This window comes from Peromyscus leucopus, chromosome 5 (genome assembly GCF_004664715.2).
Source record: "Peromyscus leucopus breed LL Stock chromosome 5, UCI_PerLeu_2.1, whole genome shotgun sequence".
Taxonomy (NCBI): domain Eukaryota; kingdom Metazoa; phylum Chordata; class Mammalia; order Rodentia; family Cricetidae; genus Peromyscus; species Peromyscus leucopus.
Window position 1 is genome coordinate 108984719 of NC_051067.1, and position 72089 is coordinate 109056807.

Sequence of the window (72089 nt, forward strand, 5' to 3'; positions counted from 1 at the left end):
GGTCATGACCCACAGGTTGAGAACCACTGCTGTAGAGTTTTGTTTGTTTGTTGTTGTTGTTCTTAATTAGTGATTGATGAGGGAGGGCTCAACCTGCTGCAGGTGGTGTCTCCCCTGGGCTGGTGGTCCTAGGTTCTATAAGAAAGGTTTTATGAGCAAGCCACGAGGAGCAAACCAGTAAGCAGCACACCTCCATGCCTCTGCATCAGTTCCTGCCTCCAGGTTCCTGCCCTGCTTGAGTTCCTGTCCTGACTCCCTTCAGTGATAGACCATAATATGGAAGTGTGAGCCAGATAAACCCTTCCTCCCCAGCTTGCCTTTGGCCATGGTGTTTCATCACAGTCATAGAAACCCTAGTAACTAGGACAACCTGTCTCCCAGAGCCATTTCACAGTGCCAGTAACTTGTTATATTACCTTGCAGGATGAGACTGCAGCTCAGTGATGGGTGGGGCCACACCTTGACCTGGACTGACCCGGACACATCCCTCTGGACCTCTGCTTAAGTCTCAGCCTCATGTCAGGACCCAGTAGATGGAATGGGAGTAGGGTTCACTAAATCTCTCTGTCCCTCTTCCCAGTGTGGCCACATTGAATACAACTTCTTCTTCTTCTTCTTCTTCTTCTTCTTCTTCTTCTTCTTCTTCTTCTTCTTCTTCTTCTTCTTCTTCTTCTTCTTCTTCTTCTTCTTCTTCTTCTTCTTCTTCTTCTTCTTCTTCTTCTCCTTCTTCTTCTTCTTCTTTTGCTTTTTATTTGGTTCTTTTAATTGTCGTATAGAGATGAGCAGCTGACCTGGCCTGTTGGGCAGCCAGAGGCCAGTAACGTACACTTACATTTACCTCTCCTTTTTTCTTTTGCTGGAGCTTGAACACAGGCCTTTGTGTGTGCTAGGCAAACGCTCTGTCACAGAGCCACACCTCTAGCTCCTGTTTACCTTTTGAAACTCGAACATACTTATTACCTGTTAAACACACTGGCAAACGCTGGAAGGTGGAAGAGTGAATCTTCTGAGACCAGGCGGCTGAGCCCGAGGAGGAAAACATCCTTCCTGTCAAGGCCTGCTGATCCAGAGCTTCCTCCAGAGGGAAGCAAAGGAAGGGGAAGCAGCTGATCTCAGGGTGGGAATTTTGCCACAGAATGCTGACAACCAGGCTAGAGGATAAAGGTTCCTAGCTTTGCGATAACTTTCTGGAACTTCCCAGTTCCTCAGGGTTAGTCCTGGGAAGGGGAAAAGAGAACGATGGGCTGTGATAGATTTAAAAATCTGTCTATCCTTTAGTGAAAGGAAGAGACTAGGTTTATGAAGATATAATGAAACCTATAATATACTAGTATATTATTTTATTACATTATATAACAGATATATATCATATAGATAGATTATATTAATATATTATTATATAATAGATCTAATCAGGTCAATGTCACTCTGTTTCACTGTTGGAATAGGGAAGTTGGAGGCAGATCCACCTTCCTTCTCTGGGACATTGAGTTAGAAGCTGTCGTGCTGGGTTTTACAGTCCCTAACTTATGGTTCTACCCAATCCCTGGATCCTCAATGCCAGCCCATACTAAATCACATGGTGTAAAACTTCCTCTAACCCCCCAAAAGGATCTGAAAGTCAGTTCTTTTCCTTTTGAAGGCTCTGCTCTGGGCCTCATCCCATCATACTGCCCACGGTGGCTCTCTTTTACTATTATTTTAAGCTATTTCTCTTTTTTTTTGGGGGGGGGGCAAGGTTTTTCTGTGTATCCCTGGCTGTCCTGGAACTTACTCCGTAGACCAGGCTGGCCTCAAACTCAGAACTCAGAGTTCCACATGCCTCTGCCTCTGCTCTCCCAAGTGTTGCAATTAAAGGCATGTGCCACCACCCCGGCTGAGCTATTTGTCTTAATAACATTCCTCTCCAGGTTTTAAAGGAGACCCTCCCCTTCTCTGTAAGGCCTCGTCATGCTGTCATTTTATAGAAAGTACTTTTCTTTTCTATTGCCCTTAACAGGTCAAAGCCAAGCCATGACCCTTGTCGTTGAGAGGCCCTCTCTCCTAAGAAAGCTAATTCCCGAAGGGTAATTTTGTGGCAGCTCTGTCCTGGACTGCCCCCTTGATGCTTTTTTTTTTTCTAACAGGAAGGAGAATGTACCCCATCCCCCCAAACAGGGTAGAATTTTCCCTTTTACTCTTTCCCGAGGAACAGATGCATGTTTGCCATGGTGGCTTCTTGTTTGAATTCCACTTTTAAAATAAAATAAAAGCAGTAAAACAGTCTTGCAAGTAAAGAATGATTCTCCTGGAGAAGCATCTCACACATAATATATTCTTGAAATAAGTTACAGAGCACAAGTGTCAGGACCCAGTAGATGGAATCGGGGGAGGGATCTCCAGATTCTTCGTTAAGAAAGAGATTTTTATATAGTATTGGTTGGCTGGAGAGATGGTTCAGTGGTTAAGAGTACAGACTTCTCTTCCACAGGACCTAGGTTCAATTCCCAGCACACAGAGGGCAGCTCAACACTGTCTGTAACTCCAGGGAATCCGACACCCTCTAAAAAAAAGTATTGGTACTAAAAATTGATGTTGAAAGTGTTTCAAACAATTTTGCCTTTTTTCTTAACATTTCCTTCCTTCTTTTTTTTTTTTTTTTTTTTTTTTTTTTTTTTTTTTTTTTTTTTTTTTTTCTGAGACAGCTTCAAAGGCAGACAGTTTAATAGCCCTGGCTGTCCTGGAACTCACTCTGTATACCAGGCTGTCCATGAACTCACAGAGATCTGCTTGCCTCAGCCTCCCGAATGCTGGGATTAAAGGCATGTGCCACTACTGCTGACTCTTAACATTCCTTAAGAAGCAGATCTCATTTCTTTTTTTCTTTTCTTTTCTTTTTTTTATATTGAAAGATCTCATTTATAATGTCTAGAAAGTATAACCCCCTGCATCATCTCTGCTTCTGGACCTGCCCAGGCGTGAGGAAGCTCCAACTGAGGATTCTGTAGCTGGCACCATATGAAGAACTTTAACTGGCAGACTGTTGCTGCACTTCCTCTAAACATTTGTCAAGAACTTGAAAAAAATTAAAGCATTCACTAAAAGAAAGCTACAGACCAATATTGTTCATGAATACAGACGCAAAGACTCTAGAAACTATTAGCAGGACTCATGAGATGGCTCTTAGAGGCTCTTGCCACCAGGCTTGATGACCTGAATTTGATCCCTAGGATTTACAAGGAGGGATGGCATAACCATGCCCAAAACATTTTAATCTAGTAAGTTTACTTATCATATTGATGACAAATTCACTCCTGTCACTTATGAATATTCATCTCCAGCTGAGTGTTTTCACATTGTAACACATTCTAGAAGGGTCCTCTGTCCTCAGTTCACACTGATCACTGGCTGAGAGATCTGAGCGAGAGAAGACAATTTTCACGCTGGGTTCAAGACTGTCATCTGGCAGAGAGGGTCTAGTCTCCTGGCTTATAGTGTATTCCTCCTCTGAAGTCCTATCATCTACCCACATCCCTTTGATAAAGATGGCGAGGGTCCCTGCTGCTAGAGGAAGTCCTAACCACTCTCCTGTTGACCACCTTTGAAATCCCAACTCCAGTCTCCAGACCCTGAAGGCTTATCTACTTTTTTTGTTTGTTTTTAGAGACAGGGCTTCTCTGTGTAACAGCCCTGGCTGTCCTGGAACTTGCTCTGTAGACCAGGTTGGCCTTGAGCTCAGAGATCCGCCTGCCAGAGTGCTGGGATTAAAGGGTGTGCCAGCACCACCCAGTCTACTTTGTCTTTTGAAGGACTCCAGATGAACCTTTTCAACCTCTCCCTTTGCCAGATGTTCTCCTATTCTATCCTCTCGAGGTCTTTAAAAACATGTGCTTTCCTGTACGGAGGTAGAAAGGAAATGATGAGAATACTTTAACTAAATCATCGTATGAATGACAAAGGTATTTTTATCATCATTTAAAATTCAGTGTTTTTCGGCACTGTTCACAGACAAACAGAATGAGAACCAATGGAAACACTTGCTAAAAATATTGATTTCTGGTTCTATATCTGTACCTGCTGGTCTCACATGTGAGGCAGGGAATCCTCAGAAGATTCACGGGTAGTGAGGTCCATTTTGAGCTATTCATTTATCAAATAGATTCAGAGAGCTTGTTTTCACTGCTTTTGGTAATAATGTCTTCTAGAAATTAAATTACACACACACACACACACACACACACACACACACACAAAGGCATATTATATGTGTCTATGTCTGTGTGTCTATGTGAAGCAGGAACTGGAAGGACCATTTTGCCAAGCAAATTTCAGTGGTCACCTTCCTATGGGTCCTGTATGTCCAGTTGGTCAAGCAATCCAGGCAAGAACAGTTTTTTGCCCAAATGGCTATTTTTGCCAAGAAGAAGATAAACTCCATATCAAGTATCTTTGATGCCCATCCTCCTCTCTGAAGTAAATTGGTGCTGCCAGGAGCAGACATGTCTCACTGTCCAGAAAGTCTAAATTTTTAAAACATTTTAAATGCCATATTCTGTAGGTCTTTGAAGTGTTTGAAGATTACCTACCTAATTGAATTATATCTATATATACCTAGAAAACTTAATATAATTATAAGTTTGATTATCATAGATGACTAATTATTAATCTATATTTCTTAATTATCTGTTAGGATTTAAATGAGTTGCCAGGTAATAGTGGCTCACGCCTTTAATCCCAGCACTTGGAAGGCAGAGGCAGGCAGATCTTTGTGAGTTTGAGGCCAGCCTGATCTACAGAGTGAGATCTGGGACAGGTACCAAAACTACACGGAGAAACTCTGTCTTGAAAAACCAAAACAAACACGAACAAATAAACAAAAAATTTAAATGAGTTACATAAACATAATACCTCGAAAAAAGAGTAGGAATTTACATACAGTGTAACAAAATTAAGTTTAAACTTGTATCAATAAATTAAAATCCATAGAAATGTAAAATATATCTAAACAAGTTGTTGCTCTTTAAAAGGTTCATTAATTTACCCTTTCATCCTATCATTATCTATTACTATCCCCTTTTCTTCTTTAGAAAGAGATTGCATTTATAATCAACCTGCTTTAAATAAAAATATTGGTTTCCTCTGTCCCACACCAGAGGACCCTTCTGATGTGGGACAGAATAATCTCTCTACTATGTTAAAGTTAAAACCTTCTTTTTTGAAAAAAAGAAAAGGGGAAGTGCTGTGGATGTCCTTCTGTATGCTATGAAAATGTGTTGCTCTGATTGATTGATAAATAAAATGCTAATTGGCCAGTAGCCAGGCAGGAAGTATAGTATAGGCGGGATAAGCAGAGAGGAGAATTCTGGGAAGTGGAAGGCTGAGTCAGGAGACGCTGCCAGCTACTGCCGCCACCACCATGAGAAGTAAGATGTAAAGTACCAGTAAACCACAAGCCATTTGGCAACTTATAGATTGATAGAAATAGGTTAATTTAAGGTATAAGAACTGGATAGCAAGAAGCCTGAGCCATTAGGCCAAACAGTTTAAATAATATAAGCAGCTGTGTGTTTATTTGGGTCTGAGTGGCTGCAGGCCCAGGAGGGACTGGAGATAACTCCAGCTACAAACACTGGCTTCTTCCTTGGTGAGTTTTTCCTTTATCAGTCAGTGTAAACAGTTTCCTGGACCTGTGAGAATGACCATCAATCATCCAGTGTCACTCTGGTGTCCTTGGAACTGGGGGTACCCCGTCCATGGTCTTTAGTGGCTATGATCAGGCCCCATTGCTGACTGTCACCCCTGGCCATTCCCTATGACTGCGGTCTGAGGCCTTGTTCTGGTTTATTTCTTGTCTCTCAGACCCTCATCCTCGGGCTACCACCCCGGCCCTTGCTCTTTGCTCGACAGAATACTGAGCGACGTGCCATTATTGATCCTTACTTAGTCTTTGGGATGCCTGAGATATTATAGCCATTAGATCTCGTTTATTTTTTTCTTTTTTCTCTTTGCTGCAGCCATGGGAGATAAGGCCTCCAGTCCCATACATAAGCCCACATCTCCTCTGGGATGCCTTTTGGAAACCCTCAAACCTCTCAGCTTAATACCCTTCTTACAGACTTCCAAGCTTCTCCACCTCTGTACTAAAAAATGGCCTAAATATCCCTTAGATAACAATAAAAAATTGGCACCTAATGGCTCGCTGGACCCTGATATTTTACGGGAGTTATCTAACTTCTGTCAGCGAATGGGCAAATGGAAAGGGTCACCTTATAGCCAAGCTTTTCTCTGTCTCAGCTCCAGACCCTCCCTTCTTGATTCCTGTTCACCTACCCACACGCTCCCATCTGTGCAACCTGAACCTGAGGAACCTCTCACTGCTGCTTTAGACCTGCTAATGAACCCTGCCTTTCCGACCTCCTGCTCCTTCTTCTCTAGCCACTGTTCCTTCGGCTCCTCTGGCCCCTTCCTCCTCTCCAGTACTGAGCCGCTCCAACCGCCCGACTCTGGCTCCCACCTTTCCTCTCCCTGTCATGAGTTCTCGGACTGCTAAGGAACCCCACCCCTGTCAAACCAACCTCGTGGCCATCCTCACCTTGTGAGAGGTAGCCAGGGTGGATTGACTGGTTAAGGTTCATGTCCCTTTCTCACTGGCAGAACTCTCTCAGACAGAAAAGAAACTGGGTTCTTATGTATCCAACTCTACCTCTTTTATTAAACAATTCCAATACATCACCCAATCCTATGGTCTCATCTTTGTAGCATGAATCTTAAAGAGTCTTTATTAATAAAACAAACTCGGAGCCAGGTATTGGGGTGAACTGGAAGATCAGAGAGACAGAACAAACTACAGCTACCTCACCTGGCCAACTTCTTAGCTGGTCTTGTTTCCTCAGACTGGATGCATCTGTGTCCTCATCCCAATGGCTCTCAGCTGAACTGCTGCTGGAAAGCCTGAAGCTTAACCAGCCAAATGCTTCTAATTTCTGGTCCTCACGCCTTATATACTTTTCTGCTTTCTACCTCCACTCCCTGAGATTAAAGTCTCGCTTTCTGAGATTAAAGGCGTGTGTCACCATGCCTGGCTGTTTCCAATGTGGACTTGAACTCACAGAGATCAAGAGGGATTTCTACCTCTGGAATGCTAGGATTAAAGGTGTTTAAAGGTGTGAGTGCCACCATTTTCTAGCCTTTGTGGCTGTTCTGTCTCTGACCCCAGATAAATTTATTAGGGTGCACAATATTTTTGGGAATACAATACCACCACACATCTTTTGTTATATATATATATCATCCTTACTAATAACCTACTTCCTGTGGAGCACAGAGGAGTCTGGGAACAGGCTCGGAGACATGCAGATGAGGTCCACCAGACTAAGGCAGCCCATCCTCCTGGAGCTGAGGCGGTCCCCGATCAGGATCCATGGTGGGATTGTTATACCCCAGGTGGCTCCCTAGCTAGGGATCAGTTTACTACCTGCCTCCTAGCAGGTCTTTGTAAGGCTGCCCTCAAACCAGTAAACTATGAAAAGCTTCAAGATATAGTTCAGGACAGACAAGAGAATCTGTCTCAATTTCTAGAGCGACTTACAAAGACCCTCTTACGGTGTACTAATCTAGATCTGAGAGCCCAGAGGGCAGACAGCTCCTTATGACCTATTTCTTTTTGCAGAGCTTCCCCGACATTAGGGCCAAACTTAAGCATCTGGCGAGAGGGCCCCTGACCCCACAGGCAGAAGTCTCAGTGCTGGCTCTTAAGGTAGAAATGGGAGAAATGAGAAAGCCCATAAACAGCAATAGCAAATTTTGGCCAAGACCATCCGACCAGGTGCCCGAGGGCCCCCAGGTCCTTGTTTTAAATATGGTTGAGAAGGTCATTGGGCTTGTATTTGCCCTGCCCCACATGGGCCACGGGGCCATGTCCAAAGTGCCACCAAGAGGGACATGGATCAGTTGACTGCCCCCATGCGCCTCGTGATGAGGACATTAAACACAGACCACCCTCCAGCCAACCATATAGGCTTGGCTATGGATGACCCAACAACTGTCATCTCCCAAAAGGAGCCTTGGGTAGCCATTACAGTATCGGGGCGATCCATTTCCTTCCTCATGGACACCGGGGCCACTTACTCGATCCTGAGGGAGTTTTGGGGACCCACCTCTCCTTTTCTCCCTACCTTATCAGACGCCACCACTTAATTGTATTTTCAGGGGTATGCCTCTCACCCAGTTATTTTTGGTCATGCCAACTTGCCCTGTGGCCCTAATGGGAAGAGATTTTTTTTAGCCAAGGTTGGAGCTTTCATTTCGTTTGCTCCCCCCATTTGCCTGACCCCAGACTCACCAGCAGCTCCTCTCCTCCTCCTCCTGGCCTTTTATCCCACCCCCAACTCAGGGGAATTTCTCCTCATAAACAGGGCCCTGCTCTCTTAAGGTCCAGAGGACACCAAGATCAACTGCCTTGTCTCCAATTCCAGAAGAATGAGTTTTTATCCCCAAATCGTATTCAATCCTACTGAATTGGGTACCCCATATGTTTTTCCTTCCTGATTCCCCCCTCTCCCTTCTCCTGTCTCTACCAACCACATTCTGCTTCATCAGTTTCCCTCTGTGTCTCTAATAACATATTCAAATTTCGAATTAACTACTCAGCTAACTGTTACAGGACCACCAACAGCCATAGCGTGGGAGGCACAAGGACCATCAAATATACTCAGGAGGGAGTTGGCTTGGACCCACTCGGACAGGTCAGATCCACTTCAGCTTGTGGTGTCCAAGCTGTCAGATCCAAGCAGTGATGGATGACTCCACAGGGCTCAAAACAACAGCGAAGACCATCAGCTACCTCAAGAAAAGTCCATCCTCACCCTCCCCCCCCAAATTAACTGACACCTACCAAGTCAGCTGGAAGCAGTTCCCAGAGACATGGAATTCCCATTCACCCACCACCCCTAACTTTATATATATATGTGTGTGTGTGTGTGTGTGTGTGTGTGTGTGTAATGTTATTATTCCTAGCCACTTCTGGAGTCATGTGACTGTGCATGCGCTGTCAGCAGTCTGGCAAAACGCTTAGTCACTCCAGGGCCTCCCGTCCTACACAGTCCGTGTGCAGTGTTGTCACATAATCTGCACGCAGCATGACCACGTAGCTACGTAAGCCCATATGCGCATGCACAAGGTGACCTATAAAAGCAGGCTCTACCCGCTCCCTGCTCTCCAGGGGAGCGTGTACCCCACCCCACCCCCACCCGCACCTTTCTTTTTCTTTTTTTTTTTTGTGATATATATTTTTTATTTTACAATACCATTCAGTTCTACATATCAGCCATGGGTTTCCCTATTCTCCCCCTCCCACGCCCTCCCCTTACCCCAGCCCACCCTCCATTCCCACCTCCTCCAGGACAAGTCCTCCCCGAGGACTGTGATCAACTTGGTAGACTCAGTCCAGGGAGGTATAGTCCCTTCCTCCCAGACTAAGCCAAGTGTCCCTGCATAAGCTCCAGGTTTCAAACAGCCAACTCATGCAATGAGCACAGGACTTGGTCCCACTGCCTAGATGCCTCCCAAACTGATCAAGCCAATCAACTGTCTCACCTATTCAGAGGGCCTGATCCAGCTGGGAGCCCCTCAGCCTTTGGTTCATAGTTCATGTGTTTCCATTCATTTGGCTATTTTTTTTCAATAATTGAGTAAAACTGAAATTTCTTGCCGGGCGGTGGTGGCGCACGCCTTTAATCCCAGCACTTGGGAGGCAGAGCCAGGCGGATCTCTGTGAGTTCGAGGCCAGCCTGGGCTACCAAGTGAGTCCCAGAAAAGGCGCAAAGCTACACAGAGAAACCCTGTCTCGGAAAACCAAAAAAAAAAAAAAAAACAAAAAAAAAACAAAAAAAAAAACCTGAAATTTCTTTTCAGCAGGCCTACCCACCTCCACTCTTTCTCTTCCCTGACGAAAACTCTTATAGTGGGTTCCATTGTACCTCATGTTTTCTCGATAGGTAAATAATGTCGACAAACGAATAACAGTTTCTTTGATTTTTTTTTTCTTTTGTTCAGAGCTGGAAGTTGAACCCAGGGCCTCAGGCATGCTAATCAAGCATCTTATTTTTACATCCTCAGCTGCCAGAGTTTGTTTCTTGTTGCTGGTGACACACACATTTAACCCTATTATTTGGGAAATGGAGGTAGGTAGATTAGGAATTAGGGTCACCCTTTGCTGCAAGGTGCAAAAATTTACAAAGTAGGATTTCAGCTGATTATGACAAAGATAATACCTAGAAGAAGCCAAGGGCCTTCCAGAGGTCAAGCTCAGGCTCAAGGAGCCTTGGTGATATTTGGCTTTTGATTATCAGCCGTTTTCTGCTATGAGTTTCTTGTGTGCTGTTGTAGCTTTTCCATCATTTACTGGGCACCATTTCCCCTCTACTAAAGGAATATTTAGGTAACCTTGTGCGCTGACAGGTATGTACAGCCAGAACCCCAGTTCAAACCTCCCTGTAATTATCGTCATTGGCAGCATCTGGCCAGGTCCATCCCCCAGAGGAGGAAAGTACCTTATCAGAGTTACACCTCTGTACTCTCTAAGGACAGAATTAAGCGTCCAGACTACCTGTTTGAGAAGGCCTGGCGGATGTGCCAATTAAGCTTAATTTCCTCCTTTCCCAAATCTTACCTCTAGTTCCAGATCTCCCTTCAACTATCACCAGAGGCATCTAGCTGTACTCAGGTTGCCTAGCGACTGAACATACCTTCCCCCACCCTGCAGAAAAAATAACAGATAGCTTGGACAGATAGGAGCCACAGGAAAAAACAAGGCCATTTTATTTTCTCCCATTGACCTAGGAACTTACAGATTCTTAACATTTTCTACCAAACACGTTTAAGTTTATAGTTGAGCACATAAGACCCCTCTTCTTAGATATTACCCGAATTTAGCCTTTAGTTAATTCATTTCCCCATTGGTCACTTCCCTTTGGGGTTGCAAATGATAATGAATGGTTATTGCCCTCTATGTGATTCTTATCACCCCTCCGTTTGACCCTGGAAGCCTGGCTTTGCACTGCCAAGGGAATACTGCTTGCAAGTGTATATATACCAGGACTTCCAGGGCACTGGAGGACAGAGAAGAGAAAAGAGAATGGAAGAAGTAGATGGGTAAGAACTTGAGAGGAACAAACTGAGATGGGAAAGAACTAGACTGAAGGGCTAGAAGAGAGGACTAGAGGAACGAGATGGAAGATGAGGAAGAGCCAGATGGGGAAGAACAAGATGAGGAAGAACAAGATGAGAGAGAAGGAGATGGGAGAGGAGCTGATATGGGAAAGAACTAGATGGATGAGAATCTAGAAGAGGCAGAACTAAGATGAAGGGATTAAGATAGAACCTAGAGGGGACAGCAGATAAATGTAGAGAGAAATTGGGCAAGAAAGGAGCTAAAAATGAGAGCAGAGTATAAGCTTGTAGAGAGAGAACTGGCACAGAATAATGAAGTGTATGAACTAAGGAGTTTCGTGTACATAGATTCATTTCTTTTCATCAAAGATTAATTATCAGCTGGTTGTAGATTCTTCCCGGACCCTGGGAGGGGACTATCGAGGGGCTGGACCCCCACAGTCCCCGATAACCCTTGGCTACATGGTCAGTTTGAGGCCAGTCTGGGCTACATAAGATCTTGAGCCAAAACAACAACAACAACAAAAAAAAACCCAAAACAAATAAACAAACAAAAAACAAAACCCCAAAAACCAAAATAAAAAAAAAAATAGGTGCCAGAGAGCTGCAGACAGATGACTGAGCTTGTAAAAGTGCTTACTTTACCATCAAGCTTGAGGATTTGAGTTTGATCTTTGCATGGCAGGAGAGAACTGACTACTACAAGCTGTCCTCTGACCTCCACAGGCACGCACCCTCAAATAAGTAAATAAAAGTACTTTTTAAAAGCGAAAAGGAAAAAACACAACAGGGCCTCAGAGGGCAAGAGCTCTTGCTGAGCAAATGTGAGGTCTTAAGTTCAAGTCCCCACACCCCCACTAACAGCCAGACAGGCCCCCCGGGGCCCCTGTAATTCCAGTTCTGGGGTGGTGATGGTAGAGACAGGCAGGTCCCGGAGCTTGCTGGCCACCCAGGATAGCTGAAAACAGCCGGCTCCAGGTTCAGTGAGAGACCTTCTCTCAACGGAGTAAGCACGGGAATGGTAGAGGGAGACATCGGACAAGCTCCTCCAGCCTCCTCGTACACATACGTGTGTACACACACATTTGGAAACCACATACCCACACAAAATAAGAAAAATAAAATTAAAACACGACAAAGACCTTGCCTCTTAGTTCTCCTTCAAACCCTATTATAAAACTTGTAATGTAGTAAGTTTTCAGAAAAAAAAAATCCCTGAAATGAATCAAAATGTTTGAATTTAGTGGTTGTGGAAGGTCCTAAGAATCATCAGGGTTTGCTCTCATAGAGACACGTCCAGGAGGGGGAACCTGAAGTGAAGAAATGCCTCCCTTGGGTTGGCCTGTGGGCATGTCTACAGGGCATTTTCTCAATTGTTAGTTGATGTAGGGGGACCCATGCTACTGTGGGCTGCACCATCTCTAGGCATGTGGGCCTGGGATATACAGGAAAGGTAGTCCAACAAGGCGAGCCTGAAAGCAAGCCAGCAAGCAGCAGGTCCTCTGTGGTCTGTGCTTCATCCCGTCCTTGAGTTCCTGCCCTGCCTGGTTACCCTGGATGATGGCTTATAACCTGTAAGCCAAGGAAACCCTTTCCTCCCCAGGCTAGTTTCGGTCAGTATTTTATGACAGCCGACAGGGCAAACTACAACACATAGTTTGTGTCATTAGGGAAGATGGGAAGTGGATGTGGCACATGAGGATGCACACTGTGGATCTCTGTGAGCTCCAGGCCAGCCAGGCTTTCACAGGGACATATGTCTCAAAATGAATCGGCAAGTAAGTAAAATATTAGTGAAAGAGATCGCAAGTTGCTTATGGAAAGTCCCGAGTGGCAGGCTGTGGAAGTAACACGATGAAAACATTTTAGGGCGATCAGCCTATTAGTTTTAATGGCAATTAAAGATAAGAGGCTCACAACTCTGAACATTAACTTGGAATTCTGAACTACCTAGCCTTCTAGCAGGGGTCATGTGAAGTTAAGTCCCATGTTAGGCCGTTTAGAAACTAAAACAGTGCAGACAAGCCCTGATCACGGAAGGATTCTATTAGAGATCATTTTGTCAGCAGTGGAGGAAACCTGGGGTGTCTACCTTTGCCCCCAAGTACTACGTCCTTGTGCGTAGAGCCCTGCTGGCCAACGACAGCTGCACTTGACCCAGCGACTGCTATGTGCTCAGATCTTCCTTTACACACTCCCATTTAGTGAGCCAAGTGTCTCCACAAGGAAGGGAGAGGTCATCACGCCCATTTTTATCGCAGAGCCATTTGGAGCCTAAGGGGAAACCAGAGTCCCAAAGCTGTAACCCCGGGACTGCAGTTCTGGTCGCGAAGATGGAGCTTCCGGTGACTCGGGGGACGCAGGGTGGAGGGAAGGGAAAAGGGACGTTGGAGCCCCGGCTCTTTTCTTTTAGGACCACGCACGCCCTTGGGCCCGGAGAAGAGCAGCCTCTCCCGAGGTGACACCTGTCACCCGGCAACGTTTAGGCGCGCGTCCAAAAATCACGGTATCTGATTGGCAAGGTTGGAGGGGCTGGACGGCGCTGATTGGTTAGCCGGACGTCGGACCAGGCTTCACCCGGTTACGGAAGCCGACGAGGGTCGAGCGCCGGCCGGGCCTGAAGGAAGTTAGCGGCAGAACCTCCCCAGGTCGCGGTGGCGAGGGACTCGGACCCCATGGCGACCCCAGAGGCCAGCGGCAGCGGCGGGAATGGCGAGGGCAGCGACCCCTCCGTCACCTACTTCCGGCTGGAGGAGGTGGCGAAGCGAAACTCCGCGGAGGAGACGTGGATGGTGATCCACGGGCGAGTCTACGATATCACCCGCTTCCTCAGTGAGGTGCGGGCCCGGGAGGCGGGAGGCGGCCGCGTGCTGCTGCTGGGGTGAGGGGTGGAGGCCACGCGCAGCCGCGGGGACCGCGACCCTCAGAGGGACCTCCTGCGAGGTCTCAGCCTCTGGTGACGGCGGCGTGCCCATGCAAGTGCATGGAGCGCTTGCAGTAGGCTAGATCACACGCCGGACCATCACCCCGTTTTCCATAAAGAGAAACTGAGGCTCGCAGAAGCCGAGACCTCTCAAGGTCACACACTCAACGACCTAATCCATTGGAACTCGTTGCAGAACTGCTCCTTTACAGAAAGTATTGCCTTAGGGAGCAATGCCCTTGGGGCTTTTATTTTCTTGAGGAGAAGCCGAGTTTTTGTTTTTGTTTTTTTTTTAAGTTGAAACATTAAATTATGTATCTGTACGAGGGCTTGTGCATCTGCGCTTCGGTGCCTGCAGAGGCCTGAGGTCAGAACCCCAGGAGCTGGAGTAACTGGAGGTTGTGAGCCCCTGAGGTGGACTCTGGGTACTGAACTTGGATCCTCAGAGAGAGCACTTTGTGCTCTTAACCAATGAGCACTCTCTCCAGCGGAGCCCAGATTCCTCCCACCCCTGTTACTGATTAAGCAGTTGATTTTTGTTGTTGTTAAAGACAAGGTCTCATTGTGTATCCTTGTCTGTCCTGAGAGTCTATGTAGATCAAGCTGGCCTCAAGCTCAGGGAGATCTGCCTGCCTCTGCTTCCTGAAAGCTGAGGTTAAAGGATGGCCTGATTTTTAAAAATCTTTTCTTCCCCTATTTTTTTTTTGGGGGGGGGGCGGTTTCGAGACAGGGTTTCTCTGTGTGGCCCTGGCTATCCTGAAACTCACTCTGTAGACCAGGCTGGCCTCGAACTCACAGAGATCCGCCTGCCTCCGGCTCCCTGGGTGCTGGGATTAAAGGCCTGCTCACCACCGCCAGGCCTCCTCTCCAATTTTGAGTTCACCTAGAAGCCATGGTTTTTCTCATTTTGCCATTGACTATAGAGTCCCTCACTCTGTTTTTCATTTTTAAAACTTTTGAAGGTATTGGGGATTGAACCTGGGTCTTGGCCATATTAGGCAAGTGTTCTACCGTTAAGCTAAATCTCTGATCCCCTCAAACCTTTTTCTTAGCTCTCTTCAGATAAAAATCTCATTTCACAAGATCTCTTTGAGACGGTTGTGCAACAGATATTTATATATATATATTTTTCTCCTGAGACAGGGCCTGATGTGTCCCATGCTGGCTTTTGTCTCAACCTCCGTGTCATCTATGTAGACCTTGAACTTGGAATCCTCCTGTGTGTGCCATGCTGGGGATGCAGTCCTTCCTGCTTGTCAGGCACTCTGTCAACCGAGTTACACCTCTGGCCTTAGGTTTGACAGGTGTTCAGCCATACCATCACCTCTGTCTGAGGAAACAGCACTTTCAGTCCCCTGAAGTGTATCCTCTTGTTCCTCTGCTGTCCTTCTTAACATCAGGGAACCAGTGATGAGCAGTCACCAAAGATTAGTCTGAAGCTTTGACTTGTGTGATCATTTTATTTTGTTGTAGGATGATACCCTTATGGTTGATATCTGATAATACAGCTTGGGTCTGAGGACAGTTCATTTCTTTTTGTGTGTGTGTGTGATACTGCATCCAAAGGCCTTGCACATACCAGGCAAACTCTACCTCTGAACTGCTTTCCCAGAGCCACACCTTCCCTTCAGGGTCTCAATATGAAGTTTTGCAAAGAGGACATTATGCTAATGAATTTTTTTTTCTGGTAGACAATGAACAAAATTCAAGAATTTGGTAATTTCTTACATTTGTATAGTAGACAATTACTACCCCCCACCCTCAAGGCTGGGAAAGGAACTCAGGACCCTCACACATGCTAGGCAAGTGAAGTATTATATCCCTGAATGTCATTGCTTGTTTGAGACAGAATTTTGCTCTGCAGCCCAGGCGAGGCACTAAACTCTTTGGAGTCCTTCTGCCTCAGTCTCCTGAGAGCTGGGATGGCCAGTCTGCCACCACATCTGACTCTCAGGTTTCTTCCTTTTTAAACCTTTTAAAATGGTTCTTCAGAGAGAACCCAGGGCCTTAGCTGAATGCAGGGCGAGCACTGTACCCCTGAGCCATACCTCCACACCCAGCCCAGTTTGTTTTGTTTGTTATTTTGAGATAGGACCTTATATAACCTTGAACTCCTCATTCTCCTGCCTCTACCTCCCCAGTACTGGAATTAATGATAGCCATGTAACACCACTTCTGACCAGGCCTCTTTTCTTTTTTTCCGTTTCTTTTTTTGACATGGCATCTCTCTGTGTAGCCCTGGCAATCCTGAAACTCACTATGTAGTCCAGGCTGACCTCAAACTCACAGATATCTGCCTGCCTCTGCCTCCTGAGTGCTGGGATGAAAGGTGCCCCAGTTTAATTTTTTAAAAAACAACTAGTTGAGAGTGATGTGATAGGGATACTAGAAACAGTTTCTGTGAGGTTATGATCATATAATTATCTGATGAGTGACAGAGTCGGGCTTAGAAGATCCCTTGATTTCTTTTGTCCACATAGTATCACTTTAAATCCCAGTCTTAACGATGTCTTCTGGTATTTGCCTTCTAATACATTTTCTGTTAAAGTATAGTCCATAATATGGAGGCAGTCCACTTTTTACTTCAAGTTTTGTGGTTTTAATTTTCCCAGAATTTATTGATTGAGCGTAGACAGTGAATTTGGAAGGGAAGGGCCCAGGTAAGGAAAGGTTAGCAGCCTATTTCACCATGCACTGATGTAGCCAGAGACGGCATCTGGTAGGCAAGGCTTCCCTTGAAGCTTGAGATACAGATCTTTTTCTGCAGTTAGTTGTTTCTTTGTTGTCTTTTTTTTTTTTTTTTTAAGACAGGGTCTTACCTATATTCCAGGGTGGCTTTATGGTACTCAGACTGGCCTTGAATTTGTGACAATCCTCCTGTGTCAGCTTCCTGAGTGCTGAGATGACACGCTTGAACGATCATGCTTATGTTGCAGTTAGCTGTTCCTGGTTAGCCTGTTCATAATCTCTATCCCTGTTTTGTTCATTGCAAGCTTATTCATTCAACTACTTCGGCAAACAACAAACCTGTGCTTGGTGTCAGATACTGTTTTAGGTACTAAGGATACAGGGAGTGAATAAACAAACACCTGTGCCATCTGGAGTCTACAGTGCCTGGGAAGCAGACAGGAAACAGAGTGAATGAATTGTATTCCATGGTTGGATGTAGATAGGTGCTAAGATGAAAGAGGATGGTGTGGTCTGTGTGTATGTGGTGAGAATAAAGGTGAGGGCCGACAGTTCGGTAGAGAGGCCAGAGAAAGTGTCATGCAGCTGACCCGTGAAGACCAGGAGTGAAGTGAGAGAGCTAGTCAGGAGCATGTCCGCAGGGAGAGCATTCCTGGGGGAGGGCACAAGAGTCCCTGAGGTAGGAATGTGTGTGGTGTGTTTGGAGACAGTCAGTGAGGCTACAGCGGCTGGATAGACAATCAGAATGGTGAGAGGGCCAAACATGTTCCAGCTTTGTTGGTCTTAGGATGGAGTTTGATTCTTGTTCTGAGATGGGAAGTCATTGAAGAAGAAGCATGATATAATGCAGTTTAATGTTTAATTGGGTCATTCTGACAGCTCTTAGAGAAAGCAGTGATGGAGGACAAAGGTAGAATTGAGGAGCATAGTTAAGGAAGATGCTGTAATCAAGGCAAGGACTAGTGGCTTGGACCAGAATAGTGGTGACAGGGGTGATAAGAAGTACATGCTGGCCAGGCGGCGGTGGCGCACACCTTTGACCCCAGTACTCGGGAGGCAGAGGTAGGCGGATCTCTATGAGTTCGAGAGTGAGTTCCAGGAAAGACTCCAAAACCACACAGAGGAACCCTGCCTCAAAAAACAAACAAAAAAAAAAAAAAACAAAAAACAAACAAACAAACAAACAAACAAAAAGGATAGTATAGCCAGAGAACTATGCAGAAGCCAGGAAATCTGGCTTGGTAGGTAACTCACACTAGGTGCCTGTGAGACTAGATGGTGGATCCCCTTGAACTAGAGTTACAGCAGTGCAGTTAAGAGCCACCTGGTGTGGGTGCTGGGAACCAAACTTGAATCCTCTGTAAGCACTTACAATCAATCTCTGAGCCATCTCCTCAGTCCCTGCAGTGCTTTTGTTTTTGTTTTTGTTTTTTGAGACAGGTTCTCACTGTCTTGGCTGATCTGAAACTCACTGTGTAGATCAGGCTGGCCTTGAACTCACAGAAATCCTTCTTTCTCTGTCCCCCTCAATGCTAGGATTAAAGGTATGCACCACCAGCCTGGCCCCTGCATTTTTTTTTAAACCTGTGTATCTGTGTTAGTTACTGTTCTGTTGCTGTGAAGAGACACCATGACTAAGGATACTTATAAAAGAAAGTCTTTAATTGGAGGTTTGCTTACAATTTCAGAGGGTTAGTCCATGAACATCATGACAAGGAGGAATGATGTAGGAATAGTAGCTGATCCATAAACTGCAGAGAGAGAGAGAGAGAGAGAGAGAGAGAGAGAGAGAGAGAGAGAGAGAGAGAGAGAGAGAGAGAGAGCGCGCGCCTGTGCCTAGTGTGGGCTTTGAAACCTCAAAGTCCACTCCCAGTCACACACCTCCTACACAAGGACACATCTGCTCCAACAAGGCTATACCTCCTAATCCTTCCCAAACAGTTCCACTAACTGGCAACCAAGCATGAGTTCAAATATATGAGTCGGGGGACATTCTCCTTGGAATCCCACAGACTCTCAAGGACTTTTCCATGTCAGTACTTGGAATATTCTTCATTATAGTTAGAAAGGACTGTAGCTAGAGTTTTCCTGCCTGGACCACAGTCAGGACAAATCTCTGTCACCCGCTAGTCCCACAGCCGCTCAGACCCAAACAAGTAAACACAGAGACTTATATTGCTTACAAACTATATGGCTGTGGCAGACTTCTTGCTAACTGTTCTTACAGCTTAAATTAATCCATTTCTATAAATCTATACCTTGCCACATGGCTTGTGGCTTACCGGCATCTTCACATGCTGCTTGTCATGGCGGTGGCTGGCAATGTCTCCTTCCGCCTTCCTGTTTTTTCTTTTCTCCTCTCTGTTAGTCCCGCCTATACTTCCTGCCTAGCCACTGGCCAATCAGTGTTTTATTTATTGAACAATCAGAGTAATTTGACATACAGACCATCCCACAGCATAGGACTTGTAGATAACCTGATTAATTTAGGCAGTTTCCTATTGATAAACATTTGGGGTGTATCAGTATATAATTTCCCTCTAACCCCAAGTCACTTTTATTGACATCTTATATATAGGCAATGAAGTGTACAGATATTGGACATAAAGTTAAATAAGTTTGGGCAAATGTTACATTTGTGACTACCATTAAAATCAAGAAGAATATTTCTACCACTTCTAGTGTAGCTATTGATCTGATTTCTAACATAGAATAGTGTATATGTCTCTCACTTCTCTTATCTATTCCTTTTCTGTTTTTTTTTTCTTTGTATGGATATGCTATTTATTCACCTGTTGGTTAACTTTTGGGTAGTTCTGGTTTTTGACTGTTATGACTAAAGCTGCTATGAACTTTTGTGTACAAATCTCTTTGTAGACATAAACTTCCATTTTTATAATATCCTAGTAGTAAAATTGGTAAGAGTGAAACGATATATCTGTAAATTTTTAGGCAGTGGTCAATGCTTCTCTCAGAGTTCACATCATTTTGTACTCACACCAGCATATGAGTCCTTTAAAATCTGCTTGTCTTCACTGACACATTGTGTTTGTTAGTCATTTTACTTTCAGCTATTGTGGTGGGTAAGCAGTGACTTAACAATACCTTTGGTATTGTTTCTTGGGCTTTATGACCGTCTTTTTGTAAGATATCTTTTCAGTCTTGCATACTTTTTTTTTTCACTGTTGTTTTGTTTTGTTTAAGTAGCACTATAAAGACCCTTCCTTTTCTGTAAATTGGAGCTAGTAGTACCTTCTTTGTAGGGTGGTTTTGACCAGTAATTTAAATGGGAAACATAAAGACTTAGTATCCAGCATAGAGCTTAGTAACTTATGGATTTTTGCAAATAATGTAGAACTGTGTTGTTCCCAGAAACATTTATTTATTTATTGCTGGGAAGATCAAACCTGGGACTTCCCATATTCCAGCCACATCTTTGCAATGCTACGTGACAGATGCTTTGAATAGTTAAAGGTGACTTAGATGCCTAGGAGTAGCAGGAAGGAGCTGGCAGTAGTTACTGTCATATGTGGGAGACAGTGGCTTTGCCTGAAGGAAGGCAGAGAATACAGTCTCTGTTTGGTATAATCTCTAAACACTCATGAGAATTGCTAAACCTGAATTTGAGACTAGGGTAGTTTGGTGACCTTGTCAGGTTACACCCTTTGGCATCAGACTTGTTTCCTAGGCAACGCCCCTCTTCCCAGGCTCACTCTCATCCCAAGCAAATGCCATCATTTCCTCCAGTCACTCCCTAGCTCTGTTATCTTTCTTTTCCCTGCCACACTTTAATCTTCGTGTTTGGCTTTGGTGATATAATGTATTTGGCTAGAGATTGTGTTTTATCACCTAGCCTAATTTTTGCAGCTTCCTCAAGCTGATCTTTCTCAGTTCCATTTTCCAAGTCAGGTGGTGTCTAGTAGAGTTCCGTTGTCACATTTTCACTGCATCAGTATGGAATTTCCATCCACACACAACTTGAGTCGTTTTTTTCCAGCTAGAATTTTATACTGTAATTGTCATTCCTTACACTCTCTTGTCAGTCGTCAGTCCTGTTCTTTCCATGGACTTAATAATCTGGAATACATTTCCATTAGTAATCTGTTCTTTCTTTTCTCTTCTCAAGCATAGGTTTTTTTGTTTTTTTTTTTTTGTTTTTTTTTGTCCTCTGGCAGTAGTATGTAGTAAACTAATTGAATTTAAGACTACTGCTCCCTACCACATAGTCTTTGGATGGTGGAATTGACTAAGATCCTTCATAAGAGGATCAAATAGGACAAAGTTTCCTCATAGCTGTACAGTGTTTTATTTGGTTATTTTTGCTTGAGTGAGTTAAAAATATATAGGCCACACAGTCAGTTGTTTCTTCTCTTTTGTTAGTTTATATGGTAACTTACATGTGCTTTAAATGCAAGCCGTCTGTGGTCTCACTTATCTGAAATCCCTGTACCTATTACGTTGAATTGGGAAAATCTTGAGTTTGAGGACTGCCTGAGCTACAACAAAACTTCCAAACTAAATACACAAGAGATTTGTATGTAAAGTGGGTGCTAAAGAAAGTGGGCATTGTGTATTGTATAATACTAGGTTTTACTTAATCAAAGTCGGTGGGATCTTACTTGTTTTGGTGTAGAGTTTGAATTGAGGACCTTGGGCTTACCAGGCAAATACTCTGTGATTGAACTCTATCTCTAGCCTCTAGCCCTGTGTATGTGATTTGTTCAGATTTATTTTTAATTTTGTGTGTGTATGTGTATCTGTACACCTGAGTGCAGGAGCCTGTAGATGCTAGAATAGGGTGTTGGGTCTCTTGGAACTGTAGTCATAGTGCCCATTGTCCTCCTTAAGAGCGGTAAGTGCTCTTAACTGGAGACATCTCTCCAGCTCCTTATGACTTTTGCCGTTATTGATATGTTTTGTTGTGTTTTTGCTATGCTAGGAATCAAATCTTCTGCATGTGGGATAAGCATGTTGCCACTTCCCAGGCCAAGGGAGAATCCCACCCCACCCCCAACCCCCAACCCCTGAGACAGGGTTTCTCTGTGTAGTTTTGGTGCCTGTCCTAGAATTTGCTCTATAGACCAGGCTGGCCTCAAACTCACAGAGATCCGCCAGCCTCTGCCTCCCGAGTGCTGGGATTGAAGGCGTGCGCCACCACCGCCTGGCCGAGGAAGAAATTTTTTATTGTCCAGTAGACTTAATTAGTATAGACACCCAGTCTAGATTATTGAGGATAACCCTGCACTCTTGTCTTGTTTGACTGTGGTTTAGACAAAAGCAAATTTGGGGCTTATGTTAACTGTTGGTATGTAAATTAAACTTCTGTTTTATAACAGTAAGTGGTGTATATGTATATTTATACATGTGTCTATATATACATATACATATATATATATATATACACATATATCAAACTATCTTTACCTTTTTTACTTTTGTTGTGTTAAGGATTGTCCCATCTATACACTTAGCTCTCCTCTTTTTTCTTTTTTCTTTTTTTTTTTGGTTTTTCGAGACAGGGTTTCTCTGTGTAGCTTTGCACCTTTCCTGGAGCTCACTTGGTAGCCCAGGCTGGCCTCGAACTCACAGAGATCCGCCTGGCTCTGCCTCCCAAGTGCTGGGATTAAAGGCGTGCGCCACCAACGCCCGGCTCTTTTTTGTTTTTGTTGGTTGGTTGGTTGGTTGGTTTTTGAGACAGGGTTTTTGTTTTATTCATTCATTCATTCATTCATTCATTTATTTTCTGAGACAGAGTTTCTCTGTGTAACAGCTCTGGCTGTCCTGGAACTCACTTTGTAGACCAGGCTGGCCTTGAACTCACAGAGATCTACCTGCCTCCGCCTCCTGAGTACTAGAATTAAAGGTGTGCACCATCACCGCCAGGCTGAGACAGGGTTTCTCTGGGTAGCCCTGGCTGTCCTGGAACTTGTAGACCAGGTTGGCCTCAAACTCAGGGATCTACCTGCCTCTGCTTCCTGAGTGCTGGGAGTTGAGTGCCACCCCGACCCTGGCTTTAGCTCTCCATTTTAACCATTTTAACCTGTACAATTCAATGGCTCTCATTTCATTTACAGTATTGTGTAGCTATCACCACGATCTACTTCCAAAGCTCTTTATCACTTTGAACAGAAACTCTATAAGCATTAAGTAACAACTCTCCCTTCTACTCCCCAAATTCATGGTAATCTCCAATTGTGTTTATGAATCATTCTGTTTTATATAAGTTGAATCATATAATGCCTTTTGTGCTTGTCTTTCTTAACTTACTATATGCTTTTTAATTTATATATTTACTTGTGTGTGGGTGGGGGGGTGAGCCATACTACAGTGTATATGTGAAGGTCAGAGAACTTTCCGGAGTCTTTTCCTTTCTTCCACCTTTCTGGTGATCAGACTCAGGTCGCTAAGTTTGGCAGCAAGGACCATCACCTACTCATCATTGATGAGCCATCTCATCAATCCTTTACTCTTTGAATGAAAAACATTCTTATTCCAAATTTTTAACCATTTTAAGTATATAGTTTGGCATTAAGTACATTCACATATTTTTTTTGCAGCTATCACCACCATCCATCTTCAGAGCTTTCTCATTCCAAATTCAAACTGTACCCATTAAGCAACAAATCCCAATTCCCTGATGCTCCCAGCCTCAGCAGTTCACTGTTCTGATTTCTGTTTCTATTAATTTTATCCATAGAAATGGGATCGTATAAGTCAGCTGTGGTGGTTCATGCCTATGATTCCAGTATTCAGGAGGTTGAGGCAGGAGGATTACTGTAAGTTCAAGGCCAGCCTGGAGTTCTTTGGTTTTAGTTGAACTTAGGTAGTAATTCTTCTAGATGCTATTAAGTAGAATTTCTTCCTTCCTTCTTTCTTCCTTTGTTTCTTTTTTTTTTTTTTGGATGGGGGTTTGGGGGACTACTCATTGCTGGTTCATGGAAACATTCCCCGCCCCCCCCAGCTTGTTCCCCAAAACCTTGCTGACTTAGTTTGTGAGCTGTTAATACTTTTCTTGAAGATTCTTTGAGCTCTTCTGTTTCTCTCTTTCTCTTATTTTTTTCTTCCTTTCGTTCTTATTTGGATTTCTATTTATTTGTCTAAGTGTCTTGGCTAGAACCTTAAGTACAGTACTGAACAGCAGTCCCGAGAACTGGCATCTGATCTTGTTACTGATTAAGAAACAGTCTTTCACTTTTGAGTATTCTTTTGTATGTTTTTCATAAGTGCTCTATATTATATTGCTGAAATTTCCTTCTTTCTAGTTTTCTAAGATTTTTGTCAGGGTATTGAACTTTGTCAAATGCTTTCTCTGTCTCTAGATGACTGGGTTGTTTTCCCCTTTCAATTAATGTGATGTGGTACATTGATACATTTTATTTTTCTTTAAAATTTTTATTATGATTAAACATTTTATTTATTTAAAATGTTTGTTCACATGTACTTGCTGTAACACACATGCAGAAGTCAGCAGACGACTTTGAGGAATCTGTTCTCCCCTACCATGTGGGTAATGAAATCAGGTCATTAGGGTTGGTAACAAGTCCTTTTACCTTATGAGCCTATCTGAGCCATCTTGAGGGTCCTCTACCTTGTGTTGAGACTGTCACCGAACTGAGTCCTCATGTCCGCTTCTCCTACTCCTGGATTATAAGCACCCACCACTGTGCTGAGCTTTGCACATGGGTGAGTCCTTATGCTTGTGTGGAAAGCACTTGACTGACTGAGCAATCTCCCCAGCCCACACTGATGGTAAAAAAATATCAACCCAGAAAGTTGGGTGTGGTGATGAACACCTGCTAACCCAGCACTGGGGTGGGGCAGAGGCAGGCAGAGGCAGGTAGGTCTCTGTGAGTTCTAGGCCAGCCTGGTCTACAGAGTTCACAACAGCCCAGGCTGTGTAGAGAGACTCTGCCTCAAAAAACAAAACAAACAAAAGAAATTCACTTTTTAAAAAAATAATTCTTTTGTTGCCATTTATATTTATTTCTTTTAAAGTTTGTTTGTTTTTGTAATTTCATACATGAGTACACTATATCATTTCTATCCTTTATCTCTCCCCTCTAACTCCTCCCATGTCCTCCTTTAGTGTTGCTCATGTGTACATGTGTTTAGGACTGATGCTTGGGGTTGGATAGTCTCTCAGGAGGCTCCTCCCTGGAGAAAAAATGGATTCTTTTCTCAGCAGCCAATCACGTGTAGCTCTTCATCTAGGAGTGAGGCTTGTGAAGGTTCCCCTATTCATGTTGGCATAGGACTTAGCTTAGGCAGCCATGTTGTTCAGATTTCATGTGTGCAGAGTCCCTGTCTAACAGCAGGTATCCTGGTCCTCTGGCTCTTACATTCTTTGTGTCCCCCTTCTAGGATGTTCCTTAGGTGTAGGGTTGTTCAATCCAGGTATTTCTAACCTATTAGCATTAGCATTATTTGCCTCTAGTCACGTGCAAGGATTGAAAGTTGAGCTTTTGGCTGGGCGGTGGTGGCACAGACCTTTAATCCCAGCACTCAGAGGCAGGCAGATCTCTGTGAGTTTGAGGCTAATCTGGTATACAAAGAGAGTTCCAGGACATCCAGAGCTTTCATACAGAGAAACCTTGTCTTGAAAAACAAACAGACAAACAAACAAAACCCACCTCTGCCCGCTAAGAAAAACAAAAAAATGTTGAGCTTTTGATATTGAACTGCCTTCATTGGCTTTCCTGGGCATAGGGTGAATAAAACTTTTGTTTTGGGTATCCCATTGCAAGCTTGAAAGTGTTAAGAGCTTTAAATGCCATAGGTCACGTATGGGGCAAATAGTGAGTAATAAAAAATCCTTTATCTGTCTTAAGCCTTGCCTTGGTGTGCTCTTGAGCTGAATAGGTTATTACACAATTTGTGGCTCCCCACAGAAGATCATCGTTTTTACTCAGAAAGGCTGAGAACAATTTATCCTGCTCTCTCTAAGTTGAAACCTGGTTTTCTTTCTTGACTCAACAAGTAAAGGAGTGAGGATGGAGCTGTAAAGAAGAGCATTTTGTTTGATTTTTGGGACAGGGAATCATTATAGTCCTGGCTGTCCTGAAACTCACGGTTTAGACCAGGCTGGCCTTGAGTTCATGGAGATCCACCTGCCTCGCCTCCCTAGTACTGGGATGTTTGTTTTATAAAGAGACAGTCTCAAGTCTCAGTGTTACCTAATACCCCGGCTGGTCTTGAAAGGCTAAGCTCAAGCAATAACCGTCCTGCCTCAGTCTCATGAGAAAGCCCAGACTACAATGTATTGTATGTAACCCTAGCTGATCTCAAACTTGCTGTGAGGATGACTTTGAACTCCAGGTCCTGCTTTCACATCACAAGTGTCAGTATTGCATGTTTTTCCATTGTGTTCAGTTACCAGAGCCTTTTTTTAAAAAAAAAAAATAAACACTGAATGTCTCCTATATAATTGTTGAATACTATGTAGTGTATTGTTTGCCTTGGAAACAAACATCCAAATTGGATGGCCAACTGGAAAGTGGTTTCCTGTCACTGTCTGTGAGAGAGTATCATACTGTTTATCACTAGTCCCAAAAAGCTAAAAATTTGGTGTATGTTTTTTACTGAGTGCATATCAATTTTTCAGTACTGGAAAGACCAAAATGTAAGGCAAATCCTGAGTCACAGTCGCTCTCTATACAAAGAGGTGGGAATTAAAATACTTCACTATTCAAATCACTTGGGCTGACAAGATGGCTGAATGGGTAAAGGTACTATAAATAAATCTCCTCCTAAGCAGGACAGAATGGTGCATTCCTTTAATCCCAGCACTCTGGAGGCAGAGGCAGGTGGATATCTGTGAGTTCGAGGCCAGCCGGGTCTACAGAGCGAGATCCAGGACAGGCACCAAAACTACACGGGAAAAACCAAAAACCAAACAAACAAATAAAAAAATAAAATAAATAAAAAACCCCAAAAAACAAATCAAGTCTACATGACCGAAATTGTCACAACTATTTCTGGCCTCCAGGGTTTCTGCTTATTCCACTCTGTCCGTTCCTTTGCTGCCTCGATCGTCTTTTCGGTGAATGAGGTGACTGTCAGTTCTATCTGGATTGTCACTAGTATAGTAGCATATCTGTATCCTTCAACTAATGTGGTTTTGCATGTTAAATAGCTTTTAATTAGTTTGAATAATGAGGCATAAATATAGCACAGTTGCAGTATCCTTTCGTTACATGCTTTGGACTGTCAGAACCTGTAGTTGACTAGAACTGTCAGACTAGGGGAGGGAATCAGCATTTCCTCACAGTCCCAACATTGAAGTGTGGTGAAGACCTGCAGTGTTGTCCTACTGAAAAGAATCCAATATTATTACCAAACCTTAATGATGAAGTTTTTGAGGTAGTTGAGTTGCCTTTGAATTTATGTGAATAGATGTTTTGCCTGCATGTATATCTGTTTACACACACACACACACACACACACACACACACACACACACACACACCCGCCTTTGCCAGTATAGGCCAGAAGAGGGTGTTAGAGCTCCTGGAACTGGAGTTACAGACAACTGTAGGCTGCCATATGGGCGCTGGGAATTGAACCTAGGTTCTCTGGAAGAGCAGCCAGTGCTCTTAACTGCTGAGTCATCTTTCCACCCCTAGTAGTTGAGGTTCTTGAATAATTGGACAGCCAATGAAGAAGTTAAAATCTCATTTAGAAAGTTTTCTTTAACAATTTAAAACATTTTAAATTAGCATATAAGGTATTATATATTGCTATGACATTTTTCTTCTGAAGAAGTAAGAAGAAAAATGAAAGGTAGGCTAGCAAGACTTTCATTGGGTGAGGGTGCTTACTGCAAAGCTTGAGTTCAATTCCTGGAATCCACATGGTAGGAGAGAACTGACTTCTGCAAGCTGTCATTGGACTTCCATACAAGTGATTTGAGGTGTACACACAGACAGACAGACAGACAGACACACACACACACACACACACATTCTAAATAAATGTAATACTTTTTTTGTGAAGAAAAATGAAAGTTTATGTCAGAAAAGAAATATAGCTGGAGAGGTGGCCCAGCATCAATTAAGAGCACTTGCTGTCCCTCCAGAGAACCCAAGTTTGATTCCCAGATGGTGGCTTACAACCATCTGTAACTCTCTTCCAGATAATCTGATACCTTCCTCTAGTCTCTGCAGGCACGAGGCACGTGTGTGATACCAAGACATAAATGCAGGCACAATGCCCATATACTTTAAAAAAGAAAAGAAAGTACAGGAGGCAGGGTGCTACATAGATCAAGTTCTTTTTGCTGTTGTGCAGCCTTGAGTCATCCACTTCCTTGGCTCCTCTCTGATTTCTGCTTCTCTGGCAGTGAAAAGTACTAGAAGAGGCTATGGAAACCAAGATCCACCACAGTGCAAATGTCCTGCCACGTGAGAGGCACCTCCTTCAATCTCATCTCATGGACTTCCTCCCCTACTTTTTTATGGCAGTATTTCAGATTTATATCCTTTCTGTGCTTGATTGGGGAGAATGGGATGTAGAGCAGAGGTACTTTATGTAAGTTACCTCATCTAAACTTGTCTTTCAGTAGCTTAAAAAAATACTTATTTTTTATTTATTTATGTGTGTGTGTGTGTGTGTGTGTGTGTGTGTGTGTGTGTGTGTGTGTGCACGCACATACATGTGTCTGAAGAATCCAGAAGAGAGGCCACGTCCCTGGAGATGGAGTTGCAGAAGGTTGTGAGCCATGCAATATGGCCACTGGGAACTGAACTCTGGTCCTTTTCAAGAGCAGTTACATCTTTATTGTTGAGCCATCTCTCCAGCCCCCTGAGGCTGGTCTTTTGTTGTTGTTTTTTGTTTGTTTGTTTGAGACAGGGTTTCCTTGTGTAGCCCTGGCTGTTTCTGGAACTCATTCTGTAGATCAGATTGGCATCGATCTCAGAGATCTGCCTGCCTCTGCCTTCTGTTCTGGGATCAAAGACATGAACCACCACTGCCCAGTGAGGCTGGTCTTATTCCTGATAATTTTATCTCTGCCTCCTGAGTGCTAGGTTTGCAGTCATGTGCCAATACGCCTGGCTTCTTATTTCTTATCATTCTAGCCAGGGCAGTACTTAGCACTACTTTATTAGTTACTTTTCTTCTTGCTGTAACAGAATAGCTGACATTAAGAAAGGATTTCTTTTGACTCACAGTTTGAGGGATATGGCTCACCAGGACAGGGAAAGCATGATGACTGAAGTGAGAGGTGACTGGTCATATCATGTTTGCAGTCAGGAAGAGAGAGAGGTGAATGCTGATCTCATCTGACTTTCTCATTTTGCCCTTTTTATTCATTTGGGACCACAGCACATAGCATGCCACCCACATTCAGGGTGGGTCTTAGGTAAGTTCTAGAAACCGTCCTCACAGGTGTGTTTTCCAGGTGATTCTAAATCCTGTTAAACTGACAGTGAAGCTTAGCCAACAAAAAGACTGGTAGACCAGAACTGGTTGGGCTAAGACTGAACTTTGTCCCATCTCGGAAAGTTTGGGCTAGGATTAGAATGTGCTCTCGCCTGCCCTAGGACGTTTAGCCTTTGAGTCAGGTTGGGTGGAGTGCCCTGTGCACTGTTCTCGGACCTCTTAAATAGCTACAGCAAACTCACAGAGTTAGACCCAAAGTTAACCTGTAGGCCCCACCTGCCCAAGGACCATGTAACTTCCTGAGATTCTGGGAGTTGTAGTTCTTGGAGAATAACAACAAAGCCTCATGGTAAAGCATGGTGGCCTGTAGGTTTTGTCTATGTAAGCCCTGCCAACATGTGTCTCGAGGCCACACGGCTGCAAAGTTTCCAGATGGTGGTTCTGACCAAATCCCATCTTGGTCAGTATTTATCATTTTAAATAAAAGCTTGCTTAAATTCAGCCAAAATTGTGGAACTGTTTTTTGTTTTTATTTTTTCTGGTGAATTTCAGGATTAACAACAGCAGCATATTTTTATGTATTAGCAGTCTACAAGTATGCTCTCCAGGACCTGTAGCACTGAAGTTAGGGACTTGGAGCTCTTAATAGTATTTAAGACTGCCTTGTGTCTGCTACTGGTATTACCAATTTGTCATTTAGTTTTACTTGTCCATTTGTATGTGTGGATGGTTTTTACATTGATTCTTGAAGATTGTTAAACACTTTAATCACTTGTACTTAATTGTACATATTGGTTGGGCTTCCATCTAAAATAGTGCTTGGAGAAAGTGCTATGCAGTGAAACACATTCGAAAAACTCTGCCTTGTGCCCAGTCAGTGGCACAAGGTGTTTCCCCTTTTCTGCATAGTTCTGAAGACATTTTAAAAAATCTGTAACACAAAATGCACAAAGCCTGAAAGCATGCTCAATGAGTTTTTTGTTTGTTTGTTTGTTTGTTTGTTTTTGAGACAAGGTTCCTCTGTATAGAGACAAGGTTTCCTCTGTGTAGCTTTGGAGCCTGTCCTGGAACTTGCTTTGTAGACCAGGCTGGCCTTGAACTCACAGAGATCCACCTGGCTCTGCCTCCCGAGTGCTAGGATTAAAGGTGTGTGCCAACGCCGCCCCGCTGCTCAATGAGTTTTTCTTAAGTTCATACATCCATGAAATTGCCTTCCAAGTTCTGATAGCCTTCTATGTGTGTTTTTTCCTAATCAGTACCTCTTGTCTTCCCCAAAGTGACCACTGTGGTGACGTCTAGCTTTTTGCATAATGTATTGTGTTACAAAGCATTTCTTTTGCTCACTTATGTATAAATCTTAGTTATTATGGATTGACTTAGAAATGCCCCCTACAGGCTTATGAACACTTGTCTGCCAACTGGTGGCACTATTTTAGGAGCTGTGAATCTTTTAGGTGGCCCAGCCTAAGCTGACAAAAGTAGGTCCCTTGGAGTGGTCCTTTTGAAGTTATACCAACCCCTGGTTCTAGCCCCACTCCCTGCTCTGTGGTACAGACCATTGCAGTATGAACCTGCGTCATGTGCTCTGCTACCTGCCTTCCCTGCTCTGATGGACTAGAGATCCCCTAAGCAGCCACGAGAAGTCTCTCCTCCCTAATGTTGTTTCTGTTATATATTTTAGTCACACTGATGCAATAGTAGCTAATATGGTGATTATTGCCAAAACCAAAAATTAGAACCTTAACAATCAATCAGATTGTTGTGGGGCATTCACCAGTGAAGATTTGCTGGGACATGGACTTAATCGAATAGAAAGTCTTTATTTGCTTAATTGCAACTACTCTAGGTGTTCGGGATCCCAGTTCTCAGGACAAGCTTTTAAGCACAAAAACTGTACTGGGTTGCCATACTTCAGTTAACAAAATCAGTTGGCCAGAAGAGGAACTACATAATCCAAGAAGCAAGTTAGTACACTTAGAGACTTTCCTATAACTATGGACTTTGATGGGTTAGGTCTTTGTTTTCAAATTTGGCAGGTGGCACTGTCTACGTGCAGAGTTTTACAGCCTCAATGGTACTTCCTTCATGGAGTCAGTTGTGCTAAGGTCTGGGGGCCTACTAAGGTCTGGGGCCCTGTTAGAAAATAAGCTTTTACATGTGAGGCATGGTTTCCCATGCTCTGGGGAGGCAGAAGCAGGTAGATCTCTGAGTTTGAGGCCAGCATGGTCTACATAGTAAATTCCAGGACAGCCAGGGCTATGCAGGGAGACCCCATTTCAACATGTAACAAAAATCAAATAAGCTGCTACCCATTTTTTCTCTTATCTCTTGCCCCAACTCAAAATAACTATCATTCCTAATTTCATTTTCATAATTTCCTCTTGTTTTCAAGTTTTATGGCATCTGTATGTGTTTTATATATATAAGCATACACATTTCTATTTTTAGTTGTTTTTTTTTTTTTAACCTAAAATTATATTAGGATGAAAACATATAGCATAAAATCTACCATCTTACCCTTTACGTTTGTAGGGTGTTTTGTGAGATAGGCTCTTGCTATATAGGGTTAAACTCTTGACCCTCCTGTTTCTATCTCTTGAGTCCTGAGATTTATAGGCATGTACCCATTATGCTGGGCTTGGCTTGTTTTATTTTTTTTCTTCTCCTCCTCCTCCTCTTCTTTTTTTTTTTTTTTGGGGTGTGTGTGTGTGTGTGTGTGTGTGTGTGTGTGTGTGTGTGTGTGTGAGAGAGAGAGAGAGAGAGAGAGAGAGAGAGAGAGAGAGAGAGAGAGAGAGATATAGGATCTCACTATGTAGCCCTGACTGTCCTGGAACTCATTATGTAGACAAGACTGGCCTCAAACTCATAGAGATCCTCCTGCTTCTGCTTCTCCAGTGCTGGGATTAAAGTCATATGCCACTACACTTGGCTTCTTTCTTTTTCTTTCCATTTATTTATTATTTAAAATAATAAAAAATAATTTTTTCATTTTACATACCAACCACTGTTCCCCTTCCCTCACCTTCTCCTGTCCCCCTCCCTCCCTTCTTTACTTTTTTTTAATGATTTGTTTTTATTTTATGTGTGTAAGTGTTTTACTTGCATGTATGTCTGTGTTTCACATTTGTGCCTGGAGCCTATGGAGTCCAGAAGAGGGCATTGGATTCCTTGGAGCTGAAATTACAGACAGTTGTGAGCTGCCATGTAGAGCACCTGAATTGAACCCAGGTCCTCTACAAGAGCAACAAGTGCTCTTAACTGCTGAGCCACCTCTCCAGCCTCTTGGTTTGTTTCTTTTTTGGGGAAGGGGTTTTGAGACAGGGTTTCTCTGTAGTTTTGGTGCCTGTCCTGGATCTCACTCTGTAGACCAGGCTGGCTTCCAACTCAGAGATCGCCTGCCTCTGCCTCCTGAGTGCTGGATTAAAAGAGTGTGCCACTGCTGCCTGGCTTTGGTTTGTTTTGTAATGAGAAGATGGTTTGGTTTACTTTGTAGAGTGAGAAGTTATTTATTCATGGTTACATCTACTTAAAATTTTACTTATTTTTATTACTATTATTATTGTTGTGTTTGTGTGAATATGGGCATGCCTTTGCCATGGTACATCCGTGGAGGCCAGGGGACAGTTTTAGGGAGTTGGTTTACTGTTCACCGAGAGCTCTAGGCATTAAACTCAGTTTTTCAGGTTTGCACATCAGGTGCTTTGCTGGATAAGTCATCCTACTGGACCTACATCTACTTCTTGACAGAATGTCACCCTGTCACTTCTCTGGGACACTTCATCCAGGTATAATATCCCTGGGCAACTCATATCTGTGTGTCTGCCAGACGGGGCCTTTGCTGTCCTTTTACAACATTGTATAAAACATCTTAACTAGAACAACTTGGTCTTCAGTTCCACTGAGTGATATACTTACTGTATGTCAGCTTTGATTTTTCTGTTGATTTGATATATTCTTTTATTTATTTATTTATTTTGTTTTTTTTGAGACAGGGTTTCTCTGTGTAGCTTTGGAGCCTGTCCTGGAACTCACTCTGTAGACCAGGCTGGCCTTGAACTCACAGAGATCCACCTGGCTCTGCCTCCCGAATACTGGGATTAAAGGCGTGTGCAATCATGCCTGGCTGATTTGATATATTCTTTTAAAAATTTTTTAAAATTTTATTTATGTGTGTGGGTGTTTGCATGCATGTATGTCTGTATACCATGTGTGTCCTTGGTGCCTGAACAGGCCAGAAGAGGGCCTCCTCTTCGGATCTCCTGGAACTGGAATTACACAGTTGTGAGCCCCCAGATGGGTGCTGGGGACAGAATCTGGGCCCTCTATTTGAGCAGCTCATGCTTTTAACTGCTGAGCCATCTTTCCAGCCCCAATTTAATAAATTCTTAACTCTGAGGCAAGAACCTTTGTAATATAACTTCTCTTTGATTCTAAAAGCACTCGAAAATCTATCTATCTATCTATCTATCTATCTATCTATCTATCTATCTATCTATCTATCTATCTATCTAGTAGAGTCATTCATTTTCTCTAGACAGTATTCAAAGATCTAGGTATGCTGAGTCTGTCTTGGCACTAGGTATTCATGCTGAAAAAAATTGTTGTGAATAGAATTCTGACTCTGTTCTTCATATCAGTTGAAATGAACAGGGAAATTTCATTTGTTCATCTGTTAATGCATTTTTAGTAACGAAAATTATGAACTTTGTAAAGAAAATGATTAAAATACCAACACAAATATATTTATCCACAAAAATAGTTTATTATGCTTAAAGTTAGAACTGACTGCACATACTACTTAGTTATAATTGATAATGCTTTTCCAAAGGTTTGCCTCTTTCTGCTTATTAATTCTAGTGTTAACAGAAGAAAAAAGTTAAAACATTTTTATGTATCTTTGGGTGTGATGTGGGTGGGTATGTTTGCGTGTGGTGTTTGTGTGTGTGTGTGTGTATACATGTGTGTAGAGGCTGAGGGTGACATCAAGGGTCTTCTTCCCTCAGTTGAATTCAGAGCTCACTGCTAGTCTAGTTAGCACAGCTGTCTCCTGTGATCCCTTACCTCTGCCTTCCCAGCTCTGGAATTACAGGCAGGCTGCCAGGTCCACCTGGTGTTTACTTGACTTCCAGTTTTCACTTATGTGGAATAAGCAGTTTATCCACTGAGCCATCTCTCAGCCTTAAGACATTTTATTTTTATTTTTTCTGAAGCCAGGCACTTTTAGTCCCAGCACTTGGGAGGCAGAGGCAGGTGGCTTTCTGTGAGTTCCAGGACTACCTAGAAAGTTCCTGGACATTCAGGGCTGCATAGTGAGACCCTGCCTCATCGCCCCTCCCCTCCAAACAGGTATTTTTTCATATGATAGTATTTTTTTGTTGTTGTTTCTTTTATATGTTAGTGTTTTGCCTTCATGTATGTGTGTGTACCACAGATGTATTTGGTGCTTGCAGAGGTCAGAAGGTATCAGATCCCCTGTAACGAGTTACAGATGGTTGTGAATCACCATGTGGCTGCTGAGAACTGAACCTGGATCCTCTGCAAGAGCAACAAGGGCACTTAACCACTGAGCCCCTCTAAACATGTTTAATTTGACTTTTTCCTTGTGAATTACCAGCCACACACTCATCATTTCCTGTTTTCTAGTATCAAGGCTCAGAAAAGAATGGTCCTGCTGCGTGTCCCAGGCTTGTACAGCTTCTGTTTTATTCAGAGAAACTCCATTTTTTCAAACAGTAGTTACCAGGTTAAGGGCAACTTGTTTTTAATCATATTTTATTTCTTTTCCTAAAAATTGTTTGTTTTTGAGATTGTATTTTAATCACAACATTAAAATCCTCTCATATATTCCTCCCTGCTCTCCTTCCAATTTGTGGCCTCTTTTTTCATCAGTTGTTATTGCAGGCATTTATGTATTTGTAGATACATATATATTCCTAAAAACAACCTGTCTAGTGTGTATAATTTTACCTGTATGTTTGTATGTGTGTATGTTTGTTTGTTTGTTTGTTTGTTTTCAGGCCTGACCATTTGACACTGAACTACCAATTGGGGCGTACTTCCCTGGGAAGAATTACCTCTCTTCCCAGCTTTACTCAGTTGTAAGGGCAGCTCTTAAGTCCTCATAGGGATCCACCTCTGGGTGCTGGGGATTAAAGGTGTGTGCCACCATGGCTTTTCATTTGAATACAGGTCTGACAGAGTAGCCCCAGCTGGCTTGAGCTTAGGATGTTCTCCTCAACCTCTTGTGATGATAGGATTATTGGCCTCTGCCGTCAGGCCTGGCATATCTTCTTACTGTGAAAGCCTGTTTGTTGGGATATGCCATAGGGGAAAACATCTTCCCAAGTTTTGACATAGAGCAAATTGGAATGCAGTTCCCTATGCAGTGATTTCATTTTATCTCCAGATGAAACAGCTGAATGGTTTCAGATGAAACAGGTGAATGGCACTCTTACTCATGCATTAAAATAGCTTAGATGCTGGGCTCTCCTGGGTGGAGACCTTTGAGGAGACCAAGATAGAAGCTGTTCTGACCCTCAGGGAGCTGGCCAGTAAGTGCCTGTGACTGGCAGGCAACTTTGAGAGGTTTTGTATTTCTCTTGAATTAATCTTTAAAACAATACTGCTTAAGTGTTTGTTATAAAAAGCAACTAATTAAAAACACTAGTATTTCAGGAATACAGGTTTGGATGTATTAAATAATGAAAATTCCAAATTTGCTAATAAGTACATGTCTGCTGAGTATTGGAAGTCCAGTATTAGTTTAGAAAATACAGTTTTGGAATAGGTAATACTTAGGTTAAAAAACAAACAAACAAACAAAAAAGTTTTAAAAGACATGGACATGGTGTTTACCTTGTGCAGCCACCAGAGTCCCTTTGGCATTTCCAGGTATCTATCTACTTTTTGTCTGTTTTGAGACAGGGCCTCTCTGCAGCCCTGGAATGCCCTGGAACTCACTGTGTAGGCCAGGCTGGACTGGAATTCAGAGATCCTACCTGCTTCTGCCTCCCAGATGCTGGGATAGAAAGTGTGCATCATTTTTCCTGGCAGGTGCCAAGTTTTTAAAAATTTATTAGTTTGTGTGTATGTACACATGGGTGTGCAAGCTGCCCCAAAGCATGTGTGGAGGGAAGTCAGAGGACACCTTTGGAAGTTGGTTCTCTTCATAGGTTCCAGGGATCAAAATCAGGTTGTCAGGCTTTCTCCTACTGAGCCATCTCCCCAGTGCCAAGTGTTTGTAGCCCATCCTGTGTAATGGCAGTAGCTGTCAAGATAAGTACTGTCACTATTCTGTTTACAAGTATGGATGCAACGCTATCTCAGTTTCTTTGTAACTTATAATTGTAGAATGTACTTCCCCTGCCCTACCTACTTACTTATTCTTTTTTTTTTTTTTTTCCCCACTCAAAAGCAGTTTTAAACATACAGAGAAGTTGCAAGAATAACCATTCAGGAAGCTGAGGCAGGGGGAATTCATGCACATGCACACACATACACAAGAGAAAAGTTTTTTGTTTTTGTTTTTTTTTTTAAAAAAAGAGAGAAATAGAATGGGCAAGGGACAATACTCAGCTGGGAGAGAGTGCTTGCCTGGCATGAGTGAGACCCTGGGTTCAATCCTCTTCCCTGTCTGGCTGTAGTGGCTTCCTGCAATCCCGGGAAACAGGGAGAGCTGCTCTTTAAGGTCATCCTGGGCTATATATTGAGTTCCAGGTCAACCAAACTACATGAGGCCCCATCTGAACAAAGGAGTTGGGATGAAGGAGGAGGAAGAGGAAGAAAAAAGAAAAATGTAAAAAACAGAATAAAGAATTCCAGAAATTCTGGAGTTCCCACTTGTGGTTGTCATTGTTGTTGTTTTTGTTGCAGTTTTAATGTTGACAAAGAAAATCAATTATTACCCACACTGTGCATTTGGGGCCAGACTATTGTAGAAAACGGTGCTGTGTGCGTTCTTCCTGACGCGCCTCACAGGCGGCACACAGTTTGTTCCATTAACTGGAGAAGGGGAGGGGAGAAGGGGGTGGAAAGAAAAAAGGAGTTTGCTTTTCAGAGAGCGCTCTATTTAGCAAATGCCATTTCCTTCTAGCATCCTGGTGGGGAAGAGGTTCTGCTGGAACAAGCTGGTGCTGATGCAACGGAAAGCTTTGAAGATGTTGGCCATTCCCTGATGCCAGGGAAATGCTAAAGCAGTACTACATTGGTGATGTCCATCCGGTAAGAACTGTCGTATAACTCAGTCTCTTATGCAGAGAAAAACTACTGGACAGCCACACAGGATGAGAGAATGAATTATTTAGAGTAGAAAATTCATTCAGCCTAGCCTCAAGCCTGGTTTTCTCCAGAATCATCAAGCTACACAGGAAAAGCCAAGGGAACTAACTGGTTTTTGTCTTCTATTGACTGGTTTTTGTAATTACTAACACCTGTTCCTGAGATAGCGGTTTGGTTATTAACTATGGACTTGTAAGTCCTGTGCTTATAGCCTTCTAATAGGGGATCCTGATATACTAAAGGGTGGGTGGAGCTGGGCCCCTTCTTCAGACCCTGAAATCTCTGAAGAATAGGAACTAACACATCGCTGGAGTTCATTTAGATCCATCTTTAACATTGTTCTCTCTCTCTTTTTTTAAACAGAGTGACCTTAAACCCAAAGGTAGTAACAAGGTAAGAAGTCATTACTTTGTCTTATGAGTGTGAAGTATTTCTTCCTTTCTCTTTATTAAAAAAAAAAATTTATTTATTTATTTATTTATTTATTTATTGAGACAGGGTTTCTCTGTATAGCTTTGGAGCCTGTCCTGGAAGTCACTCTGTAGACCAGGCTGGTCTCGAACTCACAGAGATCCGCCTGCCTCTGCCTTCCTAGTGCTGGGATTAAAGGCGTGCACCACCGCCGCCCGGTGAGACTCCAAAGTATATTTATTGTAGTTTTGAAAGAAATTAGGTTATGGGTTTAGTTTGGGAGAAAATCTTATTCTTACTTATATAAAACATGATAAATGCTCTGATTAAATTGTTTTCTGCAAGATATCTTCTATATCTATAAACTAGAGGCCTTTCTTTCTGTCCCTATTTCCCCAATTTAATTTTTTAATTCTGTATGCTCAAATTGTCCCATGCCCTTCCCAGTTTGCTCACTGATGCAGCCAAAACAAAAGATGCAGTATTGAGTATTTGAAAACCTTAATGTACTTTGCCTTCTGTACCAAGAAGAAAGCTTAGAAACCTTTTCTGCTTCCCACAAGCAGGGTGGTGTCATTGCCCATGTTTTCTTCACTTTCCTGTGACTTCTGTCCTTTAGAAGGTTATTACGCTGCCCTCTGACCTCCAGGGAGAGCAGTCAAGGTGTTCCCTAGCTCCTGGTGCACACAATAGAGACTCCCTCATTCCTCCTTCTAGATTCTCATTCTTCATTGAGCTAGGAAATGATGAACAGGTTTGGCACAGCAATTTGAACTGGCCTTGGCACAAGAATTCTTTCAATTCAAGAGATTGCTTGCTTGGCAGTGTCTGCCTTCTGTTGCTCTGGAATCCAGATGTTTTTATAAATTAACCCTTCTGTCTTGCTCCTATGCTACTCTGAACTGTTAAATTACAAAGGCAGATGAAATGCTCTGAAACATTTGTAAGCACTGGTGGTTGCCTTTGTCCTTCCCTCCTCAAGCCTTACCCATTCTTCTCTCCTTTTGGGACATTAGGGTAAAATTTGAGCTAATTGTGGCCTCAATTGAACATGTTCAGAAAGTGCCACTCTCAGTTCATTTCATTCAAAGGATACTATAATTTTTTAGAAGAAACACACCTTGAATTTAGCAATCATAAAAACACTCTTTTTTTTTTTGAAAAAGGGATTCTCTGTGTAGCTTTGGACCCTGTCCTGGATCTTGTTCTGTAGACCAGACTGGCCTCAGACTCACAGAGATCTGCCTGGTTCTGCCTCCTGAGTGCTGGTGTTAAAGGTCTGTGCCACCACCCAGTGAAAGCACTCTTTATGTTAAAAAGTAGAAACATATTTTGTAGTTACTGTGTCTAGAAATCTATCAATTGTTTCTTGTTGCTAGTTTTCTTTCTTGGTAATAATAATAATAATAATAATAATAATAATAATAATAATAATAAAAAACCTGGAGGCCATTAGGAACCTTTGTGGGGAGTGGACAGCAGTGTTCCAGAAATTCTGTTGCTTACATCAACCTAAATTGGGATCCCCTGGAATGAACATGAAAATACAAATCAAGTGTTCATTTCCTGGTCTTTGATTATTCCTGTTCAGAATCGGTGCAGTTGCTGGATTTGTATTTTGACTAGCCTAGGTGATAGGAAGGAAGCCAAGCGCCACACTTTCTGCTGAACGCTGTGCCTGTCATTGCTTTTGAAAAGAGATTGATTAGCTGACATCAAACTGATAGGCCTTGGAGTTTTTGTTGTTGTTGTTCCATGCAAGAAGTATAGAAAAAGCCTCTGCAGGCGGTGGTGACGTACAACTTTAATCCCAGCACTCGGGAGGCAGAGCCAGGTTGATCTCTGTGAGTTCGAGGCCAGCCTGGTCTATAGAGTGAGATCCAGGACAGACTCCAAAGCTACATAGAGAAACCCTGTCTCAAAAAAACAAAACAAAACAAAACAAAAAAAAAAAACAAAAAAAAAAAAAAAAAAAAGAAAGAAAAGAAAAGAAAAGAAAAGAAAGAAAAAAGAAGCAGCCTCCTCGGCTTGCCAAGTGTTCTGATAATTTAGAACTACAGCTGTAGTGTCGCCCCATCCTAGGTTAGGGAGGGATGGAAAGCTGGGCTTTCAAGCCTGTGTTTCTACAGCTCCTTGTTCCCAGGGGATCTGTCTCCATTAGGATGATTCTGGTTGTTTGTTTCCAGTCAGGCTGTCTTTTACTCTTCAGACAAATTACGAAAAGAAAGCCTTTTGGAAAAATTTCAAGACTACCTACCAGGTTTTCATAGAATTATATTCCAAACTGATTTTCTTTTCCAGGAAGAAATTCTTGATCCCTCAGTTTATTTCTGTGCTTGATGTTACCAAAAAGGCTGAGAAGCAATCTGGTTTCTCACAGGTTGAAACTTCTGTCCTAGGATATAGTATCTCTTTCCTTCACTTTTTTTATCTCTGGTTTAACATTCACCGTCAAGAAGTGGGAGGAAAGCTCATTTTATTAATTAGTTTCTTTTCTTGTGACTCAGGGTTTCTGAATCTGTAAGAAATGATTTTTTAAGCCTCGTTAAGCAGAGCCTTCAGCTTTATAGGGTGGGGTTTAGTTGACTTCCTCCTTTTCCTTCTGTGGATCACTTCTCTCCACCTTCATGGAGCCGCTGCGCTCTTCCCGTGGAGTGGGGGAGCAAGCCAGAACCAGACACAGCACTGTCTCTGATTGCGAGTGTGAGTCGGTTTCCAGTCCCACGTCTTCTCGTTTGCTTGTTCGTCAAGGTCTGTCATATCTGCTAAGGACGACCTTGACCTTCTGACCCTCCTGCCTTCCCTTCCGGAGTCACTATGCCAGTCTTTGCTTCCCAATTCTTTTAGAAGCCGCTTTTCATGTTACTTTTACTAAGGCACAGGTAAATAAGTGGTTATGGTCACTATTGTTTATTTGTAGATTCATAATACCCTCGTTGATAGCCTAGATATACTACGTTATAAAATTTTTAAAGATTTGTAATTTATAAATCTGACAACAGATATCACAGTTTTATTTGTTTTTTTTTTTTTAAAGAATTTTCTTTTTTCTTTTTCTTTTTTTTTTTTTAGATTTATTATTTATTTATTATGTATGCAGCATGTATGACTGCAGGCCAGAAGAGGGCACCAGATCTCATTACAGATGGTTTTGAGCCACCATGTGGTTGCTGGGAATTGAACTCAGGACCTCTGGAAGAGCAGTCAGTGCTCTTAACCTCTGAGCCATCTCTCCAGCCCTCGTTTTTTGTTTTTGAGATCTGGAACTCAAAGAGATCTGACTGCCTCTGCCTCCCTAGTTGTGAGATAAAAGGTGTGCCATGATGCCTGGATTTAGTCAGTAATAACTATTTAGAATTAAAAAACATTTGGTGGTGGTGCACACCTTTAATCCCAGCACCAGGGGGCAGAGGCAGGTGGATCTCTGTGAGTTTAAGGACAGCCTGGTCTACAAACTGAGTTCCAGGACAGTCAGGGCTACGCAGAGAAATCCTGTCTGGAAAAACAAACAAACAAACAAACAAAACAAACAGACAAAATTTGTCCTTTGGGATATGGTGATGCCAAAGGTCACATGGTGAGGTTCTTGTCTTCAAAAATACAAAATAAAAAAGAGGATACTTTGTCTTGATAGTTGGGGTGAAGAGTCAGTACTTCAAAACCTCCTTAGCCACGCGGCAGGTGTGGCTGCAGGAGCGCCTGTTTCAGAAAAGCTCTTTACTGTTCCGTAGGGACAAGGAGTAACTGCTGTGATCAAGGGCTTCTCCTGGGCTATGACACTGCTCCCTGTAGTTTGTCAGACATCTACGGTCCTTGGAAATTGAGTGTAATATGTCATGGCCAGTCACTCTTGAAAAACAAAATACAGTTGTTTTCTGAGCAGTGCCAGAGATCAATGCCTTCTATGAAGTTCTAGAAACAAAATGAGGTATGAGAAGAGCCAGGCAATGTCCTTTCATACTTTCCAAATAGAATTGGTGGGTCACATTTTTCCCCTTAGAGGTCCAAATAAGGGCGATACCTTGGGAGGGCTTTTTCTTGAGACAGAGTCTCATGTTGCCTGGGATGGTCTCAAACTCACCATATAGCAGATGATGACCTTGAATTTGTCATCCTCTTCACCACCTCCTAAGTTCTGGGATCATTTGTGTGGGCCACCACATCTTGTTACTATGGTATTGATCAAACCCAGGGCTTCATACGCGGTAGGCAGTCACTCTACCAGCTGAACTGTGCCCCAGCCTTTTTCTAGTGATGTGCTATGTGTACTGTCGCAGCGGGCTCTTTTTTTTTTTTTTTTTTTTCTCAGTATGGATCCTATAGTGAGTTCTTAAGAGAATCTAGAAATTTGTATTAGGGAGTGTTTTTGTTTATAAATTTTGTCATGTCAACAGAGAAGCGTTTTTATGTACAACTAGGCTGACTACAGGGACATATACTTGGTGAAGCAGTAACTATTGAACTGTATTTTCATCTAGAAAAGTTGTTTGGGACTGAAGAGGTGGCTGAGCAGTTAAGAGTGCATGCTGCTCTTTCAGAGGACTGAAGTTCAGTTCTCAGTATCCACATTAGGTGGATTAACAGCCTAAGGGGCCCTATACCCTCTTTTACCCTCACATACATGCTCACACATAGACATAATGTACTTGTAATCACCAGTAATAACAACGTTTTTTATTGAAAAAGAAATGACTTTCAGTAAAAGCATGAAGTATGCTAAAACTTCTCAAGAAGGCTGTCCCCAAGATTATATACTACACAACCTTATGTAATTGGGTCTATAAAATATTTAAATCATAAGTCTTCTGTCCTCTAACTTTTTAAATGGTAATATGCACCTAATAATAAATTCAAGCTGGGCGGTGGTGACCACACCTTTAATCCGAGCACTCAGGAGGCAGAGCCAGGAGGATCTCTGTAGGTTCGAGGCCAGCCTGGTCTACAGAGTGGGATCCAGGACAGGCACAGAGAAACCCTGTCTGGAAAAAACAAAAGAAAAAGAAAAAGAAAACATTAGAGAATACACACTTAAGGAATGTTGTAAACTTCATCACCAGAACATAAAGATAGCAAAGAAAGAGCCAAATTTATGATTTTGAAGCATTAAAATAGAGATAGGGTATCATCAGCTAATCACAGATTATACTTAGGCTTTCAGAAGTATAAATACAGATGCATAACATGTATAAGGAGCTTGTGATTCATTCCTAAACTGTATTTGCTATTCAAAGAGGATTCCAAGTATTTAAAACTTAAGCCTCAACACATCTTCAGTAAACCTAACAGTAGTTCCCTAGCTTTTTACTTGCTCACTATAGCATTTCTGTGGCCACTGACTTAAGAAAAACAAGTCAGGAACTTCTTATTTAAAACAATACTGGAAAAGACTCTCCCAGAATTATACCATGGCCCCTATATCACAATGTACTACTATATAAATTTTATTTTTGTTTGTTTTTTGTTTCCAAAACAAGTTTTCTCTGTGTAGCCCTAGTGTCCTGGAACTCATTCTGTAGAACAGACCAGCCTCAAACTCAGAAATCCACCTGCCTCTGCCCTCCTCCACTGACCCCAACATCCTTGTCCATGACTGCAGACAGACATTTCTTCTCATTTTCACAGTGTTTATTGAGGAAATATCTGGGAAAACATTCTTTTGTGGAACTAGTGAAAGAGCAAAAATGGGCTGTGGTAGTAGTGCTCCTTCAGTCTCTCTAGACATGAGAGAGCGCTGTTTCTTCTGCTGCTGATCTTAAAGGTCTTGCTAAAATGCCTTGGCTCAGAAAATTGTGCTGGAGTAATGATTTTAGAATTTAAGTTCATCTGAATTTTCACTCTACAAACAATGAAGCTGAGTTAGCCCTGAGCTAGAAATACTATGTATGGTTCAGTTTGGGCAGATTTATAAAGAGTCTGTTTGGGACTGGAGAAATGGCACAGTGGTTAGAGCACTATCTGTTCTTTCAGAGGACTGGGGTTCAGTTCCCAGAACCAGTGTGGCAGCTTACAACTGTCTGGAAATTCTCGTTTGAGAGGATCCAACTCTGTCTTCTGATTTCCATGGGCATTGCACCCATGTCGTGTACATACATATATGCAGGCACACACTCATACACATAAAATAAACAAGAAACCATCACAGAAGTTTACTTGGTGTGCTAGTTTTTTTTTTTTTTGTTTTGTTTTTTTTGTTTGTTGGTTGATTGGTTGGTTGGTTGGTTAGTTGGCTTTTTGAGACAGGATTTCTCTATGGAACAGTCCTGGCTATCCTGGAACTTACTCTGTAGACCAGTCTGGCCTTGAACTCAGAGATCTACCTCCTCTGCCTCTGCCTCCCAAGTGCTGAGATTAAAGGGGTGCACCACCACTACCTGGCCTGTGCTGGATAGTTTTATGTCAAGTTGGCACAAGCTAAAGTCATCTGAGAGGAGGGAACCTCAATTAGGAAAATACCCCCATAGGATGTAGGGCATTTTCTTAATAGGTGATTGATGGGCCCAGCCCATTGTGGGTGGTGCCATCCCTGGGCTGGTGGTCCTGGGTTCTCTATGTAAGCAGGCTGAGTAAGCCATGAGGAGCAAGCCAGGAGCAAGCCAGTAAGCAGCATTCCTCCATGGCTACTGCATCAGCTCCTGCCTCTAGTTCCTGCCCTGTGTGATTGCTGCCTTCATTGCTTTTGATGATGAACTCTTATATGGAATTGTGAGTGAAGTAAACCCCTTCCTCTTCACGTTGCTTTTGGTCATGGTGTTTCATCACCACAATAGTAACCTTAACCAAAACACTTGAGCATAAAATACTTCCTTTTACCCTACAAATCCCATCTTTAATATTATTGTTCATAAAAATATACTTATTTTACTTATTGATTTTATGAGGAATTAAACCCATAATACCTTGTGCTTTAGGACTGAGTTTTGTTTTAAATTTTGTGTGTTGTATTTGTGTATGTTTTGTGGATATGTGCACGTAGGTACGTGAGCTCAGGTCCTCATGCAGCAGGCAGTTTACTGACTAAGCCATAGCCTCAGTGCAGGAACCAGTTTTATTTGAGCAGGCAGTTTGTTTTGTTCTGTTTTTGAGACAGGGTCTCGAATAGCCCATACTGGCCCTGGGCTCTTAATCCTCCTGCCTCTACCTCCCAAGTGCTGTAATTACAGGTGTGCCATCATGCTCAGCCAAGCAGTTAATTTTTATTATTAATAATATTGGGCTAAAATAGCTGGGCAGTGGTGGCACACACCTTTAATCCCAGCACTTGGGAGGCAGAGGCAAGCGGATCTCTGAGTTTGAGGCCAGGCTGGGCTACAGAGTGAGTTCCAGGAAAGGCGCCAAAGCTACACGGAGAAACCCTATCTGAAAAAACCAATATACATACATATATATATAAAGTAATAGCAGAATCAGATTTTGTTTTGCAAGTATATTCCTTGAAAAATAAAGAAGCATGCATATTGCTGATGTGGTAAGGCTTCTGCTGGAAGAACTTAGGATTTGATCTGTCTGATCTTTCATAACTGAAATCTTAGTTTCCATATGAAAGGTAGAGAGCACTAACATCTGGGTATGGACTTACCAGCCAGATGTGCCTGAATACCAAAAGAATAAACTAAATTTATCTGTAGGCTGTAGGAGTTTCACTTAAGTGTAATTAGACTCAGCAGAGTTTTGATATGGATGGAAGTAAGGGTTGTGGGAAGTGTGTGAGAAGGCAAGAAAGTTATTTTATTTTTTTCTTCTTAGTTTTATAAAATTGAGGAAGAATTGAACAACAAAAGCAAAACTAAACTAAACTTAGGTGGCTTCTTTCCAAACTGGCTGGAGGACTTGGCTGTTAATAGCTGTGTCTTATGTATCTCTTTTAATATTTCTGACTAAAAAGGAGGGCCACAACTGAGCCTTTACTCTGTTGTCAGGGGCCTGAAGAAAATGGATGATTTCTATTTCCATTCCTCCAGTGTTGTCGGCAAGTTTTTCTTTTCTTTTTTTCTCCCTTCCAGGAGTGGATTGTTCTTAAAGCAGGGGTATTTTAATGGTATTTAGTTATTAAACATGACATTTTATATTATTTCTTGTTTGTTAGAAATGATTACTATCTCAGCACATTATAGGCTTAGCGCTATCTATATTCTTTCTCCCTTCTTATAATTTCGTCCAGGGCTCACTGTGGTTAGCACATATTCAGAACTTTGGTTGTAAAAAGAGTATAAAAGGTTTGAAATGTAGAGGTTCCCTCTCTGTTTTCAGGATTGAAGTATGTGTTAATCTGTATGACCGTGCTTTTAGTTCATTCATGTACAAATGCACTATACAACAATAATTGCAATCAATTTTATAACAATTTGATCACTATGAAAAGGAACCATGGCCAGGTAGTGGTGCACGCCTTTAATCCCAGCACTCCGAAGGCAGAGCCAGGTGGATCTCTGTGAGTTTGAGGCCAGCCTGGTCTACAGAGTGAGTTCCAGGACAGGCACTAAAACTACACAGAGAAACCTTGTCTCAAAAAACAAAACAAAACAAAACAAAACAGAAAAGGAACCATGGACTTACTACCAGCCATATTCCATTTACCTCCCAGTGCCTCTTGTCCAGCCTAAGGCAACTGCTGACCTCCTGTTTCAACTCATTGTCCATATAAATGGACTTATATAATAGATGGCCTTTTGTGTCTGCCCCTTATCACTTAGCATAGCATAATGGCTGTTCCTGGAACTCGCTCTGTAGACCAGGCTGGCCTTGAACTCACGGATATCCACCTGCCTCTGCCTCCTAAGTGCTGATATTAAAGGTGTGTAGCACCATCACCCAGCCATTTCAATAGACTTTTATCAATGATATTTTTACATGTAAAAAGCTTAGGTCATTTCTATGTTCTCTGTAGTAATTATTCACTAACAAATACCAATGTATTATTAGAAATAGAAGATTTTAAGTTTTCCTATTACCTAGAGGCTATAGGCATCAAATGTGTGAAGGAAATTCTGTTATTATCTACAGTTTATCTAGATATCCAAGAAGACTTACATGCACTGTACTAATGTTCTCTTTCTGTTATTTTTGAACATGTGACTTCTTCAGGATCCTTCAAAGAGCAGTACGTGCAAAAGGTTAGTATCTTCCCATGAAGTTCCTTACACTCTACATAATGTTTGGCAAGAGCTTCTTTTTAATGTAAGTTTGGGGCTGAGGAGATGGCTCAGCAGCGAAGAGCACTGGCTGTTTTTCTAGAGGACCTGGGTTTGAGTCCCAGCACCTACATGGTGGCTCACAACCTTCTCTAACTCCAGCTCAGGGAGTGGGGTGGGATCTGATGCCCTCTTCTGGCCTCTGGACATTAGGCATGCACATTATACAGACAGATATGTAGGCAAAATATCTATATGCATAAAATTTAAAAAGAAAAACCAAAGCAAAGAATTTCTATGCAGATACAGGCAGCAGTAGTTCATTTTGGGGAGGGAAGGATATTAAGTATTTTAAAAATAGGATGTGAAGTTGGGAGGGAGGCAGGGTGGAAACTCTGAGCAGTGGTCCTCCATCTCCTAACACTGCGACCCTCTAGTACAGCTCCTCATGCTGTGGTGACCACACCATACAGTTATTTTTTATTTTTTACTTTTGGTTTTGTGAGACAGGGTTTCTCTGTAGCTTTGGAGCCTGTCCTACTAGCTCTGTAGCCCAGGCTGGCCTCAAACTCACAGAGATCCTCCTGAGTGCTGGGATTACAGGCGTGCGTCACCACCGCCCGGCTTCCATACAGTTATTTTTGTTGCTACTTCATAACTGTAATTTTCCTGCTGTTGTGAAACATAATGTAAATATCTGTCTTCTGATGTAAGTGACCCCTGTGAAAGGGTCATTCAACCCCCAAAGGGGTTGCAACTGACAGTGGAGAACCATTGCCCTTGAGATTTGGAAGGGATAGTAGTGGAAGGACATCACCAAAATATAACATATGAATGTAGGAAATTTTCAAAGATCAATCTTGTTTTTAAAAGAATTATTATACAAAATACATAAAGAATCTTGCAAATAAAGTTTTAAAAATATCCCAATAGAATATGCAAAAAGATTTGCATTTAAATACTTTACTCGGAGTTGGGGATTTATCTCAGTGGTAGAGCACTTGCCTAGCAAGCATAAGGCCCTGGGTTCAGTCCTCAGCTCCCCCCCAATAAGTGAATAAATAAATACTTTACACAAATAGAGGCATGTGGGAAAAGGTTTGGTGTCATATCACTAAAATCTATTTCACACCTAGTATGTGGGCAAAAACTAGAGTTCCTACACACAAGAAGACTTGCTTATTAGGAAGGGAGTTACCAAGACTCTTAATCCATCTTCTGGGAGCATTCGCTTTGAGAACATTTTGGCAGTGTCTAGTAAATAACTTTTGACCTAACAGCTCCATTTCTACGGAAGCTACAATAGAAACATGTCACAAATCAGAGCACAGTGTGCCTGCTGTATAGTCCCAGCTACTGGGAGGATTGTTTGACCCAGGAGTTTTGAGACCAACCTTGGCAACATAGGTACACGGAAATAGATACGTGAATATTTATAGCTGGGGCTGGAGAGATGGCTCAATGGTAAAGAGCATTGTCTGCACTTGGAGAGGACCCAGGTTTGGTTCCAGCACCCTCATGGCAGTTCACTATCAGCTCTATAACTCCAGTACTGGGGGATCTGACACCTTCCCAAGAAAGGGGACGGGGCCCAGAACCAGGGCAAGAAAGGGGAAGGGTCTCCCAACCCGAGCACAAAAGCTGAGGGTATACAAAACCAGGGCAAAAAAGCAGAAGGAACCCCAAACGAAGGCAAGAAGATGTTTGACTTTGAGAGTGCCAGGAACTCATGTGGTGCACATACATGTAATCAGTCAAAACACCCATACACATAAACTAAATCAATTATAAAAAATTTAAAAAAGTCAGGTGTGGTGACACACACCTTTAATCCCGGAGTTTGAGAGGAGAGGCAGGTGGATGTTTATCAATTCAAGATTAGCCTGGTCTACATAGTGAACTCCAGGCCAGCCAAGGCTGTAGAGTGAGACTCTATCAAAAAAAAAAAAAAAAAAAAAAGATATTTATAACATTACTCAAGACATTCAAACACTGGAAAAACTTCAAATATCTATTGAATGAGTAATAAAATGAACTCTAATATAGTCATATGATAAAATAATACTGAATGATAAAAATTAACAAATCACAATTATTTACAGTAACCTGGATGAATCTCCAGGAAAAAAATGCTGTCTCTGGCACAAAATTATTATTGGTGCTCAGTCTCTTTGAGTCCAGTGGAAATGCAATTCTTGTTTGTCTTCACACTTAAACAGTAGCAAAAGTGATGTGAGACTGGGTGGCAACTCTTCCCTTTGTACTGGAGAATTTCCCTTCAGTGTTTTCTTGGGGGTCCTCTCTCTGGACTGTAGTCTTCGGTGGTCGCTCTTCAGAAAGCCTCAGTTACTTAAGGGTTCCCGTGTTCCACAGTCTCTGCTGTGCGTGCTGTCTTGGCTTTTAAGCAGCGCCGCCTGCCTGCCTGCCTGCCTGCCGGTCTCACCTGGGGAGTGACTTGCCACTGTACTTCCGGGTGCACTCTGCTAGATGTGTTGAGGCAAAGAGAATAATTTCTGTTCACAATCTCAGCTGGCTTTATTTGTTTGGAACTTTTTTATACCAAGATTGGATATGTCTTAAATAGAGGGGCAGCCAAATCATTTGGGTCACAAAGAGCCTCACAGCTTAAGCCTGGCAGAGCTAATAAGCCCTAGTAAAGAATTGTTTTAAGGGGGCTGGAAAGATGACTCAGCAGTTAAGAGCACTTGCTACTCTCCTAGAGGACCTAGGCTCAGTTCTCTGTACCCACATGGCAGCTCACAACCGTCTGTAACTCCAGTTCCAGAGGATCTGACACTTTCTGGTCTCCTCAGGCACAGGGCATGCAGCTGTATAGAGACTTACATACAAACCAAACACCCATACACCACACACACACACACACACACACACACACACACACACACACACACACAGAGAGAATTGTTTTAAGGAGAGGTGTCTGCTCTGAAACTCCTAAGGGAAGTCACCTGCAGTACCTCTCATGGCATTGCTACTTGCTTAACATCTTTTAGAACAACCTGTGCACTCTTTGTCTCTCCTCAGTACTGTCCAAAATTAAAACTAGACATTGAGGGTTAGAGATGGCTCAGTAGTTAAGAGCACTTGCTGCTCTTGTAGCACATGGAGGCTCGCAACCATCCACAACTCCAGTTCCAGGGAGATCTGATGCCCTCTTCTGACCTCTGAGGGTACCACAAACTCACATGGTGCATATACATTCATACAGGCAAAACACTCACAGATATAAAATAAATAATAAATCTTAAAAAAACGAACAAACAAATAAAATTAGACATCGAGAGCCGGGCTACCAGACTCCCATTACCAGCTTCTTACTTGGGATGCAATAATAGGATAGATAATATTAATATCTATATGGGGTCTGGCCCCTAGTACCATACACATAAAAATTAATATTGCAATGTAATAATTTGTAAAAAAAAAAAAATCACAAAGGCAAATTTTAATATCTATAACCCCATAACCCAGAAATAACCAGTATGTCTTGATAGAAACACCTATGAAGGTATTTATATATATCTAGTTGTTGTTTTTTTTTTTAAACACCAGAGCAACTGTGAACTTTTTTTCTAATATTTGTGTGTATCTGCATGCATGTGTGTGCATGGGAATGCAGATTTCATCCTCAGGAACACTGTCTCCGAGACTTGGCCTCTCATTGTCCTAGAGCTCACTAGTTAGGCTACACTGGCACATACCAGGGATCTGCCCATCTTTATCTCCCCAGCACTGAACTTTCAAGCATAGGCACTGTTCCCTGAAGTTTTATTTGAGTTCTGGGGATCACACTCAAGTCCTTAACTTACTGTCTCCTGCTCCTCAAACTCTTGATCTTCCTGCCTCTGAACCCAAATGCTGGGATTATGGTGTGTGTGTGTGTGTGTGTGTGTGTGTGTGTGTGTGTGTGTGTGTGTTTCTTTTTTTGTTCTGTTTTTCTGTTTGACAGCATCTTGATACATAGCTGGGGTTGGACTGGCATTTATAGTGTAGCCCAGGCTAGCCTTTAAGTTGCAGCAATTCTCCTGCCTCAACTTCCAGAGTGCTGGGTTTGCAGGCATGTACCACTGTGTATCTGTTTTGATAGCATACTATGCATTCTCTTCTTGTGTTCTGGTGCTAGTGCTCAAACCCAGGGCCTTCTGCATGGTAGGCAAGCATCTATCACTGAGCTACAGCCTTGGTTTTTGTTGTTGTTGTTGTTTGTTTTTGTTTTTGAGTGGGGTGTCACTCTGTGGCCTTGAACTCTCAGAGATTTACTTGCTTTTGTCTCCAGAGTGCTGGGGTTAAATGGGTACACGACCTCTCCCTGCAAGTTAAGTCTTTTTTAGTTTTTACATCCTTTTTAAAAGGAAGGCTTTAGGGCCCTGCAAGATGGCTCAACAAGTAAAGACACCTGCCGAGCTGAGGTTCCCATGTGGCAGGAGAGAGCCATTCCCACATGTTGCCCTCTGCGCTCCACATGCACATCACACCATGCCTGAGCACATCTGTGCACAGGCACAGATAAATGGAGAGTTGTGGTTTCTGTTTGTTTTCCTTTCAAATACTGCGTGGTAAAAGTTTAAGAGAAAATCGGAGTAAATCAAATCAAGATTCCTGTCTCATGAGTTTTAAAACATAGGTGCTGAAAAACATTCTGTTATTTGGATAAAATAATCTTAACTTCATTGCTTTTTCTTCCTGCTCTAGTTGCTGGGCATATTGGATTCTCCCCGTCGTGGGCGCTATTCTTGTAGGTTTCCTGTATCGTCACTTCACGAGCGACAGCAAATCCTCCTGAGGAGACCGTGCTGATGTGTGGGAGCGCATGCTCCAGGGAGTGAGAAGTAGAGACTGACTTTGGAGGCTGCAGCAATGCTTCCTCCTTGAATCCTGCCAGTTCCCCCACTTGAAGCCAAGATGGTTGACCAGATGTCTATCCTCCTTCAATCTAGGACCAGGGTCCTTCGCCAGCCAGAGCCTGATGCCCAGAGCAGCTACTCACATTGTGTCCTTGCCAGGGTTTCTTCTCACTGGCTTCTACTTGTTCCCTTCATTTCAAGAGTTAATACTGATGATTAGAGTTCCTATGTTGTATTGACATGGCCTTTGGGGACAAGATATGATTTCTGATACTTTGAATTTGCATTAGATATATTTAAGGGGACAGTACTCTAGTTTTGAATCTTTTCCTGTTTTTCTTTTAAGTAAATTTATTTTTTTTAATTCTGATTTAATTTTGTCATTATCATAAGGGGTTTAATTCATGAAGTTAAGATGTGTCTCTCTTAGTTAAAACATAGCTGCCAATCATCTTATTTATGATTATTAAAAGTAAGGGGCCTGAAAGATAGATCTTAGGGTAAAAGCAATTGACACAAAGCCTGATGACCTGAGTTTCATTCCCTGGACCCACATGGTAAAAGGAGAGAATCAATTCCCAAAAGTTGTTTTCTGACCTCTACATGGATGCTGTGGCCCTAGTGTACATGCACAGGTACACACTTTTAGACGTAACACACACAGGCACAGGCCAAGCACACATTAAACAAATGTAATTTAAAAAAAATATATACAAAAAATAATAATAAAAATTAAAAAAACAAAAGGACTATGTGGTTTTCTCCCTCCCAGATAGTGTAGGTGATGGCACCTCCCGTCCCTCAGTCCAGACCCTTTCTTCCCAAGAGTACTTTATAAAACTCTGCATCCCTTTGTTTCTTAGGTATAGAAAAGCTGAAGAAAGGGACCAGTGAGTTAAGGTGAATTCAGAATAATCTCTTTTAAAAAGGGAACAAAACACCGCTTACAGGACAGTAGTTTAAAGAAGCGAGCGACTTGCTCTCTCTGCCCGACACCAGTTTCTGATAGTCTTCCACCCTGGCTGTCTTTACTGGGGAAAGATGAGTGTTACCCTGGAGCTTCCCTAAAGCCTGGGATTATGTCTGTGGGGCTTCACGGAAGGCTCTTGCTGCTTTTCTGTTTACCCATGAACAAAGTTTTGATTCCATGTTTTACCAAAGTAAGAGACTCAAGTTTGGCCTTATCTCGGTAAAATAACTAACATATAAATGTCTTTGTCGGGGCATGCCGCTTCAGATCGGGAAACCTTGCCAAGAGACTTCTGTTCTAGTCTGTGGTTTACCTCCATGGCTCCAACTTGGTGATCTTGTTCTACTTTTCTTTTGAGGATTATTATGATAAGTCTGGAAGCTTCCCCCCCCCCTTGGATATGAATTTCATTGGAAAAGTAGTTAATCGTTTAAAATTACTGTTTCTCATTGGCCCAGGCATTTTCCTGGCATCTTTGACTTCATTCTTTTCCCTGTGGCGGTACCTGACAGTTTTCCAGCTGTTTTTTACCCATTAGCTATGATTTTCCAGCACATCCTTTGTTCATTACCAGTCTGCTTCTGAGCTGTTGTCACATCCAGCAGGAAGCCATTCAATTCTAGAAGGACCAGAGATGCTGGGAAGTGTCTCCTGCCTCCCTTCCAGCTTGCCAGGGGCTTGACAGGACAGGAAACTGCACATTAAACCAGTCTGCCATGCAAACTATTTAAGAAAAAGTTCAGCCCAGGACTTCTATCCTATGATTTAGCAGTTGAATGAATTCAGAATTCATCCAACTAACATTAGCCTTTTCCTTACATACTTGGATATGATATTTTAGAGTAACTTCTAGATGACTTTTATATATCAGGGATACAGACTTGAACTTTCTCTTTAGAGATGGCTGTGATATGATAGATTGAATAAGAGTCGTCATTCTATAACAAGTGGCGTGACTGAGTACGCCTCCACTTAAAGGTGAGGAAGGCTTTGTGCACTGAGGCCTGGAGTCCACTTCTGTGCTAGCCAGGCTACATGGAAAGAACAGAGGCACACGGAGGTACAAGAAGGGAATGTTCAAGCTGACACTAAGCCTGAAGATCACTTGGATCAGTTGTGAATATGTTGGCAATCGGCTTTACATCCCATTGAAAATTTTCTGGTTATAGGAAATGTTAAGAACTGTTTTTGGCTGGGCAGTGGTAGCACACGCCTTTAATCCCAGCACTTGTGAGGCAGAGGCAGGAGGATCTGTGAGTTCAAGGCCAACTTAGTCTACAGAGCAAGTTCCAGGACAGCCAGAACTATATAGAGAGACCTTGTCTCAACACCCCCCACAAAAATGAACTGTATTTTTTAAGTAAAATATTGGTGTTTTGATATTTCTATGGTAAACATCAATACAAAAATTGTGTTTTTCTGCTTCACATCTATGTCCTTTCCCTGCTTTTATCTGAGCTTGTTTCTTTTACTGAGAGCCAGAAGGAAAAGATTTTCATACTTTTGTCTTTGCCATTTATGAAATCCATCTAATACCCAGGGCTTCTTTTGAACCACTGATAATGTGATGTCATTTTATATTATAAAAAGTTGCTTTTTTTTTTTTTCTTTTTGGCCAGGCATGGTGGTGCATGACTTTATTCCCAGAGCTTGGAGGCAGAGGCAGACAGTTCTTGAGTTTTAGGCCAGCCTGGTCTACGTAGCAAGCTTCAGGCCAGCCAAAGCTACATAGTGAGACTGTCTCAAAACAAAACAAAATCACAAAACCCCTTTTAGGTCTGTCTGCTCTAATTCTGTTGCCTACAGAAACAGCTAGGGGAGGAGGGAGGTCTTAGCTGAGAGTTTGTTAAGGCTTTTCCTGAACAAAGCAATACAGCATGAAAGACTGAACTTGTTAAAGAAGCCTTGACATTTGTGGGTCATGCAGACTGTCCCTGTTGGCTGACAGTACCCCCAACTTGTGGGGTGTTTGGTTGTTTGTTCTTGAAGTGGCCCGCTGCCACCAAACACAAAAGAGACACACGGTGTTACTGCCCATTCTCTTAAAGTTCCTACCTGGCCCTGGGAGCTGGTTTTCCTTTCTGCATGTGTGTAAAGAAAGTGACTGCATGTGTGTAAAGAAAGCAATGGGACGCAGTTTATGGGCTGTGTTTACAACTCCTTGTGTGATTACTTCAGCAGAGTCTGTCCAAAGCTATCATTTGAGCTATGGGCTCAATCTTTGAGCAGTTGCCACCGGGGCTGATGGTGTTGGGTGTGTGCTCATTTCATGCTGCTGTGGAGCAGAGAGAAGTGCTTTTACAAGACGGATGTGTCATCACGTGTGGCACTCATACTTCATCTCAGGTGATACCTGTCTGGCTGAAGTCCGCCTGGGTGGCTGAAGCAGAGCATGACTGTTGTTGCCTCCTACCCCAAGGGAAATGCATCCAGACATGGCATGTCTCAACAAGAAACCGAAGTTTTAAAGCTGTGCGATTCAGTTGCCAGATAGCGCAAAAGTAACGGAGAGCTCCGTCATATTTGGCCAGCTCTGGAATTTGTGGGGGTGACCTAGGAGGGGGTTTCTGAAGAAGCAGAGACGTGCCAGTCACCTGCCTTATACCCAGTGTCTTACTCAAGAATTTCAGTGGTCACTCCTTGCCCACGCCTGTATCGCCTACACTGGCTGCTTGGGCAGAACACCATTTCAGTTTTTTAACTTGCTTTTTACTGCACCCTCCACTGTGAGTAACTAATATTGACATTCCTTCTGTGTATTCAGTGATGGAGTTTGTTTACCTATTTGATTTCAGCTTATTTTGAACAAAGATCTTTGTCTCTTTCTACTGGAATGTGCACACAGTGAATGTTTGTTAGAACTACACAATAAAGATACTGTTTTCCTTTTCTTGTCCTGACTACAGTTGCTTTTTAAATTAAAAAATCTGCTTTTTTTTTTTTTTTTTTTTTTTTTAAAGAAATGTTGGTGCTCTACTTCTCAGGTATTCTGAATGAAAACAGTTGGGGTGCACAAAGTTCTGTATCTCTGCCAACATTTGTTTAACCTAAGTTACTATGGTGTGCTGTGGCTCTTCGGGGTTCTTTGTTGGAAGTGGATCTCTCATTTGATAGTTGCAAGATAACAGCTCTCCAGGTTCTGCCATGTTAAGAGATGTGAGTAGGAACCAGAAAACAATTTGGAGTTCTATTTCTACTGGTGAAGAAACGCCAACACGAGGTAATTTTTATTATCTGCAGTGCTGGGCCTCAAATGACTGTTTTTCTTGGAACTAGCTAAACTGTTGGGGAAATTTAAAAACAGAGGTTGAGGTTCTGGTGATTGTGTGAAGGAAGGGAATAAACCATTTTTATAATTACCTCTCTCACAGACTGATAGCTTTCTAGCATGACCAACATTAGGTCAGAGTAGATCACTCATTAGGACCTGGTGATTCCACCGTGGCAGGAATCGGGGATTAGTGACAGGAAGGGATAGCCCCATTCTTCTGCCAGCCTTTGAACCTCATGTCTAATCTCTGATGCTAATAAGAATTCATTATCAGGCACTCTTCCTGCTGTTTGGCAGATGCGTGACAAATCTTGCTTGATTCATGATAATCTGAGAAGGCTATGATTCCATTTACAAAAATTTAGGGTAAGAAAACCCTACATAAAGTCTGTAATGGGTAGCAAACATCTGACAGCATTTAGCTAAACAGATGTCTGTTCTGTGTATTCAAAGCTTGCTCAGTCAGCCACTTTTATGCTTGCTTGCTTCTCTCTCTCTCTCTCTCTCTCTCTCTCTCTCTCTCTCTCTCTCTCATTTTTTGAAGACAGGATTTCTCTGTGTAGCCCTGGCTGTCCTGGAACTCTCTCTGTAAACCAGGCTGGCCTCAAACTCAGAGATCTGCCTGTCTCTGCCTCTCAAATACTAGGATTAAAGTCGTGCACCACCACTGTCCAGCTTGTGCATGCATTTTGAAAACTTAATTTTTGAGGCTAGAGATATGGCTCAGCAGTTAATAGCACTGTTGCACTTCCAATGGACCTAGGTTCAAGTCCCAGTACCCACATGACAACACACAATCCAACATCCTCTTCTGACCTCCACAGTCACTGTTCATAGGTGACACACAGACGTATATGCAGACAAAACACCTATACACATAAAAGAACATAAAAACAGACGATCCCTTTATAAAGCACTGAAGAGAGACTTAAATTGTTTTTCTGATGAATTATGAATGCAGTTGCAAAACTTTGTCACTTACGTGACACCTGCTGTGTGTCACCCAGTGACTGATGGCTCCATACATTACTGACTTGATGGCTCCATACATTACTGACCTTTATTCCTGCTGTAGCTCCCGAGTGAAACGGGATGTCCAGGTTTCTCAGGTTTTACTATTGAGTCAGAAAATCATGGGGGTGGGGGGCAGAATTTGAGCCTGGCTGGCTAGGGTTTTGTTTTTGTTTTTGCTTTTTCAAACAAGGCCTCACCATGTAGCCCAGGATGGCCTCTGAATTCAGCATCCATCTTCGGCGTCCCTAGTGCTAAGATTATAAACTGATGCCACCACCTGTTTCTGTAGTGACAATAGGCTCAAAATAATGTTCTGGTAAACAGATTTTGTTGTTGTTACTGTTTTCCTGGCACTGGGGATCCAACCCAGGGCTTTCATATATGGTAGGCGAGTACTGTACCACTAAGTGGCATCTGCCGCACCAAAAGTGTTTATTAATTATTAAACGTCTTGCTGTACACCTAAGCTGGCCTAGAACTCCAGCTCGCCTACCTCACACACTTGGGAGCGTATGGTTAAAAAGTATTCAGATATGCAGGTATCAAGGAAATGCCTCTGGCTATCCAAGTGAATGCCTGTAATCTCAGAGTTTGGGAGGTTGGGGCAGGCTTCAGAGCAAAGATCCTGCCAAAACAAACAAAACAAAACCTTCAAGCTGATATACAAGAAGGATGTGTGTTCGGGAACTGTCCTTAGAATGGTCTAGATGATGGAGGAAAATCGCTGCGTGTGGGAGCACAGAGGAGCCCGTGTGGGTGCTGTGTGTGAGAGTGCACACTGATCTCTATTTAGGGAGCACAGAGGAGCCCGTGTGGGTGCGGTGTGTGAGAGTGCACACTGATCTCTATTTAGGGAGCACAGAGGAGCCCGTGTGGGTGCGGTGTGTGAGAGTGCACACTGATCTCTATCTAAAGTACAAAGTCAGGCAGCAGTGACAAAAGTGATGGGAACCTTCTGTTCAAGAGGGCGTTAAATGCCAGAGGGGACCACAGAGTTGAAAAACTTTCCTGTGGCTCAAGAATTGGGAGGAGAGCCGGGCAGTGGTGGCGCCTGCCTTTAATCCCAGCACTTGGGAGGCAGAGGCACGTGGATCTCTGTGAGTTCGAGGCCAGCCTCATCTACAGAGCGATATCCAGGACAGGCTCTAAAGTTACAGAGAAACCCTGACTTGAAAAACCAGGGAAAAAAAAAGAAAGAAAGAATTGGGAGGAGAGCTGAGTATGGTAATACATGCCTTTGATCCTAGCCCTGGGAGGCAGAAGCAGGCAGATCTCTGTGAGTTTGAGGCTAGCCTGGTCTACATAGAAAGTTGTAGGCCACACTGCATAATTTACTATATATTTTATGGTTCAGGATATCAATCTGAGACTGCTGTAGCTTTTATATAAATATTTTTGTGTTGGGTAATATTTGAGATTTTATAGAGTATAATATAGATTGTTTTGAACCCCAAATTAGTCCCCAATGTTTCCCAATTATCACTAAATATAATAAAATGTGTGTTCAATTTCAAAAAAAAAAAAAAAAGAAAGTTCTAGGCCAACCAGGGCTACACAGTGAGACCCTGCCTTAAAAAAATAAGGAAAAAGCCGGGCGGTGGTGGCGCACGCCTTTAATCCAGCACTCGGAGGCAGAGGCGGATCTGTGAGTTCGAGGCCAGCCTGGTCTACCAAGTGAGTCCCAGGAAAGGCACAAAGCTACACAGAGAAACCCTGTCTCGAAAAACCAAAAAAAAAAAATAAGGAAAAAAAAAGAGTAAGTGGGGAGTGTATTAGTCCAAGTTCTCTATAGGATCAGAACTGATAGAATGAACTTATATATTATATAAATTCTACATAGATAAAGGGGATTTATTAGAATGGTTTACAGGCTGTGGTCCAGCTAGTCCAAAAATGGCTAACAACAAAACGTCCAAGAATCCATTAGTTGTCCTACCTATGAGTCTGGATGTCTCAGCTGGTCTTCAGTAAATGCTGGAATTCCAAAGAAGTAGACTCTACTGCCAGGGAGGGAATGGACTTGCCAGCCAGAGAAAGCAAGCAGGCAGGCAGATTCCATTTTCCATGTCCTTTATATAGACTGTCAGCAGGTGTGGCCTGGATTAAAGATGGATCTTTCCACCTTAAAAGATTCAGATTTAGTGTGGGTCTTCCCACATCAAATGATTTATTTCAGAAAAATTCCTCACAGGTGTGCCCAGCTGCTTGAGTTTTAGTTAATTCCAGATGTAGTCAAGTTGACAACCAAGAATAGCCGTCACAAGTCTGACCCTTGTCAACTTGACACACACTGTACCCCCTAATGGGGCAACTTGGGTATGGTACCCCTTTAATCCCAGCATTTAGGAGGTGAAGGCTGGAGGATCAAAAAAATGACGATCATCCTTGGCTATATAGTAAATTGGAGGTCTGTAGTCAGAAGGTTTCTCTGGTCCCACCAAGCCCCCAAAGTCCCATGGCCCGCTTATAAAATAATCACTCAGAAGCTTATATTAATTGTAACTGCTCGGCCATTAGCTCGGGCTTATTACTGACTAGCTCTTACACTTAAATTAACCCATAATTCTTATTTATGTTTAGCCATGTGGCTTGGTCCTTTTTCCCAGTTCTGCCTTGTCATCTTGCTTCCTCTGTGTCTGGCTGGCGACTCCTTCGGCAGCAGCTGGCATCTCCTCTCTCTTTTCTTCTTCCTCTCTATCTGCTTGAATTTCCTGCCTGCCTCTAAGCTGCCTTGCCATAGCCAAATAGCTTTATTTATCAACCAATCAGAGCAGCACATATTCACAGCATACAGAAAGACATCCCACAGCAAAAATCAGCCTGGTCTATATGAGACCTCATTTCAGAAAAAGCAGACATCAGGCTGTGTAGTGGTGGTGCATGTCTTTAATCCCAGCAGGGAAACACAAAACATAAAAGCGAAAATCAAGGCTGGAGGGATGGCTTAGTGTTTAAGAGCACTCACTGGCAGCTCTTCAAGAGGAACCACCTTGAATTCTCATCACCTACATGGCAGCCCAAATCTGTAACTCCTGTCCCAGGGTTCCAGCACCCTCTCAGGACACCAGGTACACACGTGGTGCACAGACATACATGCAAGCAAAATGCCTATATACATATAATAATAATAATAATAATAATAATAATAGTAATAATAATAATAATTTTTAAAAAATGGGCAGGTGAGATGGCCTAGTAGGCAGAAGTAGATTCTACACAAGCCTCACAACTGAATCAATACCCCAACCCATGTAAAGATGGGAAGAGAGAACGGACACTTGTTCCAACCCCCACACCCGTGTGTGCCCATATTCACATATACATAATCATAGTAAGATGAAAAACTAAACACAAAAAAGAACTGGGAAGGCACCAGCCTGGTGCCACATCTATAATCCCAGCTACTTGTGAGAGGGTTCGTGGTAGGTTCATGTGTGGCTCTCCATGTGGAAACTTGAAGAACCAGTCTGCTCTAGCAGGAGACTGTAACACTATTAACCTTTAGAAATAAGTACATGTGCTGCATTGGCTCAAAATACAGTTTTCAAGCTGCGTGAGCTAGCTAGTTTTATGTCAACTTGACACAGCTGAAATCATTTAGAGAGCTTCAACTGAGAAAATGCCTCCATCAGATCAGGCTGTAGGCAAGCCTGCAGGACATTTTCTTAATTAGCGATTGATGTGGGAAGGCCCAGCCCAGTCCTGGGTTCTATAAGAAACTGGGCTGAGCACGCCTTAAGGAGCCAGACAGTAAGCTGCACCCCTCGATGGCTTCTGCATCAGCATCTGCCTCCAGATTCCTGCCCTATTTGAGTTCCTGCCCTGACTTCGTTTGATGATGAACTGTAATACAGAAGCATAAGCCAGATAAACTCTTTTCTCCCCCAAGTTTCTTTGGTCGTGGTGCATTATCACAGCGATCGGACCCTGACTAAGACATGGGGCATGGTGGTGCACGCCTGTAATGCTTGCATTGGCGTAGTGGAGAGAGGAGGTGAAAAGTTCAAAGGCATCCTGAGATACATAGTGAGTTTGAGGCCAACCTGGGCTATATTCGACATGATCTCAAAATTACACACACACACACACACACACACACACACACACACACACACACACACACACTCACATACACACTTTTTTTTTTAAGTGAAAATAATACAAAAAAAAATTGTCAAGTTCAGTTTGTCATTTTTCTGTCTTAGTCTAAAGCACATTGGCCAAAATAATATTTTGTCCTGGAGTCAGGCCTACATCTGAATTGATAATTAACTGTGATTATTCTGTTAAAAATGAGTTCACACTTACACAGTGCTTATGAGACACTTAATATACATTACCTCATTTAGTTCTCTTTAGCAATCCTACCAAAGTGCTTTTATCACCCCTCATTTATAGAAAGAGAAACTGAGGAATAAAAAGTTACATGGCTGACATTCACAAGCTGAATTATGAGTCAGAATCTGCACCCAGGCTGTCTTGCCCTGGTACACTTCCTGTAACCGCGGATGGTATTGTCGAGTTTGTGGTAAGTACTTCATATGCATCTTAATATAGTTATTAACTGAGCTTATGAGGCAGCTGCTGCTACCCCCAGCTCAAAGTACATGCACTGTGAACCTCTTTATTTTATTTATTTTGGTTTTTTTGAGACAGGGTTTCTCTGTGTAGTTTTGGTGCCTTTCCTGGATCTCGCTCTGTAGACCAGGCTGGCCTCAAATTCACAGAGATCGCCTGGCTCTGCCTCCCGAGTGCTGAGAATAAAGGCGTGCGCCGCCGCCGCCACCCCGGCCATGTGAACCTGTCTTGTTTGTGACTCAATGTGTAAAAATCGTTTTGGTAGCATCATTATTTTTAAATCAATTCAGTCTGTATTTTATCAAGAAACCGTTTGTGCAAGCGGGGGGGGGGGGGGTAGCGGCAGTTCTATAGCCCGCTTGGGAGGCAGAGGCAGGAGGACCACGGCAAGTTTGAGGGCACCCTTTTCTATATAACAAGGCTGGGGCTGCCAGAGTTATGGATGGAGACTCCAGTTCAAAAACTAATCACTATGTTATCAGTTAGGGCAGCCAGCAAGGAATGGCATCTTATACCTAAAAGTCATAGCACTTGGGAGACTGTGGAATCACAAGTTCAAGGCCAGTCTGGACTACAGAGTGAGACCCTGTTTCAAAGTAAAGAAAAAAAAAATCCTTAAGTCTGTTCAGATATGTGATTTTTTTTTCTAAATGACAGGTTTTTTTTTTTTTGCTCTGTTTTCTTTTTGGAGAGAGCATTTCATTTGGCCTAGGCTGGCCTCAAACTCCCTACGTAGTCGAAGATAGCTTGAATGAAGGGCCTCTTGCCTCGACCACTCGAGTGCTGGGATTCCAGGTGTGTACAACACCCAGTTTATGTGGTGCTAGGGATTGAACCCAGGACTTCACGAATGGTAGCCAAGTACACTACCAACTGATCTATGTCCCCAACCATTAATGAAAGTTGTTTTTTTCTGTTGTTGTTTTTGGTTTTTGTTTTTTAAAAAAGTGAATATACCATGGCTCATTAGGTAAAGGCACCTGTCACCGAGTTTGATCCCGGGAACCTACATGGTAGCAGGAGAGACTCTACTCCCTCAAGTTGTCCTCCGACCTCCACATGCATGCTGGAGCACACACATGCCCCCTCTACACACGACACATAAGTATAATAAAAAGCAAATATACGCTGAGCAGTGGTGGCGCACACCTTTAATCCCAGCACTCAGGAGGCAGAGCCAGGCGGATCTCTGTGAGTTCGAGGCCAGCCTGGGCTACCAAGTGAGTTCCAGGAAAGGCGCAAAGCTACACAGAGAAACCCTGTCTCGAAAAACAAACAAACAAAAACAGCAAATATACTTACGTGGTTGTCCACATTGTTCACCAGTCGCTTCTGCCATTTTCCTCCTCTACCTTGCCCTTTCTCCTTACGAGAGCTCTCTGGTGAGCCAATATCTAGAACCCACCTACGGCTACCCCAGCCGCCCAAGGAGCTTTGTCAATGGTTCTGGCTCCAGTTTAGGTTACTTGGAGCACTCTTTGAACCCGATGGGCCAGTGGATCCACGTGGGCATTGATTAGCAATGTCTGCCATAGGCAGGAAGAAAGAGGTGGGAAATATGAGGTCCATTTCCCATATGGGCCTTGCTGAGTCATGCCTTGGTTTCACAGTCCAACCCAAGTCTCAATCTCCATGAAACCTCAAATAACTCCAGCCCAGGTTGACTGAACTCTTTGCTTAGCCCCTGAATAGCAGTGTGTTCTGTTCTCCTGTTTACACTGGAGTTTCACGGAGGGCAGGGGTTGGCCAGGGTACCTCCTGTGAGATCCCTCACTATACCCAGGCCAGTGCCTTGCCTGGTGGTGGTACAAATGTGTTGTGCTGCTTGCTTGGGGTCAATTATAAGAAAACGGAAGCAGGGAATGTGCCCTCTGCTGGCAGGGTAGGGAAGAGCACTTCTGTTAAAGTCTCTACAACCTTGACCTGACCTTGTGCAGCTTCCAAGTGACATTTACTTAACTGTAAAGGGAATCCTGAAGGTTCTTAAGAAGCAGCCTCGACTACACTGGGATGTTTTATTTTATGTGTGTGAGTGTTTTTACATGTACACATATCTGTGCACCATGTGGGTGCCCAGTGCCCGTGGAGGTCAGAGGAGAGCATTATATTCCTTGGTGCTAGAGTTACAGACCATTGTGAGCCACCACGTGGAGGCTGGGACTTGAACCCTGGTCCTCTGAAAGAGCAGCCAGTGTTCTTAACTACTGAGCCATCTCTCCAGCCCCTGGGTAGGGTCTTGAAATCATGAAATACTCCACTTAGTTCACAACAGCTTACCTCAAACTGCAAAGTGGAGTTGTGGAGCTATAAATAAAAGGCACATTCCCAGCTTGACATAAGAAGGAATACATAGCTCAGGTCACTCCCAGGGAAAAGTTGAATCCAAACATGAATGCAAATTCAAACATCCACGGGCTATCAAATGGCAGAGATCATAACAGCTAGTACAAGGAAGGCCACCACACAGCATATGTTATATATATGGTTTTTGTCATTGCGGTTTATTTATTATTTATTTTTATGTGCATGTGTTTACCTACATGTATGTCTGTGCACCACAGTGCACATCTGGTGCGTGAAGAGGCCAGTAGAGGGTACTGGATCCCTGAGGACTTTGTTACAGACAGTTGTGAGCTATCATATAGATGTTGAGAATTGAACTCTGGTTCTCAAGCAGTGCTCTTAACCACTGGGCCATCTCTCCAGGTCCACAGTGGGTTTTTTGTTTGTTTGTTTTTTACTTTGTTAGAAACAATAGCCTCATTTAAATAAAGCATGTTGTTGGTGTATTTTCTTATAATGGTAATATTATGTGACAGAGGGTTACATGTGCTGATAGTACCTTATAAATGTGGTACAATTAAAATATTAAAAACATTTGTGACTGGGCCTAGGGAGATGACTCAGTCAGTAACAAGTTTGTTTTTTAAACCAAAATGCAACATTATTGGTACATACGCACTGTGGTGGCTGTTCTTGGTGTCAACGTGACTACATCTGGAATTAACTAAAACCCAAGCATCTGGGCACACCTGTGAGGGATTTTTCTGAATTAAATCATTTGAACTGGGAAGACCACTTTTAATCCAGATCTTTTGAGGTGGGAAGATCCTCCACCTTTAATCTGGGCCACACCTTCAGCTGGCAGCCTAGATAAGGACGTGGGAGAAGGAAGCTCACTCTCTCAGCCTGCTTGCTCTCCCTCTGGCTGGCGAGTCCATTCCTTCACTGGCATTGGAGCCTCCGTCTTCAGGATTCTGGTGTAGACTGAAGACTGGCTGAGAATCCAGCTGCGTGGACTGAACAACTACTGGATTCTTAGACTTTTCATTGGTAAACAGTCAGTGTTGGACTAGCTGGACCCCAGCCTGTGAAAATATATATATATATGTATATATTATATATATTATTTATATATATATATATATATATATATATATATAGAGAGAGAGAGAGAGAGAGAGAGAGAGAGAGAAAGAGAGAGAGATTCATCGTATTCGTTCTGTTCTTCTAGAGAATCATGACTAATACATGTACATATCTATACAAAATGTTATATATGATCTGATGGTGGTGGTGCACGCCTTTAGTCCCAGCATTCGGGAGGCAGAGCCAGGTAGATCTCTGAGTTGGAGGCCAGGCTGGTCTACAGAGTGAGTTCTAGGACAGCCAGGACTGTTTCACAGAGAAACCCTGTCTCGAAAAACCAAAAAATAAAAAATAAAAATTAAAAAAAAGTTACATATGTATATAACACAGTAACTCACCATTAAAAGCTATCTGCTAGTTATACTATTATTTACAGATGTGTAAATTTTGCTGTTTAACACAAAGATATCATTATTGTATTGCCATTAGTCTGATTACTATTTACTGATAGGGGAATCTATCACTCCATCTTCAGTGACAGATTCTTCCAGTTGGTGTTTGTTCAGTGTTTTAATTAATTAATTAATTAATTAATTAATTAATTAATTAATTAATATTTTTGTGCTTGTTTTTTGTTTTGTTTTGTTTTTTTGAGACAGGGTTTCTCTGTGTAGCTCTGGCTGTCCTGGAACTTACTCTGTAGACCAGGCTAGCCTCAACTCAGTGATCTGCCTGTCTCTGCCTCCTGAGTTCTGGGATCAGAGGCGTGCGCTGCCACTCCTGGCTTCGTTCAGTGTTTTAATAAGATTATGACTCCCACACTGAAAAAACAGAGTACATTCCCTGTTACCTCATGAAAAGAAATTGATGGTGCTAGAAGTTGGCTCAGCAGTTAAGAATTTTTGCAGCTCTTGCAGAGGACCTAAGTTCAGTTCCCAGGACCGACATGGCAGAAGGCAACCATCAGTAACTCCAGTTCCAGGGGATCTGATGCCCCCTTCTGACCTCTAAGGGCACTCCATGCAGACATACATGCAGGTAAACACCCATACACATAAAATAAATCTTTTAAAGAATAAATATAAATGCAGACATATATGACTCCTACTCATAATTCTTAAAAAGAAAATGTTGGGCTTTTTTTTTTTTTTTTTTTTTTTTTTTTTTTTTTTTAACATATTGAGGTCAGTAAAAAGAACCTGGAATCTTCTGGGGAGCCCATGACCACGATTGTTGTACCTTGTAGCATTTAAATGGCACGTCTCTTGTGTGGGGCAGGCCAGCATGTGACTTGAAAGAGGTAGAATGTGTCCTGAGTGTAGACTGAGACATTATGTCCTGTGTTTAGCATAACTGGGTAACAGACACTATTCCAATAACTTGCAGAAAATATCTTCATGACTCAGTGCCCAAACAGGCAGCTCAGAGAGACAGGGTCATTAGCATTCAGGGGAGAGAGGGAAAGGACTGCTGTGTTTACTTTGCCATGGTCAATTTGTTCCTTCCTCACAGTCACTTACCCCTAACCTTGAACCTCCAGCAGTACGTTCAGCCACAAGTCTCTGTTTATACCCCTCACTACCATTTGGCAGTACGAAGCGTGTTGATAAATACAAAGACGTTTTCGGTTTCGTGATGTGGTTCTTCATACAGAGCTATGGAGTGGACACCTCAGTGTCTGCCCAGCCCCAGTGGGAAGTCAGAGACAGCTAGAACAAGCCCATCCACCTGGGCTGGTGGGCTGCACATGTGACTCGGTTTTTTCTGGGATGTGACAGGACATCTGGGAGCTGTTTCTTCTCCAAGAAGAGAGAAAGAACTAATGTGAACATCTTGCTAGCTTGAGAAATCCACAAGTGCCGAGCCTAGCCGAGTAGCCTCATGCAGCTCCCCCCAAAGCTTGCTCTATAGCTGGTCTGCCATTTCTGGAGAGGGCATAAATCTTCCTATTGTTGAGGTTGTTTGTTTGCGGTTTCTATTGCTTACAGCTGGAAGCATCCTCACTGATAAACTATGCCGAAGAGAAATGACTCATGGGAAAACAATGCTCCCAGCTTCTGATTAACTCTGGCCTCTAGAGATAATTATCTGGGCCATCAGATATATAAAAATATGGAGGTCAGAGGACTGGAATTATAGTGGCTGCCTTTGGGGAGAGGGTGGGGAGTGGCTGAGAGGGCCTGAGAGGGGCTTCTGGGATGTCGCTCATTTCTTGACTGGGTGGTGTTTTTGTGAGAGTGTTTATTTTGGGTAAATTCACTGAGCTGTACTCTCAGGGTCCGTGTGTTTTTCTGCCTCAATTTTCAGACCTTGACTGGAAGGCTACAGATCATGGTCATTTTACCAGATAGGCGAATGAACCTATAGGAATATGTTTTTCCTTTTTTTTTAACTTAAAAAAATGGTTATTATATTTACAGGTGGATCCAATGCCTCTGGCTTCCAAGAGCACCAACACTCAAATGCACATATCCACACAAATACACATAATTAAAAATAATAAAATAAAGTTAGCCGGGCGGTGGTGGCGCACACCTTTAACCCCAGCACTCGGGAGGCAGAGGCAGGAGGATCTCTTGTGAGTTTGAGGCCAGCCTGGTCTACAAAGTGAGTTCCAGGAAAGGTGTAAAGCTACACAGAGAAACCCTGTCTCGAAAAACCAAAAATAAAATAAATAAATAAAATAAAAATAAAGTTATTTTAAAATTTATTGCATTTATTTATCTATGAATAGGAGGTAGGGAAGCATGTGTCCTCCACACATGTGGAGGTCAGAGGACAACTTTCAGGAATTGGTTCTATCCTTCTATTGTGGACCCAGGGACTGAAATCTGGTTATCAGGCTTGGCAGCAGACGCCATTAGCTGTCAGCCATCTTGCTAGCCCAGGATATATTTTCTTCTGTGAACTCCCAGAAGTTCTCTTGACAGTTTCCCTGTCACTCATGTAGAGCCAATTCGCTTCTCTCAACCTAAATGTTTCCCCTTCGTGTTTGGATGGGAAAGCCTCAGGAAGAACTCCATAGTTTCTAGAATTGAGTCACAACTAATATTAAAAACCAGAATAAAAACCAACATGTTAAAGACTGTTCATGGAGGGCTTCCTTCCAGCAAGAGTCTTAGGGAGAGGTTTTAGCGATGATGGATTCACTCCAAGGAAACCTGGCTTCAGAAGAAAGCAACCATTAGCTTCATAAAGGAGGAGGTGTAATTTGTTTAGTCAGTGGGCTTTGGGCACTGTGGTTTGAATGAGACTGGCCCCCATGGGCTCATATGTTTGAATACTTGGTCCCCAGTAAGTGGACCGGTTTGGGAAGGATGAGGAGGCGTGGCCTCGGAGGAGGTGTGTCGATGGGGGCAGGCCTTGAGGTTTCTAGACTTGTACCACTCCTGTTGTACTGCTTCCTGCTTGAGGATCAAGAGGGGAGCTCTCGGCTGTTGCTCCAGCCACCTGTCGCCATGGCTTTCATCCTGCCGTTGTGGATTCTAACTCTCTGGAACCACAAGCCCAATTAAACTCTTTTCTTTTATACGTTCCCCTGGTTACGGTAACTGTCTGTCACAGTAATAGAAAAGGAGCTATACAGGGACCAATTATCTGAAGATAGCTCTAACTCTTCTAGAGAAAGTCTAGCAAGGGCAGCTGTGGTAGGACAGAGCATAGAGAGTCGGAGTTAGACCCACAAAGGCAAGAACCTGGAAATAGCAATGCCCAGGAAAGGGGCTGTTGGCAAGACGGTTCACCGCAAGGAGCCTACAGCCAATACTGACAACCTGAGTTCACTTCCTGGGATCCACTTGGTAGAAGGTGAGAACTGATTCCTGAAAGTTGTCTTTTGATCTCTGTACATTCAACATGGTACACATACACCACATACATGAGCACCCATACACACAGGCAAACTCAGATAAGTAAATAAATTGTAATAATTAAAAAAAAAAAAGTCTCAATCCTCATGAAGGAAAGGATCTAGGAAGCAGCCATATTAGGAAGCCAAATGTGGAATGTGGTTGGTTGGTGAGGGAGAGTCCTGTCCTGTTGAGCAGCTATACAGAACTGGAAACACATGAGAAGAATTTGCAGACGTGTGTGGTATGCTACGTTTATGTTTCACCTAACTCTTCAAGGTGTGTTCACACTAAATTGCAGCTGTATGAGACAATGTTACCATGAGGGAGGCCATGACTAAGAATCGGCTTTAGAGTCGGGCCAGCCTGGATTTGGATCCTGGTTCTAAGTTAGTAGTAGAAAGGGACTGCACAACTTGCTAATCTGCTTCAAAGGTTCCTGTCATAGTTAGGGTTTCTATTTATTCGAAGAGACATCGTGACCATGGCAACTCTCATAAAGGAAAACATTTAACTGGGGTGGCTTACAGTTTCAGAGGTTCAGTCCATTATCCTCATGGTGGGACATGGTGGCAGGCAGACGTGGTGCTGGAGAAGGAGCTGAGAGTTCTACATTGGGATCCACAGGCAACAGGAAGTGAACTGTGTAACCGGGCATAGCTTGAGCACAGGAGACCTCAACGGCCACCCCTACAGTGACACTTATTCTTTAACAAGACCACGCCTACTCCAACAAAGCCACACCTCCTAAGAGTGCCACCCCCTGTGGGGCCATTTTCTCTGAAACCACCACAATTCCCAACTCTAGGGCACATTTGACATCATCTAGGGAGGGTTCAACATGGGGCTTTACACACACTAAGGACAATCCATACCCAGCCCCCCTTGAGACATTTTCAAAAATGATTTATGAATTTTTACTTTATGTATATGTGTGTGCCTGTTTGTCTGTATGTGTACCACACGTGAGCTGGTGCCCTAGAAGACCAGAATGCGTCAGATCCCCTGGAATTGGAGTTACAGGTGTGAGCTACCTGATGTAGGTGCTGGGAACTGAACCCTAGTCTTCTGCAAGGGTAACTCGTGCTTTTAATTGCTGATGCATCTCTGCAGCCCCCACTGGAGATATTTTTGACTGTCACAGCTGGAGGGGTGCCAATGACATCTAGTTAGGAGACTCCAGGACTACTGCTAACCATGTCATGGTGCATGTGTTAGCTCTGCCCCCTTACAGATAGTTGTTGATCTCAAAATGTGCACAGTGCTGCTCTTAAAGAACCCTGGGCATGCTGGGTGGTGGTGGTGCACGCCTTTAATCCCAGCACTTGGGAGGCAGAGGCAAGTGAATTTGCAGCCTGATCTACAAAAGGAGTTCCAGGACATCCAGGGTTACATAGAGAAACTCTGTCTTGAAAAAAAAAAAAAAAAAAGAACCCTGGGCACTGACTGCTTGGTTCTCAGTCTCTTTGTCTGTAGAATGGATATATCTACATTGCCTCACCGACTGTTAAAGAGATTTGGTTAAGTAGGAGTTGATGTCCAACAGCCTGTTCTGTGCTCCGTGTTCAAGGCCAGGCATGTATCTCTAAAGAAGCAGACTTCTGTGTGCTCAGGACCGTCTACTGGGCTCCCGTTCAGTTCCACAGTTTGTATCTCATTTTGCGGGTGATTCTGCTCCTTTGCCACAGTGGATTGGATCAGAGGTGGACACGTGATCCAGATTAGACCAGGACCCATGCTGTCCCTGTGACTTTTGTAGTTGGTACCCAGACTTGCTAGGGTCTGTTGTCTGTGTCGCGCATGGAGAAGATAGAAACCCAAGAGCTGTGGTCATATCTCACCGGGATACAGAGACAGACATGCACAGCATGGGCAAGGGAGGGGAATGCAACTTCTGGAGATGGCAACCTCCCATTGAGAGGCGGAGAACCGGGGTCCACTCCCAGCTCGACCCTTAGGCAGGCTCTGGCTGCTACCATTTTTTTCTTTTTCAACCAACCTTGGAGCTACAGACTGGCCCCTGATAACACAAGTAGACTCTTAGCGTAGCACCTGACATGGGAAGCCTCACGAGGGCGAGTGGCTGACATTGTTGTCATCTGAGGCAGAGAGTAAATAATGTGCCTTGTGATCACACAGCTCTCGAGTGCTGAACCTGGTTAGAATCCAGTCCTCCCGAGTCCTGTGCTCATTGCATGAGTTGGCTGTTTGAAACCTGGGGCTTATGCATGAACGCTTGGCTCAGTCTAGGAGGAGGGGAATGGACCTGCCTGGACTGAGTCTACCAGGTTGATCTCAGTCCTCGGGGGAGGCTTTGCCCTGGAGGAGGTGGGAATGGGGGTGGACTGGGGGGAAGAGGAGGGGGTGGGAGGGGGAGAACAGGGGAACCCGTGGCTGATATGTAGAACTGAATGGTATTGTAAAATAAAATAAAAAAAATAAAATAAAATAAAAAAAGAATCCGGTCCTCCCGACACCTGGACCTGCGTTCTGTTCTGCCTAGACTTTGAGTTATCGCTCAGACTTTCAGATGGAAGATCAGCAGGCAAGTGCCTGTATCCAGCTGCAGTTATTCAGAAGAGCAATCAGGTGGGTAAGCCTAGGTCGAGGACTCAGCTGGCTGCGATCTGCGGAAGTTTCTCGTGCCCTTCCCTGACATGGCTTTCCCTCCTGCTGCCAGGAGTAACCGATATCCTGTTTTTTTGTTAGAATCATTTTAACAGTTTTTCCACCTACACATGTAACCTTAAGCCACATGATTCTGTTTCCTCTGTTTTGGAAGTTTACACAAACGAAATCACCCGTTTATATTCTTTTGGGACGTGGCTCTTTCTGCACTATGTGACACCCCCTCCCTCCCCCTCAGGCTCTTCTGGGTAGCTAGAGTTCATTTCTTGTTCTTTGATGGACAGTCCACGAGGTATTTATGCAGTCTATGCTCCATGGACATTGGGTTGTTTCAATTTCTTTTTAAACCAGCAATACTACTGTGAGCATTTTTGTTTGTGCGGTCTGCTCACCCAATGTGTACCTAAGGGTGGATCTGCAGCCGTGAAGACCTGGTCTGTTTGGGTGCTTCACCATGCCGATGTCAATGCCTGTGGCTACACGACAAAGAAATCACTGTGCAGTGTTGTGGGATACACAGAAACCTAAAACACAGCATCTTACCGAAAACATTAACTGCAAAGTGATCATGAGACCTAGCCGCCCCGCCCCCC

The 72089-nt window shown here is 43.0% G+C and overlaps 1 protein-coding gene across 1 annotated transcript; it reads left to right on the forward strand.

Moving 5' to 3' along the window:
• The first annotated feature begins 13719 nt into the window (after positions 1 to 13719).
• On the forward strand, positions 13720 to 52514 carry LOC114706723 (cytochrome b5 type B). Its single transcript, XM_028889211.2, is given in 6 exon segments — positions 13720 to 13985; positions 37230 to 37302; positions 37305 to 37357; positions 37778 to 37807; positions 46907 to 46935; positions 51667 to 52514. Coding segments are annotated over 6 exon segments (438 nt in total). The 5' UTR covers positions 13720 to 13823; the 3' UTR covers positions 51758 to 52514.
• The last annotated feature ends 19575 nt before the right edge of the window (positions 52515 to 72089 follow it).